At 40.1% G+C, this 65,959-nt stretch overlaps 3 protein-coding genes across 5 annotated transcripts; all 3 read left to right on the top strand.

The window, feature by feature from the left end:
• The first annotated feature begins 10,869 nt into the window (after positions 1–10,869).
• On the top strand, positions 10,870–25,062 carry RNPC3 (RNA binding region (RNP1, RRM) containing 3). The gene is made up of 15 exons (XM_048312680.1): positions 10,870–11,175; positions 12,185–12,232; positions 13,346–13,464; positions 14,094–14,174; positions 14,923–15,034; positions 15,506–15,574; positions 16,198–16,346; positions 17,279–17,404; positions 18,164–18,300; positions 19,074–19,235; positions 19,410–19,504; positions 19,584–19,642; positions 20,213–20,345; positions 21,225–21,297; positions 24,836–25,062. The coding sequence occupies exons 1-14, from the start codon at positions 10,870–10,872 to the stop codon at positions 21,282–21,284; spliced, it is 1,656 nt and encodes a 551-aa protein (XP_048168637.1). The 3' UTR covers positions 21,285–21,297; positions 24,836–25,062.
• A 96-nt stretch (positions 25,063–25,158) lies between these two features.
• Positions 25,159–34,584, top strand: LOC125330003 (pancreatic alpha-amylase-like). 3 transcript variants are annotated; one of them, XM_048312681.1, is made up of 11 exons: positions 25,159–25,958; positions 28,513–28,728; positions 30,216–30,362; positions 30,644–30,841; positions 31,373–31,603; positions 32,437–32,570; positions 32,656–32,778; positions 32,889–32,988; positions 33,200–33,321; positions 33,431–33,556; positions 34,161–34,584. In XM_048312681.1, the coding sequence occupies exons 2-11, from the start codon at positions 28,561–28,563 to the stop codon at positions 34,348–34,350; spliced, it is 1,539 nt and encodes a 512-aa protein (XP_048168638.1). In that variant the 5' UTR covers positions 25,159–25,958; positions 28,513–28,560; the 3' UTR covers positions 34,351–34,584. The 3 variants fall into 3 exon arrangements, with proteins under 3 accessions (XP_048168638.1, XP_048168640.1, XP_048168639.1); XM_048312683.1 differs by lacking the exon at positions 25,159–25,958 and adding an exon at positions 26,080–26,108; XM_048312682.1 differs by lacking the exon at positions 25,159–25,958 and adding an exon at positions 26,125–26,323.
• Positions 34,585–37,006: 2,422 nt separating this feature from the next.
• LOC125330004 (pancreatic alpha-amylase) lies at positions 37,007–42,398 on the top strand. The gene is made up of 10 exons (XM_048312684.1): positions 37,007–37,177; positions 37,790–37,936; positions 38,138–38,335; positions 40,208–40,438; positions 40,825–40,958; positions 41,044–41,166; positions 41,277–41,376; positions 41,588–41,709; positions 41,819–41,944; positions 42,194–42,398. The coding sequence occupies exons 1-10, from the start codon at positions 37,007–37,009 to the stop codon at positions 42,381–42,383; spliced, it is 1,542 nt and encodes a 513-aa protein (XP_048168641.1). The 3' UTR covers positions 42,384–42,398.
• The last annotated feature ends 23,561 nt before the right edge of the window (positions 42,399–65,959 follow it).

Below are 65,959 nucleotides of genomic sequence, written 5' to 3'. Positions count from 1 at the left end.
TGCCCATGGCTACCCAGCTATATCTCTAAAAGCCATTCAAGCCATTTGGAGTTCTGAAACACAATGCCCTGTTATTTCTAACATTTAATGGCCAAAGAATCACTTCATGAGTGGAAGCAAAGGCTTGCAACATGAGTAGAACATATGATTTATCTGCTCAACTTTGGTGGAAAACAGAAACAACTACCAAGAGACAAATGACATTAGCATGGAATAATTTTTATCTCAGAACAGCCCTGTCTGCATTTTAACATGTAGACACCTGCTTTAGGCACTCTGCAAACCCTGCATTCAACATGACAATAAATATTAATGTTCATAGATACCTATTTGAGGCATTATTGGCAAAGACTGACTTCATGATCCCTAAAGCCAATGCAGGAAAAAAAGCTATTAAAAAGTGGTCTCTGTTATACATCTCGTCTGGGGCAGGGAAACAGCAGCATCTCAGGCACATGTTAAAGGAAGTGAAAGAATCCTGCTCTTGGTGGGGTTAGCTCGCAGCCAGACCAGCAAGCAGAAACCCCATGTGGTGGGACAGTAGGAGCACTCGGCTGGCACAGGGAACACAGCAGAGCATGTATGCTTGTAATGTTCACAAAGAGGCCACAAAAGAAAACAGATGACTAAAACTTGCACTTGTATGCGGTTTCAGTTACTAGTGCCATCTTTATGTCAGTGTCATTTAATATATGCTCCATTTTTTTAGGATGCTTTGAAGCATTTTTGCTGCACACCAAATTCATTTTAAATTGGCTGGTGTGGTACTTATTAGTACCAAATGAAAAAATTAGTTCTAATATGGATTTTCATATCCTGAATGTGGATGGTACATTCTAAAGGCATTACAGGATGCCAAGGTCACTGTGCTCATGTCTTCTTGGTGTCAGAGCCCGCAAGGCACCAATAGGCTTTAAGGGCCCTGACCAGCCTCAGCTGAAGCCTCCATTCACACCCCTTGTCCATGGGCCCAGGAGCTGTTTTTAAGCTGGGCCTTTGGCCTTCAGTGGCCTGGGAGGAGTACTGGTCTAGTTTAGTGCTGGTCATACCTGCACTTGGCTACTGTGCTCCTTGATTCGGGCCTTGACTTCAGACTTCACCTGGGACTATTGCAGTGCTATGGACCTGCTTGGCAACTCCTGGAACTGATTCTGGTGTGTGTGGGCTGAATCTGTCCCTCCATCTCAGAGCTGTATCATCAGTGAACTTGTCCTGTGATGTGGGCTCTTAGCTGGATGTGGTGGCTGTCTCTGGAGGTTTCCTGCTCACCTTGCTCAGGTGCTGTGAGGCTGTGCCCTGGCTGCTCTGTTTTGCTCAGCTCCCACCGTGCCTTTCCTGATGGCCAAAGATGCTGCCACTGAGGCTTACTCTGCTTGTTCTTAATCTTCAGTTTATCTTCTCATTATGCAGTGGTAATTAATATTTATTAGATTTTATTTGTATTTTTCTGTTCTAGATTTTCTATTCCTTTATCTCTTCAGGCTTCCAGTTGATTTTGCCCTTCCTTTCAAACCCTTCTTCTCAGGTTCTCACTAGATCTCCTAGTTGTGGATCTCACTCCTCTCTCAAATTCCCCCGTCTCCTTCCTCTAGGAAATCCATGACAGTTGTCTTCAGTAGAACTACTTCTTGCCTATCCTTGATGAATGAAGATTTATGACTTGATCTGTCCCTAAATCAAGCACTTCTTCAGGCAGCTTCCTCACAAAATACATCAGAAGAATTTTACAGAAAGTGAAAGGGAGAGAAAAATCTCAGGAGTTATAAGAGAAGTAATAATTTATTATATACTCTTAGTGAAATCCAAGAAAGGTCACTGCACTTAGAGGATTGAGGAAGAGTGAGGGGTTGGGTGTGGATTAAAATGCCAAGCCCTCCTTTAAACCGAAACTTAGGTGTACAAATCCCGAGCTCTTCCTCTTTAAAATATTTACGTAAAATTTCTCTTACCAAAATTGTTGCTGAATTAACAGAAAGGAAAATGCCAGCATGGTTTGGTTTGGTTTGGTTTGGTTTGGTTTGGTTTGGTTTGGTTTGGTTTGGTTTGGTTTGGTTTATTTCTGGGCTAAAGATCTGGAACGAGTAGTAAGTTAGAAGAATGTTCTGCAGTAAATGCAGTGTTTGACAGATGTGCTTCTTTCAGAGCAGACGAGAAGTTTCCTCTACTAACTAAAGCTTATGCAAAGTGTAAATAAGGATCTGCTACTTGGTTCCTTCCATCAGGGTGTACAAACCAGAAACATTACTAGGAGATTTCATGAAACCCATGCAGGCTTTGTGGTGTATTTTCCACACTGATGAACCGATTTACCAACAAAAGGGCTAGGTGTGGAAAAAAGAAAAATAAAACCCACAAAACCAACCAATCAATCAAAATAATAAAAACAACTCACAAAAACCAACACCAAAAAATGAGGCAAAAGGAAAAAACCATTACACCAACAGGAAAAGAAACACTGCAAACCAAATCCCCCAACAGCACTTGACTATGGCCACACAGGGACAGGGGGGCTGTGCCTCAGCACAGCTCTTGGAAGTAGCAACAAAGCAGCTTCCTCTTATTCCTGTTAGAGTGGCAAGCAGCAGCTCTCTCATGAAGGAAATAATTTATTCATTTTTGCATCTTTCTGGTGCAAGTGTTTTGCTGAACCTGAGACTGGGGTTTGTTTGGTTTTTTTTTTCCCACTAGGTGAAGCAATTGAGAGTGTCAGGTACTGGTTCAGTACAAATTCTTCTATGACAGGAATCAAACCACAGCAGTCAGTGTTTTTACATTTCCAAATCTTCCCTTTGCCATTCTGATTGTTAAAAGCTTTTTATGGCCTTCTGACTGCCATGTTCCCAAGGCTGTGTTCAACAGTGCCTTGTTTCCATTTGTTTCACCATTTCATTTCACTGCTATATCCCTATAGCAGATGCAAAGGCTACTTTAGTAATTAAAAAGGCAGTATTTCTTCCTCCTAAATTAAGGAAGTAAGAGTAGGAAATTCCAGTGATCCCCTAGACAGAGTATGCCATCTGCGCATTCTCCTTTGATGTACAGTAAATTTAAATTGCAGCTTTCCTGGTGGCTTTCTGATCTGAACTATACTGAATGCTTAGACTTCAATCCAGCCAGTAATTAATGGGAAGCTTCCAGCTTGCTCCTGAAGGGCTCTGCTTGAGGCAGAGTGCTCAGCCCCAGGCCCGTGGAAGCTTTTGGCAAAGGGAGCAGTTTGTATGTAACACTCACTGCAGCTACTGGGATTCTGTGAAACTCCACGGAGCGGCCTTGCCTAAGGTAGCCTGGTCTGACAAGTATTTATAGGAAAAAAAGTTTTACTAAGATGATGATATTTCACTTACACACCTCTTTCTGATCATTCTGGAAGCACACAGATGAAGACAATGCCATGCTTCACCGTGTAGATTTTATTAAAACTGCACTACAAAAATAACCGCTCTAAATGTACAAACAACTTTGTTAGCCCCACATTTTTTTTAGCTAGAAAAAGAATGTTTGTCTTGAGGGGTTAACTAATACTTAAATATCATAATATAAATATAAAAATAATTTGTTTTATAAAAGCTAGGGAAAAAATAAGTGGACTTATGAGAGCGTGCACTTGAAAGCCTTTCAAAGCAGACATGCTCTTATTCAGCAGAACCAGAATAATAACACGCTAGATAAAAACTCTAATTAGGGTACAACAAGCAGGTCCTAGGGGAAAATAAAGCCATTTATAGTTGTGTCTTAAATGAAGCAGAGCTGCAAAGTAAATTTTATAGACACTCTGCACTGGAAAGAATTTAGCCACTAGTATATACCCTTATGTTTTGCTGTTTGGCTTAAAATAGTGTCCTCTCATTCTCTTATCCTTCTCCTTTTAAATAAGACCTGACTCCAATCTCTAGGCTGGCCTTGGCACAATATATTAAGTGTAGATGTACACATCAGATATTAATGATTGTTTGAGCTCTTCTATTTAGTGGGTGAAGTCCACTTCATTCCCATATGAAATTGGTTATCCTTTTCTGTGATTTACACAAAGCCTTAGTGATAAGTGAGCTGCTGTAATTCAAGTCAATAAATCTCCAGAAGACTTGTTTAAAGTTATCAAAGAAAATTCTTTTTGCAGCAGAGAAGCTTCTTCCCACCTATGAAATTCTGCCAGAGGAGAAGTAGATGTAGATGTAGATGTAGAAGGAGACTAGCATTAAAAGATAGAGTTGAAATACAGAGAAAGAAGAAAAAAAAGCCACTCAAATAAAACAGGAGTCTGTTACAACATACAACTCCTCAGAGTTTGGGAAATATATAGCTTTATATAAATGGAAATTATGGTGATGAAGCCTCTTGTATCAACCTTAGTCCTTACAGTTGTGTACACATAGTTTTAAGAGCAGAATAAGTCCAGGTAGATATTCTTACTGCTGATCTTACCAATACGGAATAAATACGCAGTACCTGGATATCAGTGGGACTGTTGGTGAGACAAGGGTCCAAATTGCCTGGTCATGGGGTAGAAGAAGAAAAACAAGTGGCTTTGCTGTGAGTCTCTTAGAAGCCAAGGCTGGCCTCTGGTTACATCTGAAGAAAGCCAGAAGATCTTCTGTTGTGCTGCCCCATTAGAATATGTTACTGCAGGGACACTGCAGCTGTGTAGGCATGTGCCAGATATTTGGGGTCCCTAGCACTGGCATCCCAGTGGCACAGCATTTTCAACAACTTTTAAGGGCATTTTAAACTTCAGGTACTTGTTGCCTATATAAGTATACATTGTCTTTTATTGGAAGGCAGTATTAGGTGTTTTTGAAGGTGACAAGAAGCTTACACCTGGAACTAAAATGAGTATTATCCTATGTATTCAGCAAAACTATTGCAACCTGGTGATTTTATACAAGCCTGCCTCAAAGTAAATTAGTGAAAACATTTAAAATGAGAGTCAGCACAGTTATGTGGCAGGAGCTCAGTTTCAGTATGATTGTTAATGAGTTTGCAAAAATGAAGCTTACTTTTAAAATGAATGTGAATTATCCCTCACCTCACAGCCTGCTGTGGATAGAACAATGTCCCAGTGAAGTTGGAATTGCAGTGCCATGTAGGCATTTCCTGATCAGACCCCAGTGTGAGTGGCAGATGCCATTTCAGTGAGGGAAAAACAGGCTTTATGTACTCCTTACCTCTCAGAGAGTGTAATTTCCTTGCTTACATATTGAAAATAAGATCCAGATCTCTGACTGGCAGAAGTGTGCTACATGAATGTCTGAAAGTGGGAAAGGCTGATGTTAAGCTAGTTCCAAAGTTCTCTTCTGCTGGAACTGACTGGCCCTGACCTAGCTTGCAAGCTGTTTTGAATTGTATAACCTGTTTTCATTCCTTCTCTGGTTTTGACATATGGGGATCACCTGAATGGAGCTGTACCTCTAGCATTTCTGTACAGAAGGTAGCGAGTTGAGTATGTTTCCTTTGTCTGCTGCAATCAATTTAGCCTCATAGTATGAACATTTCTGATAGGAAGATGGAAGAACTGCTGCAGAAACTAGAAAGTGTTTGTAGGACTTCATAGAAACGGCAAATGGTGAGAAACAATTAGCTCACATGAAAGAATGCTGTGGTCTTGAAACCACTTTGAGAAGATCATCAGTAAAAGGTGTCATGCGTGAAAGTCTTACAGAGCTCTTGGCTAAGACACCCAACAGTGTGGATCAAACCATTGCACTTCTAATATAAAAGTGGTAAATGACTTATGGAAACACGAACCAGAAATAATGCCTATGGAAATAAGTAAGATCACCTAATTTTTTAGCAATAATTTCTAAATAGAAATGTCCTCCTTAATTCCAGATGCTCTTACAGCATAGAAAAATAAATTCCAAAACTGAAACTAAACCCACCATTCTAACTGACTATGTAGGACACATAAACAGAAAGAAATATAAATATAAACCTGAGTCAGGTATCTCAAATATCTTCTCAGTATACCTTCTCCTTTTTGCAAAAGTCTTTACTCAAAGCAGTCCACATCTGCATCTAGGGAGAACATATAAGAACAGCTTCAAAAATCACGTGAAATTCCCCATGTTGTCAGAAAGAGCTACTGCTAAGATGTCTGATCTATATGGATTTGTATAGAAACTAACCAACCTATATGTGCTTACAGCTCCAATGCATGTAAGAAAAAGAAAACACCAAGTTTTCATAAATAAAAATGCTGCAGACTTCTATAAAATAAACCAAAATGTTAACAGTACAGTATCATTTGCAGTTAAGAGTCACAGCATCATCTAGTGGTCAAATATGAAAAGGAGAACTCTTAGTGGATTATACATTGGCTTTGTATTTTATTCAGACAGAGAAATTAAAAGCATAAGGAAAATGGCTGCTTATGCTCAGGAAAGCACTCAGCTGATTTAAAGCCTTCTTTAAATATCAACTTTCTCTTCTAGCAAAAAATCATTTTGCGATCTCTGAGGTTGTATGTATGCTTAGGTAGTTGTGGTGGGTTGGCCTTGTCTGGGTGCCAGGTGCCCACCAAAGCTCCTCTCTCCCTGCCCTCCTCAGCTGGACGGGAAACAGGAAATGTAACAAAAGGCTCATGGGCTGAGATACGGATGGGGAGCAACTGTTTTGGGCAAAACTGGTGGAGTCCATCTTGGGGCCAGCTGGCACTGCCTCTTCTAGAAGGGGAAACTTCCAGCAGCTTCTCACAGAAGCCACCCCTATAACCCCCTTGTTACCAAAACCTTGCCACACAAAGTCTGTGCAATAGGACCTGACAAAATACAGCTCGCCCACGCCTGGAGTCTCTGTAACATGGACACCATTCCAGCAGTAACAGACAGTATCCTGCCAGCCTTACCGGTGTCTTTTGCTGCCTTGGTTCTAATGCTACTTTGTTACACCACACTATTGATATGAATATGAAGACAGTTACTGAACTGTCACCATGAAAATCAAATTTTACCCAGTAGTGTTGCTATTTGTGTCTTAAAACTGCTTTGGTGGTTTTCTTTTCTACCTTAGTAATCAAAACATTTTGGCCTGAGGCTTCCAAAACTCTTAACAAACAAACACCTTGCTAGGCTTGTGTAACTCGCAAGCAATTAGGCAGGACAAATATCCTTTGGGAACTGAGTTTGAATAACATCTAATATTGCCTATGACTCAAATATTTTTGATCTACAGAGTTGTTATTGCAACAATGACCTGGTAATATTGGATGTTGGCCTGCAGGCCAGTAAATACAGTATTGCCATTATTAATAAAGAGCCACAGGCTTTCAAAGCCTCCGGACTGAGCGATGTCAGATTTGTTTTGCTTGAACTCATCTAGGCTTGTCTGGAACTCTGTCTTAACTTGTTTAGATATAGCATCAATTTTTCTTATGAGCTGGCTATGCCAAATTTCATTTACTTTTTACCTCTGTGCTGAAAACCAGACTTGATCTAAGCTGTAGTAACAAGTAGTCATTCTGTGAAGAATGAAATATTTATCACTAATGCAGAAATACAGGCCTAGTATGACAGCAGAGACCCTGGAATCAATGATGTATATGGAGCCACACCTGCATGCAAACATACAAGAGTAGTTTAGAAGCTTTGCAGAAACTGGAGTGCTACACAGCATTTGGAACCTGCATTTTGATTCTATTAAGGAAAAGTAAAAGCAGACTCCACTTGGAGAACCACTCAAACAGCTCTGGCTGTACAACCTGCAGTTCTGCAAGTCACTGTTTGTATAGTTACAGATCGGACTGTTGTTCTTACCAACTCAATAAATTTTAACTGGAATTTGAATTTTTGCCTTCATGAAGTTACACACACTTACACAAATATAGTCACTTTCAAAAAGGGGGGAAAAAAATCACTAGGAGGTTAATCAAGGTGTGGAAAAGCTTGTCTGTGCAAGTTATGGAATCTTCACCCTTAGGGCCTTTTGACACTAGGCTGGAGAAAGTCCTGAATGATGTGGTTGGATTTCAGTATTGACCATGCTTTGAGTAGGAGACGGCACTAGAGATTGCTGCAAAAGGATCTCCCTCCTTTCTGACCCGAATGAGTCTGTAGTTCTGACTCATACTGGTAGTACTAAACTGTTGCAGTGAGGGTGACTGCAGCCACTGTGACCCCAGAGGGAACAACAGAATCCAAAGCCTGGTGGTCGGGCACTGACGTTTAAGATAAACTCCGCAGTGAGGGCAAGTCCCCATAATCCTTTGTTTCCTTGATTTGCTTGTTACAAGTTGATTGGCTACTGTTCTCCCCTCCTGGTTTTATGTATAAGTGCATGAATATTTATCTCCTTAGCTGATGATGTATTGGTTCTGGAAAGTTCTGTGTTATTCGATGCCCCATTGGTTGTTCCCTGTTACCCCTCCTATGAGCACTCGTCATTGGTTAATTCCCTGTGGACTCCTCCCTCCTCACTCTTCCCTATTGGTTGTCGCCTTTATCCCCACCCCTATTCCTTTGAGTATAAAATCCCTGGACCCGGTTGTGTTTCTTGTTCTTTGTCCCTGGACTCTGCACTGTGCTGGAAGAAAGTCAGACCTGTGGAATCCATATGGAGAACCCCCCTCTCTCTTTCACCTCTGCCGACATGCTTGCCATCTAACCTGGGGCTCGCTCCTTAGGGCTGAGGGGCACGTCCTTCCCTGCTGAAAGCCGCCCACCAGGGGCTGTCTGCGGTGACGCCTGCCAACCTCCAGGCTTGTCACAGACAGCGTCGCGCTAAACCGCTTGCATTCAATCTCTGTATAAGAAAAGAACTTCTAAGACGAGGATTTCAACACAAAAACATGACGCATAGGTGTTGAGGAACTCTACTGTTCAAGACTCTACAAATTTAACATCTTGGAAAGTAGAAAAGATAACATATTGTTCATATATTTTGTCTGTAGACATGATGGCGAGAGTGAACTTTTTTTACATTTGGTGTCTTAGAAAAAACACATGCACATTTTTTATCAGCTTGACTTGCTTGGTTACTATGTTAAACCTCTGCTCTAGAGATGTTCAGCTTCAGCAGTATGGTTTAACAGGGTGAAGAGACTTCAAAAGAGTTTTTCTCTCTTTTTGAGGGAGATTCTGTGGTAGGAGGAACAGGTGGGATGAAGAGCCATGAGATACTAGTTACTTCACATGAAGCAGTTCTTGTCAATTGTTCAGTGTAATTAAAGAGTACATATTTTCTTCAGCCTTCTCTGACCAGAACTGGGAACAGTGTTTCTTAGTTCTGAGGAGAAAACATATAAGTTATTATTTCACCATCTGGTGAATGATGTACAGATTAATAACTGGAATGTACTAGACCACTAAGAGGGAAACAGAAAGGTTTGCTTTGCCTACAAGTTTCACAGATCTGCTGCATAAAAAGTTCTCTGAAGTCATGACCCAGGAGTGAAGTGCAAGTCAGGCCAATTTAAACAGGATGCAGCAGCACAGCCACCACAGGCTTGCTTTTACAATTGTTATCTTCCCATCTGCTACAATTGCATGTTGACCAGCATATCCCAGAAAATCTTCTGGACTGTATACAAACCACAAGCCACACACAGAACTGGCTAGGCTGGCCAGTGTTACTTTTAAAGTTTCAACAGCCTGAGAAAAAAACCCAGTACTGCTGGTGTTATCAAGAGAGAAAATACACTGCTCTATTTGCACATTGTGTCAATTATTCCACCTTCCCCGTTCATAGGTATTTCCTAGCTTATACTTATGGCAGCAACAAAAATGCAGTAACAGACCCTGTAAGAAATTGCTCCATTTCTGGTTTTCTCATAGATCCCTTTAGAAGATCCTTCTTTACCCAGCTCCTTCTGAAACGCATTTGTATGAATTTGGATTGTCATCTGATCGACCTAATGAGACCACTATGACCGCCCACAGTGGCCAGACTGTCAGTGTTCAGTCACCAAATATGCATGGCCTAAGACCCTTGAGGTGCACTGTGCACACAGTGCCAGGTCTGTCATGACCCTTCAGGAAAATTGAAGGGGCCTTGAAAACTTTATGGACTGAAGGCCTTGATTTTTCTGTGGAGAGCTGTGAGAAACACCCATCCCTACTCACCAGGTACCAAGCATGTTTTCTCTGTGGTTGGCTCCAGCGCACCGCAGCCCAGTGCCAGATCCTGGGTGTCCCTGTGTGCTCCAGCGACTCAGAGCCAGGGCAAGTCCTGCAGGCTCTGCACTGCAGCATCAGGCGCTGTGGCTCTGTGGAACCCACAGCCAGTAGCAATAGTGACACAGGCAGGTGTGGCTTTTGCCAGCCAGCAAACAGCTAATTAGGTGTGGTAAGCGCTGAGATTTCATCAGCCGAGGTTGGGGATTTCACCCTCTTTTGAGATCACAGCCTATGTCCTTCAGAACAAGGCAGGCTTTGGAGCCGCCTGTGTGGCTGCAGTGGTAGGTGGCAGGAATCTGTCCATCCTCACTGCTGACGCTGCATCATCCCGTTACAGGTTGTAATTACGGCTGTTTCCCCTGGCCAGGCACAGCTGCTGCCCCGAGGCGGCAGGTTAATGCCTGTGTCAGCCACGACACAGCGCCTCGCTCTTCAGGTGAGGGAAGGAGGGAGGGAGAAGTCTCTTCAGCTAAAGGCTGAGGAGAGGGCACTTTTGAAAGCAACACTTATTAGGACTTGGTCTGAAGACAAGCTCCTAAGCGTTAAAGGGGAAGGGGAGGGTCCCGTCTCCCTTGGGAGCATCACTGCACGCTTCCCAAGGCGGACTCCGTGCAGAGGAGCCGCTCCCGCCGCAGCGCGCTTCCCGCCGTCTCCGCCGGGCGCCAGTGTCGCGAGACCTGAGGCAGCGGCTCTCGCCTCGGTTCTCGCGCGATTTGCGCCCTGGTGCTGGCGGCGCGCGGCGGTTCCCCTGCCCGGCCCGGCGATGGCGGCGCCGGGCTCTGAGGAGCTGCGGGCGGGCGGGACGGGGCCCGCGGGCGGCCCGGGGCCGGGGCCGGGGCCGGGGCCGGGGCCGGGGCCGGGGCCGGGGCTGGGGCTGGGGCTGGGCCCGGGGCTGGGGCTGGGCCCGGGGCTGGGCGCCGTCCCGCCGCACCCCGGTGTCTCGCGGCGGCGCGGGCGCACGCTGCTGGTGCGGCACCTGCCCGCCGAGCTGACGGCGGCGGAGAAGGAGGATCTGCTGCAGCACTTCGGGGCCGTGTCTGTGCGCGTCCTGTCGGACCACGGGCGGCTGGTGAGCGCCGGGCCGGGGCGGGCCGCAGGCAGGGCTGAGCCTGGGGCCTGGGCCGGCGCGGGGGTCCCGCTCCCGGGGAGCCCCGCGGGGCGGTCGGGACAGCGGCTGGCTCCGGGGTCCTGTCCCCGCCCGCGGCTTTGCCTCTTGCTGCCAGCAGTGAGGCTGTGGTAAAGCAGTGCCGAAGGGCCGCTTGTCACGTCTAGGGATGCAGTTTCACAAGCGTGTCTCTCGAAACTCTGTTTTGCTTTTTTCTTCCTCCAAATTACGGAAATATGGATGTATTTGTTTGGTGACAAGTACTGTTCATAAAGAGCCTTGTATTCTGCAGAACTACAGATAGATGATGTCTGCATATTTTATCAGGGTCATGCTTTCTTTATAGGATATCAAATATACTGACTTTGTTACAGTGATTTTGGGTACGGAATCATGTAGTGGTAAGATGAAGTAATGAAGTTTGCTAAAACAATTTTAATTTTGAGGGGTGTATTCTGTGAGGATTTGATTTAATTTGGGAAGCTAATGTTCTTTTAAAACCTGAAAACTAGGGGAAGAAGTTAGAAACCGTTCGAACGCTCAGAGCACAATAGTTGCAACTTTTGTAGCAGGAATAGTATTACTTTTAGGAGTTACTTTGATGAAAATATTTTGTGAAGTGCTCAAATAAATTTTCTGGTTTGGAAGAGGATTAGACCTTTTTATCCTTATATACTTCCTTGCGGTTTAGGATGGTTTTTGCTCACTAGAAAAGAAACACTTCTCCTGTAGTCCTCAGACTGCTGAGTTCCTGTCTTAAGTTTGACTGCAGGAGGTACTTTTCCTAAATTCATAAGAAAAATGTTTTCTAGTCCTTCATGTTTGCCCCAAATGGGAGTTAGAGGACTACCCTCTGGAAGCTTTCAAATACGTAAACTTGAACTAATAAAGTGCTTGTGGCTCAGTGTTTCACATGCAATCTCATACCCTTTTGATTCAAATATATTATAACTTTTTTTTGTTTGTTTTCTAGAAACATACTGCTTTTGCTACCTTTCCCAGTGAAAATGCAGCTGCAAAGGTTTGTATTGAGTTTACTGAATGTTTTAGCAAAGTGCTTTTCTGAATTGCCAGTGCTCTGATATGTTTTACACATCATCTGGTACTTAGTGCTAAGAAAAAACAAAGCAGTACAATGTAGTACTAGAGTTCTGTTTCAGGATTTGCTTGCAGGACTTGATGAAATTTTTGAACACTTTTTGTAGAGTCCCAAGAAAGGTGGGTTGAAAGGGGTTTGTGGAAGTCATCTGATCCAACCTGTCACATAGAGCCTGGCTTACAGAAGCCAAGACTGATCAGAGCCCTGTTTAGGATGTGTGTGCATTTATATACAAACTATAAACCAAATATAGTTTCCTGTCTCCTGCATAATTGTGTATTTGCCATAAAAGTCAGCCCTAGTGATACTGACAATTCACGTCTGCCATGAATGCCCAACTTTGATAAGAAAACTATCATATTTATAGGGGATATGGATGCCAAAAAGGTAATACTAATAGTGCTGTTTATATACTAGTCTGGTTAAAAAGCCTGGGTCCAGATCTTCCCCCTTATACCTTGGGTTGGTTTTTTTTGCATTGCTTCTATTTTTTTTTTTAGACCACACTTTATAGGACTACTCAAAAAGTTAACGACTGTGTGAGGTCAACAGGGGTGAATTAGTTGCTTGTGTCAGTTGTTTGCAGCCTATTGGGTTCTGGACTTGAAGAAAGCTGGATCTTCCTAGGAATCTTGATTTTAAAATTCACAGCTGTTGCTGAGAGAGTTTACCATGTTCGTACTTCAGGAACAAAAGACTGGTTACTTGAAATCCCAGGGCTTTACTAGGCTGTGTGAAAAGTCTTGATTGTTAAGGCTGCTGCTGTGTTCAGGTGACAGAACTCTGCAGTGGTTCTGGCTGTGCAGCCTTGTCCCTTTCCTTCCTGCCAGCAGGAAATGCTGCGAAAAGTGGGGCTGTGAAGACACAAACCATGCAGAACTCTCATGTCCACAGTAGCACAGACTTAGCTTAAAGCAGCTGGGACTGCATCCTATGGCCAGTTTACCAATCAAAGGAAAAACAGTTATGCTTTGAAATAAATCTCATGTTTGTCCTCTTCCCTTTCTTTCTTTCCTTCTCTGTAATTACTTGAAGGCTTTATCAAGACTGCATCAGCTGAAACTTTTAGGTCACACGTTGGTAGTTGAGTTTGCAAAGGAGCAGGAGAGTGCACAGGTACTTAGCCAGCCTTCTGTCTCAGACAAGTGCAAAAGGTATGTGAAGAATAATCTCCTTGTTATGTGTGTGGTCAAGGAAAGGAGGTTCTGGATTCGTGGTACTTTGGTGGTACTTCTAACTCAAAGGATAAATTGTAACCACTTTGGAGTCTTAACAAACAGGTTCAGATCTATAGGCAAGTGACTGCATTCCTCCCCGTAGAACTGTGTCATTACCTGTGGAATGTGTAAATAACTGATAAAAGCAATGTAATAGTGTGTAACTAAAAGTATTGTAGTAGAGGTTTCAAGTTATTTATTCCACTTTCTAAATAGGAACAAATCAATAATTTAATACCTTTGAATTTATGGTCTCTGAACAGAGTGCATGACCAGTAATTTCAGTTCTTTTACTATGAGTGGATTTAAGTCAGGAGTGTTTGAATATAGGAAGACTTACTTAAATCTACATGAGTATTTATTTGAGAAGACTGTCACTATTGTAATTATCCACATGTGTTAACTATGAAGAATTGATAACAGCTGTAGTAGTACAATTGGTAAAAGATGTTAAAAATACCTGTGCTAACTTATTTTTTATATTTATTGAGGATGCATATTTTATATATTACATAAGGCATACTTAAATTTTGCTCTGTTTTAATTAAGACTAAATTAATTTTCAGTTCAGAAGAACCAGTGAAAGAAGAAGAGAAGATAGAACTGAACTGTGTTAAAATAGAGAATGGAATTGCACCAAACCATGGGTTAGTGTGGGGGTTTTTTTATTTGTCTTAATTATTTTATTCTGTTACTGATTATTTTGAAATGTGTTATGTACTGTGGAACAACAGTTTAGTTTCCTCGTATGTTCCACAGGCAAAGCTGTGGGAGGTGTCATAAAGATGAAGTTTCAGTTCCTCAAGTTTAGAATCCTCACAGTTGGGTAGTGACTGGTGCTCTGAGCTATGAAGTTGTGGATTGCAGACAAGCCTTCTGCACATAGCTTTGAGCTATGAAGTTGTGGATTGCAGAAAAGCATTCTAGCACTGGGCATTGCTTTCTCGGGCATCAGAGGGCTGAGGTTGTCCCGGTGTTAACAGCAGAATTCCATTCACTTGTCTTCGCGGACGTTTCTTCCTTTTCCCTCCCCCCCATTTTCATTTTTGCATACAGGAAGAAGTAAATTTTTGGAACATTTTGAGCATTGAGTTTATGATATTTGTACAGCCTGCTATGCTGTGCTTTTGGTTTTGGACATGTTGATTGTTTCTGTTTGCTTTAGGCTTCTGCATGGGTTGATAATTTCTTTATGCCCAAGCCCAGTAAATCTGTCATGCATTGGGGACTACTCCTTGATGTTAAAGTGGCCCAAAACTATTCTAGGGGAAATAATAATATTTCAGTGTTACTTCAGATGTAATTAATAGTTAAGCCTCTAGTAATCATTAATTGTTACCAGTAATTAAGTGGCAGTAATGTTAAGGTGTCTTGTTTTTAATCTTTTTTCCTCAGCCTCACCTTTCCCATCAATTCTTGCCTCAAATATTTGTATCCACCACCTTCAAGTGCAATTCTAGCAAATATAGCAAATGCCTTGGCAAGTGTGCCCAAATTTTATGTCCAGGTAAGTAAAAAACAGAAAAAAAAAATAGTATAAAATTAAAACCATCTATTTTTCCCTCTTTTAATTATCCACAAAAGTAATTCTGTTGTCATAGTAAATATTGGTTTTTTTTGTGATAGTGTTAACCAATCTTAGTTTTTTGCTATGTTGAGGTAATGAGATTTTATTAACCAGAGGTAGCTTACTTAATTGACACTGAAGACTTGTCTGGATATGCTCTTCCTCATTAGATGTGATTTGAGCACCTGGAATTTCATTCTGAGGAGATGCTGTACTTATTTTATTAGCCTTGTTAGGGTGTTGCTTATATTGACCATTAGTGTTGGATCTCAAGTAGAGGTTTCACATTGTTCATGAGCATTAAAACTGCTGATTTACACCTCCCGAGAGTGATTCGCTATTTTTACTTTGCAAGGAACTGATATCACTTACTTATTTAAAGGAAACCTTACTTATTTTGAATAATTTCAGGTACTTCATCTAATGAATAAAATGAATCTTCCTCCACCTTTTGGACCAATTACTGCTCGCCCTCCCATGGTAACTTTTTAAATATATGTTTTCAGTACTGTAGAATTGATTCACAATTTAAAATGTTAGCAGCATGGTAGGAGATCTAAGTTCTAAAAGCTGGAGGAGTCTCTAGAGGATTGCAAATCCTGCTGCATTTCACTGGGTACGATGTGCATGTTCGTCTTCTGAAGAAATTCTTTTGACTGGACTTAGAACAAAGAAATACACATCTATGGCAGCAGCACTGGAACGTTTCAAAATGTTGGTTCACTATTGAAACTGAGATGGCTTTGGAGCTTAAACCTCCACCCATTTGTTTTGACCTTATTCTTCTTGGGAAAGTCTTTGAAACTGAGTGCAAAGTGAAAATCCAGGATCATGGTTGCTGTATGTTTTTTATCACCTCAACTTCAAAGAAGGAAAACATTCACTGTTATGCGTCAGAAAGCAGCTAACTTTCTTTTGCTTGTGGAAAGTTTTTCTTTAGTAATGTAGTTTACCAAAAAGGCATCTAGATCCCTATAAGCATGCTTTGAGAAAATACTTCTTGTCAAATTATCATTTATTGCTTTGACTGTTTTTATTAAGTAAACAAGATACATTTTTTTTTCTTTAAAAGTTTAATTTTTTAAACTTTCTCCCATAATTAGTATGAAGAGTATTTACCAGTGCCTGTGCCACCCCCCCCAATCCCACCTCTGCCTCCTGAAGAGCCTCCTTTGCCTGAAGAGGAAGAAGAGCAACTGTCTAGTGGGGATGAATCAGAATATGAAAGTGATAATGATGAGGAAAAGGAGAGGTATGCATTTTACAGTTGTTTGCAAGCTTTTGGGCTTGCTTAAAGTGGTAGTTTTACTTTTCTATCTTCTAGTTCAGCAAATGTAAATGTTTGCAGAATATAGCTGTAATATCTAGTAGAGAGAGCATGTAGAAATCTTTCCAGATGCTTAGAGAAACGCCAGAGTACAGAAGGACAATGCTGGTTTAAATGCAGTAAGAAAAGGAAAGTGGCCTATTGGTGTGCAAATTGTCATTTGTTCCCATGTCCAAAAAAAACCCAGCTAAACAAAAGCTCAGCTTGAAGAGTGCAGATGTAAGGAAGCAGAAATGAGTTCATTTTCTGAAGTCTTCTTTGCTCCCCATCTTTACTAAATTGACTACTCAGCCTGAATCATATGTGCACACCAACTTCCAAAATGTTCTTTGTGCCTCAGCGGGTATTGCTGGGGGTGATGATATTTGTGCTGAGGATTCTCTTTCCGTTTCGCAACTGAATTACATCATAGCTGTATTTTTGTTTTTCAGTTTTTAAACTAACGCTAAATTAAAAAGCAGCTTTTTTCTTTGCTGTCTAAACTGAGAAGTAAATCAGGAAGTCCCTATGCCTTATTTGGAAAAATACATCATTTGGAAAAAGCTACTCCTGTTGAGTGTTATAAAAATCAGGTTCAGCTTGGGGCATCACAGCTTCTCTCACAGCTTCAGTGTCCCAGTAAGGAGCATGCTTGGGGAAGGAAGGGCATCACTAACCTGTTACGATTTTGGTCAGTCCTTAAGTGCTCTGTGTGTATGGATTTGCTGTGTGTTACAGTGTCAGTTTTAAGGTAGCTAGTTCTGTAATTATATTCTGAAGAGTTCTATGTCAAGGGCTTTAAGGAAAGGGGAGGGTTTTCAAAACGAGTATTTTCAAATAAACTGTAAACAACTTTGTTTTGTTTTTGTGTAAAATAGAATGACCAAGTTGATGGAATTAGCAACCCTTCAGCCTAAAAGACCAATAAACACAAAGAAACGTGGCGTTAGAAAAAAGCAAAGAATTAAAGACATGTTGAATGTTCCTGTGTGCACTTCCCACAGGTTTGTGGTTTTTTGCACTTATCCTATTGGTTTTATTGCTCTAAAAGTCAAAATTTTCCTCTAATTTGAACTGAAGTCTGCTCAACAACCTTAAAGTGTGCCTGATTCAAGCTCTGTTTCTCTTCCTGTCAAACTAATAGAAATTCCTTTCCGTAAAAAGATAGCTAGTTTGACATCACAACTCTGACAGAAGAAATTTAGATTTAGTGTTTGGGCTGCTTCTTAAAACAAAAAGTTAAAAGTATGATACTGGAAGAATAGAAACTGACTTAGTTTAAAATAAGTTTGGGTTTTGAAACTGCAGTTGTATGCCCCAGTAGACAGCAGTGCAGTATTTCTGTGTTGTGATGAATGATTGTGAATGTGTTTTTACTAACAGCTGCCTGCTTCCTCCAAGTGATTTGCTATGTATTTTTTAATATATAGTAGTTAAATATATATAATAAATATTATGTAATACACTAGGTGAGAGCAGCAGCAAGGCCAGTTATTTTTCATGCTTAAGTTACTGATGAAGTTTTTAATAAATGCCTGTTTTGTACTGTGGTATGTGATTCTTGGTTTTGCTCCCATGCCAGCCATACCTACTGTATTTGCAGTGTTCTAATCACCTGGAACTCTATTGGGTGAAATGTATGAAATGGAGAACATGTGTTTGTGGTAAACAACAGCATAAAATTTAACTGGAAGAAATCTTGTATTTGACCATGCATTCATTAGTGTCTGAATCTTTAATTAATGTATTGTTGTTTTAAACAGTAACTTGCACCCTGTACTGTCACCTTCAGATGTCTTTGAGCAGCCACAGCATGTAGGTCATAAAAAAATAGAGTTTCATATTAGTACTGAGATCCCAGCTGTTCTTCAGATAAACTCAGAAAAAGAAGAAAAAAATGGTAAGAGAGTTTGTACTTCAAATGTATTTAATGTTAAAATCACGTGGCTTCAGTGTGTAGAAGGGTGCTGAAATTTATGCCAGGAAATTCTTTTCTATTATATTGGAGCTTTCAACACCAAGTTGCATCATGTTTGCATTTGCTGTTTTTCCCATGTTACAAGCTTTGGAAAGGATCCAGAGGATTTTAAAGGTCTCTCTCCTATGTGCTCTATAGTTTTATGGTGAATTGCACTGTCTTCTGTATGTTAGGATGGAAATGTTACAAATGCATTCTCAGTATTTTATAGTGTAAATGAATCTATCAGGCTAATTTCAGGTTTTCCTTTTCCACCTCTTAGAGAGCAGCATCCAAGTGATTGCCAGCCCTTTCTCTGTGGTGCACTGATTATCTGCCATAAAAATGCTAGGCAATGATAACAATGAGGTGTGATGGCTTTTTAGAGGGTTATGGTCAATCTGTGATTCTTGGTACTTTACAGTAACATCCAGTTTCTTTAAAGGAAAATACTGCAATGGATACAGGCTTAAACAGCAAGGCAAGTTTTATGCTAACTAATGTGTGCCATGGCTACATGGGGTTGTAGAGGACTCTACAGAGCAGGTGGTTTTGTCAAACTAGGGATTAAGACTCTCTTTTAGGGATGTATTCAAATTGCCTTACAAAGTCTGCTCTATTAAAATGTTGCTGGAAAGAGTATGGTGTTCTTGCTGGCTCTTGATCTTGTTGTGAATAAATGTACCAACCATTTACGTAATTTGTTGAAATTTCAGACCTTTATGCAAGCACAGAAGAAATCAATAATACAGGCTTTGGAAGGATTTTCCCAGCTCCAAGCTCAAATGATAAAATGGAAACTGAAGAGGAGGATGATGAAATACCATCAGAATTTATTTCTAGAAAGGATCTAGAAAAAAACAGACTTTCTAGAGAAGGTATAACTATGAGAATAGATTATCTAGTAATAGCTTTTTGATTTGTTGCAACAAACAGCTTAAATGTTTCTTTTCTTAATTGATCGTATATTAAATTATTTTATACTTAGGTATATGTGAGCAAATGTGCAAAGTAAATGACCTAAAGTATGGTTTATTTTTTTTGTCTTCAAGAAATGGAAAAATTTTCTGTTTTCAAAAACTATGAGCCAGGTGATCCAAATTGCAGGATATATGTGAAGAATCTAGCTAAACAAGTTCAAGAAAAGGTAGGTAAACAAGGAAATTAAATATCTATCAAAAGGGCTTTTTCTTAGCATTTCTCTTCACCCTACACTTTAATTTCAGGATCTCAAGTTCATTTTTGGAAGATATGTTGACTTCCAGTCGGAGGTGGAACGCAATATGTGAGTTCATTTGGTACTTGGTTGAAATTAAGCCTTTTAAATTAATTTCTATGGCACTGCTGAAAACTGTGATTTTAAAAATAGTCATATTTACATTTTTTGTGTTTCTGCATTAAAAAAATAGTGTTAGACCTGAAAATCTTCATTTATAACAAGTAAAGAAATAGAATTATTTTATGAACAGTGACTGAAGATCCTATTATTTTTATTATTATATATATTTATATTATTATATATTTTTATTATATTTTTATCATATTTTCATTCTCAGGTTTGCTTTTCTTGGCTGTGTGACACAGAATGAACTGTGTAGGTGATTGTGTGTATCTGATCATTTTGCATATGTCCTATTTGGTAGTACTGCACATCAATTTGCCCTCCTGCAGTCTATTACCTTTTAGTAAATGGTTTCCCCAGGCAAAATGGTCTCCAAGGACGTCATTACTCCTTGTAGGCTTTGCTTCTGTTTCTGCTTTTTCTCCAACTTGAAGCATGAGAATACATTTGTACTGTGAAATCTGCAAGGTTTGTTAAAAATGAGTAATTGCCACTTCTCCATTGTGCCCCTAGGTTTGATATCCGTTTGATGAAAGAAGGCCGTATGAAGGGACAAGCTTTCATTGGACTTCCCAATGAAAAAGCAGCTGCTAAAGCACTAAAAGAAGCAAATGGCTATGTCTTATTTGAAAAACCCATGGTGGTTGTATCCTTTTCTTCAAGCATTTACCTTATATTCTTTGTACTTGCTGCCAATCTCTAGTTTTGCTGTCATAGTGCTCTGCAAAATAGAAAATGCCTTAAGAGAACCAGTCAGCATAACACAGTGTAGTATTGTTAATTTTATGGTAGCTGAAAATAACATAACGGTACCTCTCCTAAAACAGGACAGTAAAAGTGCTTTATTTTAAAACAAATTTCTCTGGTCTTACCTCTTTGATCCTGCAAAGACAATACAAAAGATAATTTAGCTTGTATGACCACTATATTTAAACTAAATACAAGGTTTTAGACTTGGCTAGGTCTGTGTTTACAGAATCAAGAACATAAGAAATGTTCCTATTAGAGTAAATGGTCTCTAGACTGGTTTTTCAGCTGGAACTGTCACTTTTTGATTGCATAGCACTGTTTTTTTGTGTGAGAGTCCTTTCTTATTTTTCACTTAAATATTTCACAGTTTATTTACACTCACATTAAGCCCAGCATCTGCTGCTTTTACTGTTTTTCCTCCCAAATACTGAGACATCAAAGTTATGAATTAACGTGCTGGGTTGGACATTTGTAAATATCAAGCATTTATCCTACTGTAGTTACTCCATTTGCATCTAACCCATTCCCAGTTAGTCCTCCTTATTTACTTATTATTGCAAGCTCCTGGACAGGCTCTCTAATAACTTCTGTAGTGTGTATCAGTGAGGTCCTGATCTTGACTGATAGACACTATTGTTACAACAATACTTCATACTGTAGTAGAATTGATTGAGGTAAAGGTCACTTTCTAGATGTCTTTGCAGAAGTAATCTTTTTTTTCTTTCTTGGTTAACTTCTACTTATCAGACACTTGTAGTCCTCAACAGAATCTCAGCAATTTGCTCGTTCAGCTAGACCAAAACAGGATGCCAACGAAGGGAAGAGAAAAAAGTAAAACGCTGCACAAGGTACGGACTCTCTGCCTGAAAGTAAAAATAAAGAATTGGGCTGGGGTTTTTTTGTTAGTGTTTGTTTGTTTTTATTTACTGTCTCTTTAATGGCTTCTTTAGGAGTACTGATGATGGAGAGGAAATGTTCCATACAAATTTCTTTTCTTAAATGTGTGCTTATATCAGAAAAACAGAGTGCAAAGTGTATAGTCGGTTTAAGTTTAAAACTTTGGTTTTTTCTGTGTTAAAAAACTCAGAGACTCATATTTTTGTAATCCTGGTATTGTAGGGTATTTGTCAGGTTCTCTAATCCTTATTCTGGGAAGCTAAAGAGAGTAATTCTGTAGAATTGGACCACTTACCTTTTAGTAAACTTCCAGGGTTTTGGTATTGAAAAGTGTTGCCTCTGAACTCCTTCCCTTCCATTCCTGACATTGTAAAGTGATCCTGAAGAACTGGTTCCAGCAATAAACTTCTGCTAGCTGTAAAGGATCTTTGCTAACTTTGGAAAATGAGTTCTTAGTGCTGTTGCAGCATCCTTTAAACTTGCCTGAATTAGTGAAGGGTATTTTGTTAGAAAGTGCTGCTTGATGTTGCGTTGATCAAGGCTTCCTTTGTTGTGGAATGTATAGGTCCTGATTTTTGGCATTATTTAAACATGAGGGGAAAGTAGCTTCTAGCAGAAAGTTAATTGTTATTTAACGTTATTTCTTACCGTGTAGCTTTACCTCACTGGTACCTTCTCTGAGTATTTCATTTATATGAGAGTAACTCAAGCAAAACCAGCTCTAATTGAACTGAGTGGTTTCATGGCCTGAAAACATTTGCATAGTGTACTCTCAAATGACCATATGAAGTAACTGGTACAAGAAGAAAAAGCATTATTTCTCAATCTGCACCCTCTGATACATGAACTAGCTCAAATTTATATGGCACTGAACTTAATTTCTGGTTACAGTTGGAGATCACTGGTTATGCCTCCGCTTAAAACAAAATTAACTGAAATCTTAGGCTGAGTGCTTATGAATCCTTCTGCTTAATCCATGGTGTGTTTTTAATCTGGAGCTTGATCCTTGCTACTCTGAAGAAAATGTGAATTTGAAATAAAGGATGTGAACAGATGTTTTTGATTTTTACTAATTGGTTGTAAAGCCCACAGTGTGGTTATTGTGATGGTAGTATTTCTGTTTTTAACAGCTAGTTTAACTGCAGGTTCTTCATTCTGTCCATTGTCTAAGGATTTCTTAAATCAGATTGCATTTAAACTTGTTTCCCTCATAGCTGAGATGCTATTTGGTCTTAGTTACTATTTTGTGTTAATGATTGTGGTTTGCAAAATCTGTATTTTGTCAAATTAAAGATCACTTTTTTATAGGCATTCTTCCATACTGGTCATTGAAAAGAGAGAAATAAGTATTCTATTAGGATCAAGTATTATGAGAATATTTCAGTCTTGTTTCCCACTCCTTTCTTGTTAGAAAAAACCTTCTATTTATGTTATCTAGTGTCTAATAAGATTACTAAGGTTTTTTTAATTTAAAAAAAATTGAAGCATTTTAGCTAGTGGAGAGCCTGATAGATGAAGCCTGATCACTTTTATTCTTTCTAGGAATTCCATGTCTTTTCAATTAATTTTGTACATTTATTCTGAATGCATTAAAAATGCCAAATACTTGAATTACATAAAGAAAATAACAAGGTGCTTATTTGTTACTATGTTGATGGTCAACTCAGAAGCTTTTTCCAGAGTGAGCAAAGCCATACTTCTATGTGCACCTGGAAGTCTTACATGAGTTACCATCTTACAAGTGTCACTGGTGTTCTGTCCATGGGCAGAACTTCTCCCTTACCGTGACTGTTTATATGTTGCAATCATACAGTGTGCCATGGAGTTACACAGATTTCTAGGGATCGATGAGGTTTAATTAAAAATACTTGTTTCATTTCCCAACTAATGGTTAAGCTGAACCCTATTGCGACATGACTGTTTTTCTGTTCCTGCTGGAATATTCTGATGGATGCTGATTTATGATACAAAATTGCATTATAAAAACTTGAGTCTAGGGTTGATTGATTGTTTTTTTTTTTTAATTTCTTTTTTTTTTTGGTTTTTATTTCTCTACAAAGATTTTATCCTTTTTTTTTTTTTTTTGAGAAAATAATACATATGGTTTATAAAAATACTGTTTAACTCCTTGCTGGCTGAAATGTCTTTTTCTTGATGGACTGGCAAACAAGTTCACTTAGAGTGACTTTTTCCTGTAGCTAAAATACAACTTTTTGGGGAGAAAAGTTATGTGGAAGAAACTGATGTTGAGAGGTCTCTGGCTTCCTCATGGGGAAGAAGTGGTTTAAAAGCTGGCATTAAAGGGAAACATGATTGGGTTTTGGACCTGATGGAAATAAAGTGAATCTGAAAAATGGCTTGAAGGAGAGGGAAAAATCTGCTGGTGTCCTAATAGTTCAAGTTATCAAAAAACACATTTACTTTTGAATATGAAGTTTAGTGTTGATGGACTCATTAGCCTTCTTTAATCTCATAAGGGTTAGAACTGTTTTTTATCGAGGAGGCATATTTGGTTTTGCTAGGTGGCATAAACTTATGTATGTGCAATACTGAGAATCAAGTAAAATTAAACCACATTCTGCTGTTCTTCTTTAGAAACATTCCTGCGTAAATACTGCAGTAATACTGTCATGCAGAGTGTATCCTTTCTTGTTGTATCCTTTTTTGTGCAATGTTTCCTGTAGCACTCAACTGCATCTTAAGTTTTCATGTAGAGTAGGTGTGGGGAGGAGTTAACGTGTTTTACCTTGAGCTAATCTAGTAATTTTAAAAAGCAAACTTTTTCAGGGGGTAAAAAGAAACCAATGAGTTGTCTGTGTTGTGTGAATAGACACAATGAAGATTCCTAGTCTCAAAAGGTGGCCTTCGCCTTCTTCCTCAGAGGTCATATACTGTACTAATTTGTGGTCCCATTCCTTAGTGGAACAGTTCTAGCTCATACCAGCTGATCTGTGTGAAGCTGTGCTGAGCTCACACTGACCAAGTTACCTTGTTTTTCTTTAAATACATATTAATATAATAACATGTTGGCTAAAATATGTTGCAGAGCAGTCTTAATATTAAGGGTTGACCAGTATTTTAGATCATTTGATGATTACTGTTGTCCTGGTTTATGAGAAACAATCTGAAGTTGATCTAGTTTATACATTCCTTACTTCATCTTTTTTGAGTAAAGAAGGAAATTAACAATATCTTGCAATTAAGTATTTGGAGCTGGACTAATAATCAACTATTAATCACTTCTACCTTTTTGTTGGTTGGTGTGTTGTTGCTAGTGACTTACATGTTTCTTGTGGGTTTCGTACTACATTACTGTTTAACTTTCTATAATATAAAATTAATACAGCCTGCACCTTTTAAGATGTATTTCTACAGACATTAAGCACCTTTTAAAATACTAAGCATCTTTCAATTTAGTTGTCAAAAGCCAGTATAACACTGCTGTTTTCTAGTAGTTCTTACTTTTAACATGCCTTTGTGATGTTCCAGGTCCCTTTTGTGTTCCATCTCTTTCAAGTATTCACAAGCTGGGGAAGAAGCAGTGTAATCATCAGGACTCTTGAACTGTGCGTAGTAGCATTTCTAAAGTATGTAAGGCAGAGAATAAATTTTCTCGTCTTGAAGATTACATATATCTCTAAGTATCACAAGACTTGCATCATAAATGTATGTTTAGATTGCTTGTGAAGTCTAATAAATTATTCCCTTCCTCTTCATTTTGCTGTCTTCTCTTCATTTTGACTTTTATTTTTGGGGTTTTGAGTGGGATGGACCTTCTTGTCTTGGAGACCAAGCGGGAGGACTGGTGCACTGGCCTGAATTTGTACTGTGAAACTGGGCACTGTTTTTCCTCGGTAATTAACTTGTATTATTTATCTGCAACTTGGAAACTGTTACTAGTGAGACTGAAGTCATTAAAACCCGAGTAGCAGTTAAAACTGTATAGTATAGATGTGGTTCTTGCCCTGTTGAAGGGTGATGGTAACAGTGGTCACATAGTAGGATTTGCTACATATTGGGCTGGTTAGTGGAAAACCATGTGGGAAACATTACAATGACAGTTAATTAACAAGAGATTCCAGTCCAGTGGACTTAAAGTAAAAGTTATTCCATAAATTACTAAATCATAGTTGATGGTGTGGGAGCTGGCTGCTGTAAAAGATTTGTTTTGTAATTCCAGCTGCAAACAGTCTAAATCACTAATATTGACGGCTGAACCAAAGTAAGTGTATCTTTGCTGGTTTTTTCCCAATATGAACTGGCTTAGCAGGTTACTTTAAAATGCTTTTACTGGAATTATTCTTAGCTTATTTGCTGTATTCCCATGGGGACTGTGTAATTGTTCATTCGATCCTAGAGGGCTTTTTCAACTTAAATGCTTCTATGGTTCTACAGTGATATGTCCTAACACCCGTGTTGAGCTATGCGTACAGAACGAAAGGCCCACAAGTGAATTTTCAAAGCGCCGAAGTAGGATGACAGCAAGGTGGTGCTGTGCTCAAGGACAAGAATACTTTTTTAAAAAGCGCGGGAAGTGTATGTTCAGAGAACTTTCCATTCTCAAATCTCGAGAACAAATGTATTCCAGAACGAAATCTTCTATTGAATCAAGGTTAATCGTGTGTAATGTGAAACTTGGAGCGCAGCGGCGGTGGCCGTGTCCCGCGCTGTCCCTGCGGCGGGGCGGGGCCGGCTCGCTGTGCCCCGCGCGGCGGCGCGGCCCCGGCGGAAAGGGCGGTGCGCGGCGGGGCGGCCCCAGCACGTACGTACCGCGCTCCGCGGGCCCTGCCGGGGGGCTCGGCAGGAGCGGCCGAAGCGGGCTGGCTTCGCCTGCACGAACCGTGAGGCTGCTGAGCGGGGTTCTGTGGGAGCCGCTACAAGGAACAGGGCCACTGCTATGCTTCCCTGTGACAGCCTTTAGTAGCTGCAGCTTCAGCAGCTGCGTCAGACGGCCCGCAAATTTATAAACTGTTGCAGGTGTGTTGGAGATGGCGGCTGGGCTTCACAGCTCAGGCTGTAACCCAGCAGAAGACAAGGTGACCTGAATCCCGTGTTGGCCAAGACATCAGTAGGGCACTGCAGAGAGACTTTGCTCCCAAGTTCTCTTCATTGCAATCAATGTTGCTTTCTTCCACGTGGCCTCTTACAATTTTTCCAAATTTCCAAAGCATTCTGAAGCTCCAGCCTTCAGAATGCAGCGAGGATTTCAACATCCCTATTCTCTTATTATTGCTTGTATTGAAGGCAGAACAGGCATAAACCCATTTCAGGGAAACGAAAATCTACATTGAGTCTTCTCTTTAAGCACTAGGCCTTGGAGCTCTAGTTAGGTCAAGGTATTATTCTTACTGCTTTGTGTAATTTAGTGGTTTGTGTATTTACTGCTGGAAGTGAAACTTGCCAATCAGATGGCTGTGCTCATCAGAGAAGATCGATTTTTTTTTTTTTTTTTTTTTTTTTTTTTAGGTCATTTTCTCTTAGTGTATGTTCTTCCTATCAGGGCAAAAAAGCATTCCCTCATGAAAATGGAAGCACGCAGAGCAACTGCTTGTGGGTGAAATTTATCTGTATACTTTACTGAAGATCTACAAGTAAATAATTGTATTAAAGTTATTTTGTTCACAAGCAGAAAAGCAAGCTAAGTATACCATATGCTTACTTCTAAGTAACTGCCTGCTTGTGAAGAACAGTGATAGCTGATAGCAATGGGTGGCAGGTTCTACACTTTACAAACTGGTATATTTTGTGCCTAAATTTGCTCCAAAGAGTGCAGTTCCACTGCCTGAGAGATACGGATCATCCTTTCCTTGAAGCAAAAATGAGGGCTGTTTTGTAGAAGTCATGTTGGATTTTATATAAACTTATGTCTGGGTAGCTGTATCATAGCAGGTTGGAGTTTTTGGCAGTGCATTCCCGAGTGTGTATGAAATTAGGAAAAGCACTGGTTTCCTTCATGTTGCAAACCTGAAGGCCCTTGTGTTCATACTTACACCTTCACTGAAGTGTTTGGTTTCCCCTATGACAGGAATCTCTCTTTGCTCTCTGTTGTTTCTGTAAGATAGCTTTTTATAAAGAATAGATACTTAGAGGAAAGTAACAAGATTCTGTATTCTGTTATTTAAGGGAAGCATTACTTTAGCTTATTGTTTGCAGAAGTTCTTCTTGGAGGACTTATTTTTACGTCAGACTCTCTAAATCAACTTCTAAATGTGAAGAGGGCAAAATAAGTCTCTCAATAGAGTAAGGTAAACCTTGGTAGTTGTTTAGTTTCTGGTTTATTATACGTGGTTATACCTCTCTAGGTAAGGAAAAAGAGAGGCAATTTTAATACAAGGATTGTCATCTGTGTTTGTCCACAAGTAAATACAAATAGGATATGCGTTGGGAAATACAGCTCTTAGCCTAGCTCATCAGAAGGGAATGCAGCTGGTTTCAATCCTCTGGAAAGCTCCTTTTGCAGAACTCTGTACTTGGGCACTGAGAAGGAGATTTCTTGGTTATGGAGCTTCACAGCACTTTTAATGTCTGCATGCCATTGCTCATGTTCTTAGAAGGAAAATATCTCCACACAAATTGTACAGGTGTGCATCAGACATTTAACATTTCTGGGTTTGAGTCACTGTAATCATTTCTGTATCTGAGAGATCTTCCAAGTTTCAGGCTGTTGTTTGAATGAGAGATGTCATGCATATCATGAATGCCAGACTCGTGTATGTTAGACCTCCACAATATCTGACGTTTCATAAGAAATCACAGTAAGAAATATGCTGCCTCTGCAAGATCTTGTCCAAATATGTTCAAGTTGTAGCAACACCAGTTTGAAAAAAAAGATGCCTCTCAAGGATAAATAGGAATGTAAAATATTATACATTAAAATAAGAAGCAAAATGTCCATTTCAGTCTGTGTAAGTATTCCTTTGCCTTTTGGGGTAGTTTTTTGCTTTATACTAATAAAAACACAACTGTTGCACTCTGGAGGCAGCCTGCATTAGACAACATCTGAATTTTAACTGCATGAAAACAAAGTTACTGTTCGTATGGGAGTTTTATATAGTTTAGCTAAAATCCAGTTCTCATACAAAATGACAAGTAAATAAATATGATGCCAGAGATGGGTGTTTACCTTTAAATGTGTATTTTCTAATGTGTACTTTACCCTCTTGCAGGAACATTGACAGTTAGTAAGAAGAGCACAACTGATCACAGAGCACTGGATGGGTATCTATTTTCTGCTGTTAATTGTAGGGCTTTGCTGGGGGCAGTACAACCCCAACACTCTGCCCAAGAGAACATCTATCGTGCATCTCTTTGAATGGCGCTGGCAGGATATTGCTCTGGAGTGTGAACGCTACTTAGCTCCTAATGGATTTGGAGGAGTTCAGGTATGTCTGTTCCTATCAGAAGGTAGTAAAATTGCTGCGTAGATGATAATTTGTTTTTCACAGAAATTGTTCAGTTTGCCAAAGGACAGACATTGAGAAAGAAAAATAGAAATTGGTAATGGAAGTAGTAAATGCTGACAAATATGTTTTTCAGCTATCATCAAGTAAGCAGGAATTTATTTCATTGCTCCAAAGTGCATGTTTTGCACTCTGTGCTATTACATTTAGATGAATTAGAATTGCACATCACTTGCTAAATCTTTTTTTTTACTGCTGTGAAGAGTAACCTATGTTTATCTGCTTGATATTATTTAAATCAAGGGAAACTCTGAAGAGCTAGATAAATGTAAAATGAAACTATGACTGAACAAAGGGCATCCAAAGAACAAAAAATGCTGAAGGTTTTAAATAATTAAGTACAAAAGGCTGCTAATTGTGTTCACCCAAACTGGCAAGTTTCTTTCTGCAAAGCATGGTGTCACAGTAAGCCACTTGTTTGAGGAGACCCTTGTTTGCAGGAACCTGGTGTGAGCAGGTGGAAGTGAACTGAACACAGGTTCTAGTGAAGGTGTCCCTGTGTGAGCCAGGTCTGTCTGAACAGCAGAGACATGTTCCTGTGGAACCAGTACTGGCACTTGGGTGGGGTGGCATGGCAGGAGAACAGCCACCTATTAAACTATTTCAGTTTGCCTGTCAGATTGCTTAGGAGTAATTGGTGTGAAGTCTGCCTGTCTCTTGTAGCCCAAGAGATTGCAAGCTGGCCTGAGTGAGAACTTCTGCATAATTTTCAAATAATACATACTTTCTTTGCTACCTTCTTTCCAGGCACACAGATGAGACTGATTTTAAACTGATTTCTCAGACTGTGGTATATGCATCTATATCTTTTTAATCCATTCAGTGGCAGGGTCTCAGGAAGTTTTTTTCAGATGGTGGCTTACTGAGTTGATAGGAAGGTGTGGCATCTAAGAGGATGTAGGGATCTTTCTGAGAAGTGGTGGGATCAGGTTGTTATGCCCAGAGGCTTGGAGGTAGCAGCAAAAGCTTGTTGTCTAAAAAGTATCCTGAAAAGTTTGTAAAAGGAAGAGGTGTGATTCACCTTGAAACTTAGAAGAATTAGGTCAAGAATGCATTTATCCAAAACATTACAAAAATGGGAAGTTGGATCAGTTTTAAAGGCAGGATGTTATGTCAGTTGTTATGCAGTCACTTCCTTCCTCTGCTGACCTAGTTGTTCAATTTCAGATGCGTCTTTGAGGCCTGCAGTTGCTCATAAAGATAATTAGGACACTCTGTCCATGGACCTAATTTTTAGTATATTTCTACCTGCTGAAGGCCAAGCCTAAGTCTTTTATTTCCAGCCTACTACAGTGTAAGCCGAGGATACTGAGGATCTAAGTGGGTTGTGTTCTTTCTCTAAAAATACTGGGCAAACAAATTAACCATTATCAGTATCCTGTTACCAAGTACCATTGTTTTATTCACAGATTTCACCTCCAAATGAAAATGTTATCGTTACTGACCCCCAGCAACCATGGTGGGAAAGATACCAACCTGTCAGCTACAAGCTGTGCACAAGATCTGGAAATGAAACTGAATTTAGAGACATGGTGACCAGGTGCAACAATGTTGGAGTAAGGACTTTTAAAACCTTCTGGTGTTTACAATACAAGGATGTAGACAGACAGTGATTCTACCATTTTTAAAAATGGATGCAGTGTTATCTGCTTGTCTGTTGGGCTGCCTGTTTGATCACCGTTGCTGTATGCTAATAAAAAAAACCTGAATAAAGTGCTGGGTGAAGCAAGCAAACAGAAATAGGGGGATAGGGCAGGAGGTATGGGACAGAGAACATCAATTAATGGTGCTGTGGGAAGTAGCTTTTTCAAATTGTTATGTGGATACTGTTCTCTAGGTGCACATTTATGTGGATGCAGTGATCAACCATATGTGCGGAGCTAATGCTGGGGCTGGTGACCATGCTACTTGTGGAAGCTATTTCAGTGCAAAGACTGAAGATTTCCCAGCTGTGCCCTATTCTGGCTGGGACTTTAATGATCATAAATGTAAATCTAGAAGTGGAAACATTGAGAATTATCATGATATATCTCAGGTAAACCTATAACTATAGCTTTCATGTACATCTGTTCCTGTGCTGTGATTTCTTTGCTCTCATTTACTGTGAGACATTTTTTAAAAGGAAAAAAAAAACCTGATAAAAACCCACCCAAATTAATAACAGAGGTTAGTGTTGCTGTCAGGAACACCACTTCTTAAAGGGATAGCTGTACTTCAGACAATGGCTTAATATCAGATTTAGATAAGTGTTCTTAGGTACTTAATAAAGACAATTTACAGCTCAACAAATCTATTTAGTGTGATTAAAAAAAGGTAGAAGTTATTTGCCTTTAACTGTAATTTGGAATTTTTCTTTGGTCTCAGTTTCAGAAAAGAGGGGTAAATGCAATTTGTTAATGCAGCTGCTATGTAAATGACTCTCCAAAGCAAAAATATGTATGGGGAACAAAGGCTGCTGAAGGTTTTATTTAGCATTTGAATGCAGGCAAGAACATTCAAAATGTACGTAGAACACTATATTAAGTCTATTAGGTGAAAAATGTTTCATTTCAGAATTTTTGCCCAGGTCCGGGACTGCCGCCTGGTCAGCCTGCTGGACCTGGCCCTGGAGAAGGACTATGTGTGCTCCAGGGTTGCGGAGTACATGAACCATCTCATTGACATCGGCGTCGCAGGATTCCGGATCGATGCTGCCAAGCACATGTGGCCTGGGGATGTCAAGGTGATTTTAGACAAGCTGAAAGATCTAAATACTCAATGGTTTCCTGAAGGAACTAAACCTTTCATTTACCAGGAGGTAATCTTTATTTTTTTAAATTTTACTTCACAAACATATTTCATTCAGGCCCATTATAGGCTCAGTCACACATGGAAGGCAATGGGCTGAGCCCAAGCAGATCTATAGAAGATTTAATAACCATAATCTACAAATATCTAATCTGCCTATAAATGGTAACTGATGTTCAAAATGTCCCACTTGTTTTGGACCTGGAAATTATATTGAGATGAAATTGACTACATTGGCATTAGTGTAAAAATTCTATTGGTTTAAAAAAGAGATTTCATTTCCTGAATTTTAAGTTCTGGATAATAACTTGTAATAGAATACATAAATGTTGATTGTGGTCTGAAAATTTATTTTCCAGTGGCATAACAACTGTTACTTGATATTCCAAATTTGTTCTACATTTAAATAACAAATTGGAACTAGCAGGTAATTGTTGATGTCAGTCAGCAGAAGCTAAACTTGCACACATTTTATTAAATTAGTATCTTGCCTGAAAAGTCTAGGAAAATGGAAACATTCTTTAGCTCCATAGTGAAATGGGGCAGCCCAACTGCTGGAAGCAGAGGTGTTGATGACCATACAAAGTGTAAAGTTTGTACAGCCCAAGCCTTAATGGTGGGTGAGTGATCAACTGGGGTAAGGAGATACAGGATGGAGAAGGAAAAGTGGTTCACAGCTGGGCTGAGCTAAAAAGAAAAGATAGCCTACATACAATTTTGCAAGAAAGCCAAATAACGTGATTAGATCAAGTACTGTCCCCTTGATTAACCAATGTGTAAAGCAATGTCTTTTATTTGTTTGATTTTTGTGTAGAAAGAAATGCTCTACCTTTCTTGTACCAGGTAATTGACTTGGGTGGAGAGCCCATCAAAGGCAGCGAGTACTTTGGAAATGGCCGAGTGACAGAATTCAAATACAGTGCCAAACTGGGGACAGTGATCCGCAAGTGGGACGGAGAAAAGATGGCCTACTTAAAGTAAGGATGAAGATGCTGCAACTTATGCAGGATTCACTGGCTACAACAATTGACAGGGTAGCTTCAAGTCTGTGTTTTTGTCTAGGAACTGGGGAGAAGGCTGGGGCTTTGTGCCTTCCGACAAAGCCCTGGTCTTTGTGGATAATCACGACAACCAGAGAGGGCACGGGGCCGGCGGAGCTTCTGTTCTGACCTTCTGGGATGCCAGGTAAGGGATTGCCTTGTCTGGGTGATACTTGCTGCTTTTGCTGGTTTGTCTGTCTGTTCTCTGGCAGGTTCCTCCTTCCACGTCTCATTCCTTGTTTGTCCAACAAACAGGCTCTATAAAATGGCAGTTGGTTTCATGCTTGCTCATCCATATGGGTTCACACGTGTGATGTCAAGTTTTCGCTGGCCAAGATATTTTGAAAATGGAAAGGTGAGCTTGTAATGCTGCAGATCCATCCATGGAGATGAAGGGTCAGACCAGGGCCAGAGAAATAGTCCAGTGCATCTCAGTTTGTTAAGGGATTTCCCTGTCCCACATTGGATCTAGCTGGTGAAACCTTGATGCTCCCTCTAGCTTCGCTCTCCAGATGGTCTCTCTGCATTTTCAGTCAGAAGTTATAAACATATCTTCTTAATGACAGGACATCAATGACTGGGTTGGACCCCCAAGTAACTCGGATGGCTCCATAAAGTCCGTTACAATCAACGCGGACACAACCTGTGGCAACGACTGGGTTTGTGAACATCGCTGGCGTCAGATAAAGTAGGGCACTGGGGAGAAACAAGAAGTGAAAGCAGTTGCTTTTGCTTCCTGCTCCATGTGGCTTTAGAGCTGTTGCAGGTGCAGTGCCAGGCATTCCTTGTGTTTCCAGGAACATGGTTATCTTCCGTAATGTGGTGGATGGTGAGCCTTTCTCCAACTGGTGGGACAATGGCAGCAATCAAGTAGCTTTTGGCCGCGGTAATAAAGGTTTCATCATCTTCAATAATGATGACTGGTAAGTCAGTGGGAAATAAATTACAATTTATTATGATTATAAATAAATTATTATCTATGTATTAAAATAATCTAGTTATTAGTGAAAACTTTTAAGGTGTTGCTAGGTCGAATAGATATTTGTAATGGATGCCTCAGTTGTTGACAATTTAAACTTAGCATTTTCCATTCTACCATAGAGACTCTTCACTCTTGGCAGTTAGGCCTTGTACCGTGGTCTTGCTATTTCCCTGAAATTCTGAAGTTCTTAAGTTGGCTGTGTCACGGAGCCTGGTCAGCCAGCAAAACCTGAACTTTTAGAAGTGAGGGAAATTGTAAACTTGGGAAAATGTTCCAAATGTGACAGTTTTAAAAACTGTATTGCTATCTTTTACACAAGAATGAGATGATAAGAGAACGGGAGTATGTCAGGTCTGTAATAATTAGAAGTAGGTTGCGGTGATGAGCAGTTTGAAGGATGTAGTGATTGGATAGATTCTGCTGTGTCCAGAGAAGTGCTAGAGGATAACTCCAGAACAACTTAATGTTTGAGAGAATCTCCAATATGATTTGTAGAGTGTTTTAGAGTCCTCATGATCCTTACTGCACTTCATTCTTTTCCAAAGGTCCTTGAATGTATCTCTGCAGACTGGTCTGCCTGCTGGCACTTACTGCGATGTCATTTCTGGGCAAAAGGAAGGTGACTTCTGTACAGCAGTTGAAGTTCATGTTGCTGCTGATGGCATGGCTAATTTCCTGATTGGGAATGAAGACGAAGACCCATTCATTGCCATTCACGTTGATGCTAAATTGTAACCAGATGTGTTGTTCTTTCTCCCATGTATCTTTGCTAACCGCAAACAGATGTGCAGAATGTCCTGGCTCTCAGGACTGCATGAACCAAGACAGAGTAAAGTGTGTTAGCTCTAATACTAATGAAGTAGTGAGCAGCTGCTGTACAGAGATGGGAGCTGGTGGTGCCAGTGCAGATCTGGGAGTGGTGCTATACACCTGCGTGCATTTGTAAGTGCACTTTATTCAGTTAAAGTACTAATAAAAAATGAAAGGAGAAGACTGACATCACTTAATTTAAAAATGTGTTGCTCTGTGCCTAAGTGGTAATGTAGTTCTCTTTAGGGGCAAGCAAGACTGGGAATTAACAGGATGTCCAAAAACCAAGAAAAGACCCCTTTGTGCTGAAACATGGCACAATTCCAGTTGATATCAAGTTATAACTCAGTTAAAAATGTGTTTCTTCTGTCAGTCTGTAGCTTCTCTCTATGTGGTGAATAAAAAATGGCATTCAAATCAAGTTTATCCCATTTTTGTGATGAACCAAGCATGGGGCCTGGGTCAGAGTAAGCTGGTCCGTGCCAGTCAGTTATTCCAGCCTGTGGCATCATTCAAGCCTGTGTGTTACCTGGTTCACAGTCAGCTTCTGCCTGTACAAATCAAACCTACACATCTTCCATTGTTACCCCAGTACTGGCTTGATCTCCATTGCTGATGCCTATAATACACTCACCATTAGGATGGTGGGCACTCCCAGTTGTAGGAAAGGAATATGTGTGTTGAAACCAGCTGAAGCCCATTGCTAGCTTCAGAAAACTTTGGTTAGTTGTTAATTTTGTATAGTCTTTCGTGCTGAGCAATGTGTACTCTCCTCCCCATGCTGTTCTGGCTAAACCAAGGAGGCATTCACACCCCTTTGACACCCTCTGGTGATGCACTCAAGTGCCACAGTTGTTTATCTGAAATAAAGGCCACCTACCAGCCCTTTGTGCTGAATTCAAGTCAGCATTTTTTTGCAGCCCGCTTGAACAGTCACAGCCTGCATAGCCTGTCGTGGGAGAGCTCCCAGTCCCCTTTGCCAGTGGCTTTGTCATCCATTGCACTGGGCTATTGAGGATGAGTCCATCCCTATTCTTGGCTGACAGCAGTGTATTTTTCACTGGAACATACATGCCATTGGAAACTGAAAGTCATGCAGTGACATTCCATCACCGCAGTGGCACTCCACAGGGAATGGTGATGTAAAAATTAACCGCAGGCACATTTGGTTGCTCTCAGTTGTATTGAAGAGTGAGGGGGTCTCTTTTCACTGAATTGGTAATCACAAGGTTCAATCACTCACTGGTTCCTTGCTGTTAGTGAGTAGGCAAGGTCATTTGCAGTAATTCACTATTTCATTGTAATAGTGGGAAAAGAGGCCTTTAGTAAGGTCTGTGATATGAAAATGAACAGGTGGAAAAATGGGACCTGCTTGTGTGTTTTGTCCTTGAAGACTAAATCTGGGAAAGAGAAGGATGCATGTGAACTACTGGCATGGCTGTTTTCCAAAAGAACACACCAGAGGCAGTTCAGGTACGAAGTGCACTGATGTTTCTTTTCTCCTGGAGTAGCTGTGACTTTTTTTTGAATTTTTTTTTTCTTCACAGGTATTCATCAAATGGCAGTGATTTTCTGGTCTTTGTATTCTCTTGGAGTATTGTTTTATTGTTGGTATGACTCAAGTTTATTCATGGAGGATTGTTGCTGAGACCTTGATCTTACAAATCAGTTCCAAGTGAAGACCTGAAATCATTTCATGAAGAAAAGTCGAAAGTCTTTTTTGAAGGAGAAAATTGTAGGAAGAAAGGACTTGGACAACAGCTCTTGCTTTCAAATTTAGTTGTATGTCAGGCAGCTAAAACTTATCTGCACTATCATTTGCATTTGATTTTGAGTTTTGTTCCTTGACTCAGATGAATCATTGGTCATTTTAAATGAGATGAAACCTTATGCAAAGTTCCTGCTGGAAAGGCAAATGCAGCTCTGATCACTTTCCATCAGGTAGAGCCACAGCTGCTCTGTATGACTGTGTTAAGAAAACCAGTAATAGTTCCTAGCAGGGACTGGGCAATGACACCAGAGAAACATCAGGTGCGAAAAGGTGTCAGTTTCTAGTCACCAGTGGGATTCACCTGGTGAAGACCTACAGTGTCTTGTGTGATAAATCTTATTACTGATTAAGCGTGGTTGTTCAGGTACCTTGAGAGCAAGATGCCTCTGAATGCTGGCAAATTCATTCATTCTCCTAATGCTGTTAGATTTCCAGTCATCTTTCAATCACCTCCCACTCCTTTTACCTTCAAGAGACACCTTTGAGGGTCTATGTATTATGTTTTGGAATACTTTTAATAAAGTCTCTTTGTTTGCATGATTGGAAAGAGAGCAATTCTGGATTTGGGTGCAGTGCTCACAGACCACTTGGTTTATACACATGGTGTATAATCATTGTGAAAAGGTATTTTATTTGCAGCTGTTGGGTAATCCATGAGAAAAAACAAACCAAGGGAATGATAATGAGCTAGCTATCTAAATAATAACTGTTAGCACTGATGTGAATTTTGACACCTGCTATAGGAACTTTGTAGTCTTGCAGGCACATAAATAGCCAGTAGAGAGACCACAGCCTTACACTGAAGGCACCATGCAAATCCTCCTCCTCCTCCTTGCAGCTGCAGGGCTTTGCTGGGGGCAGTACGACCCCAACACTCTGCCCAAGAGAACATCTATTGTGCATCTCTTTGAATGGCGCTGGCAGGATATTGCTCTGGAGTGTGAACGCTACTTAGCTCCTAATGGATTTGGAGGAGTTCAGGTGAGTTGTTTCCTCACAGTTGTTTGAGTAGTAGGAGAATGGCACTGTAATATATGATTATTAAATAAAATGCCTGAGTTGGAGACAGTCAGCTCCAAGTAAGTTTGCTGCTGAGGAGGGAGTGTTGGAAGCAGTGACTGTTTTTAGAAGCAATCCTAACCCTGCAGGATCAATGAATGATGGTGTATCTCTAGCAGATCAGTTAGAAAGTAGCATGCTTTCCTCTGAAAGGCTTCCTCTGAAAGCTAAGTAGAAAGTAAAGCTCTTTACCTTGTTCTAAAGGATGTATGTGAGCATTGAGGTTTGGCATTCCTAAGGCTGTCATTATTACAGGTAAAAATAATTCCTGTGGCTTCAGCCTTTCTGTGTACCTGTCCTTGAAAGCAGGCCCATGCTGCATCTGGGCAACCCATGGGAACAAACCAAAATGTCTTTCTTGCCAGTGTACAAGACAGACATCTCACAGACCTGAGCTTCTGCTGAGGGAGAGAGACTGGGTTGGGCACTAACCTGCCTCCTCTGAGGGCAGAGGTCTTGAGTGCAGATTTTGCCCTTAAAATGTTGAAATAAAACCATTTGATTTATTATCAAAGTACATAATTTCATCTGCAGGTTTCACCTCCAAATGAAAATATTGTCATTACTAACCCAAACAGACCCTGGTGGGAAAGGTACCAGCCCATTAGCTACAAACTCTGCACTCGATCAGGAAATGAACAGGAATTCAAAGATATGGTGACCAGATGCAACAATGTTGGGGTAAGTGCCTTGAAAATCTGTGTCTGATACAGCAAGAAGTGCTGTATCAGCTGAGGGAAGGTGCTGCTATCCTCAAAGGAGGTGTAAACTGAGAAGAAACTGAAAGGGAAAAAATTCAACTTAATAGTGATGTGGTAAAGCCCTGGCTATCACTTCACGCTCACTAGAAAACATACTGAAATGCACATATTGCTGTTCCAGGTTCGTATCTATGTGGATGCTGTCGTCAACCATATGTGTGGGGCTGCAGGTGGCTCAGGCACACATTCTACCTGTGGAAGCCATTTTAATGCCGGAAACAGAGATTTTCCAGCTGTACCATACTCTGGCTGGGATTTCAATGATGGCAAATGTCACAGTGGAAGTGGAGAAATTGAAAATTATGGTGATATATATCAGGTAACTTCCTCTGGCAAAATTTTCAAAATTTTCCTTTTTTTTTTAACATGTTGTGTAAACCCTACAGTAAGGTCATTCAAATGGTGTAGTGCCTCACAAAACCTGTGCGTAGTCACTTGACAAGTGAATGAGGTAGTGACCGTAGGTACAAGTGGTGCAAAATATTCTAAGTACTGAGGAATCAAGAACCTATGTGCAGATGTTTGCTCCTGAACTGAGCCCAGAGTACTCAGCTCAGCCTGTGAGCTCATTTTTATCGCTTATAAACTCGGCTGATCATGGTAAGGAGCCACCTTGGAAAATTGACAGCAGTGCAAGGTGGTGTCCTGGTTGCACAAATTACTGGTTTTTGTAGTTAGAATATGTAGCAGTTCTTTCTCAAGCTCTTCCTTCAGCCACTGTGCAACAACACATCATGATGTTTCTGCACTTGCACTGTTTCATGTGAGGTTGTCCTTCATTGGTTCAGGTGGCTCCTGCTATGGTAATCCCTATAACACACATCTCAAATCCTGGATTACAACAGGTTAAAGGTATTTCCATTGCAGTCTCCACTCCCAGTTCCTTTGGACTAGACCACCACGTTTAACACTGCAATGAACTCCTCTCTGTACCCCCGCTCTGGCTTGGACTTACCTGGAGACTGCAGTCCCTCAGGGTTGTACCTTCCCCAAGAGCAGCCATTTCTGTGAGCCACAGGCTCTTCAGGGCACACCTGCTGCTGGATTTATCCACAGCCACAGTGGCTCTGAGGGGCAGCTGTTCCAGCACGGCCCTGTCCATGGGCCTCAGTGCCCTCAGAAACAGATCCGCTCCAGCACGGCCTCACCCACGGCCACCATCCCCGCAGAAAGCAAACCTGCCCCACACGGCCTCGCCCCTGGCTGCAGTCCCTGCAGGGTGTTCCTGCTCTGCTGTGGGTTTATCCATGGCCATGGCTTTGAGGCGCTCCAGCAGGGCCTCGTGAACAGCCGCGGGTGCATCAGGGTGTGCGTGCTGCAGCACGGCCCTGTCCTTGGGCCCGGCGCCGTCAGGGGTGCACCTGCTGTGGCACAGCCACAGACACCTTGAGATGCACCTGCTGTGGCGTGGACTTTCCCATGGCCACAAACACTTCCAAATGTACCTGTTCCACCGTGGACTCATCACCTACAGGTCAGAGTCCCTCTGGCTCGAGTCCACACTGGAGTTGCAGCAGCGCAGGAAGAGCAGCGCTGCCCCGGCCAGGTGCCAGCCCAGGCCATCGCCAGTGCCGGGATCAGAACGTCCCAGAGGGAGGGGACCAGCAGCACAGGCTGCAGCAAAGCAAAAAGCAGCCACTAATGAGCCCTAGACTCTAATGCACAGGGAGGCGAGTGAGCCCCATGGCAATCGCAGGAGCCTGCCAGTTATTAGCCAAACAGCAGTAACAGTTATGAATTCCATCTAGCACATTAATTGTAGCTGTTGTTAATTTGAACCCTTTGAGTCCCATGTTGGGCACCAAAGAGGACTTGTGGTTTAACTCAGCCAGCAGCTAAATACCACTCAGCCTCCTGCTTACAGTGGGATGGGGCAGAGAACGGGAAAAGTAAAACAGAAAACTCGTGGGTTGAGATAAAGACAGTTTAATGGGTAAAGAGAAAGCCACACACACGAACAAAGTAAAACAAGGAATTTATTCACCACTTCCTCTTGGAAGGCAAGTGTTCAGCTGTCTCCAGGACAGTAGAGCTTTATCATGTGCAGTGGTGACTTGTGAAGACAAACGCCTTCACTCCGGATATCACTCCCTTCCTTCTTCCCAATCCAATACAACCTCATTAACCACCACCCCACCTCCACCCCTCCTTTGGTGTAATACACAGATATTTTTATCTTTTCTATGCACAGGTCCGGGACTGCCGCTTGGTCAGCCTTCTGGATCTGGCCCTGGAGAAGGACTATGTGCGCTCCAAGGTTGCTGAGTACATGAACCATCTCATTGACATCGGCGTCGCAGGATTCCGGATCGATGCTGCCAAGCACATGTGGCCTGGGGACATAAGAGCATTTCTGGACAAGCTGAAAGATCTAAATACTCAATGGTTTCCTGAAGGAACTAAACCTTTCATTTACCAGGAGGTAATCTCCACGTTTTCTCCTTTATGTTTGTCTTTGTCTTTTGTATCTCTTTTGCCTCCTTCTTCAGAGGAACAACAATACATTTTCATCCAATTTATCCCAGAAGGAGCTCACAATTTACTTAGAGCAGCCCTGCAGACACAGGTAGTTTTAATTTTTAAAAATGCCTCCAAAACAGATCGTCAGTCAAATTTACCTTTCCTTTTTTCAGTAATGTTTTTACATGTATCCCTCATGTCTTGTACTGACTTTGTGTTGATCTGCACAGCACAAATACTTAAATACTTTTTTCTCCATGTAAAGCAAGAACTCGTGTTGAGTACGGTACATGGCATTTATGGTCTTTGTGAGACAAGAAGGGATGCAGGTTTTCTTTCTTGTACCAGGTAATTGACTTGGGTGGAGAGCCCATCAAAGGCAGCGAGTACTTTGGAAATGGCCGAGTGACAGAATTCAAATACAGTGCCAAACTGGGGACAGTGATCCGCAAGTGGGACGGAGAAAAGATGGCCTACTTAAAGTAAGGATGAAGATGCTGCAACTTATGCAGGATTCACTGGCTACAACAATTGACAGGGTAGCTTCAAGTCTGTGTTTTTGTCTAGGAACTGGGGAGAAGGCTGGGGCTTTGTGCCTTCCGACAAAGCCCTGGTCTTTGTGGATAATCACGACAACCAGAGAGGGCACGGGGCCGGCGGAGCTTCTGTTCTGACCTTCTGGGATGCCAGGTAAGGGATTGCCTTGTCTGGGTGATACTTGCTGCTTTTGCTGGTTTGTCTGTCTGTTCTCTGGCAGGTTCCTCCTTCCACGTCTCATTCCTTGTTTGTCCAACAAACAGGCTCTATAAAATGGCAGTTGGTTTCATGCTTGCTCATCCATATGGGTTCACACGTGTGATGTCAAGTTTTCGCTGGCCAAGATATTTTGAAAATGGAAAGGTGAGCTTGTAATGCTGCAGATCCATCCATGGAGATGAAGGGTCAGACCAGGGCCAGAGAAATAGTCCAGTGCATCTCAGTTTGTTAAGGGATTTCCCTGTCCCACGTTGGATCTAGCTGGTGAAACCTTGATGCTCCCTCTAGCTTCGCTCTCCAGATGGTCTCTCTGCATTTTCAGTCAGAAGTTATAAACCTGTCTTCTTAATGACAGGACATCAATGACTGGGTTGGACCTCCAAGTAACTCGGATGGCTCCATAAAGTCCGTTACAATCAACGCGGACACAACCTGTGGCAACGACTGGGTTTGTGAACATCGCTGGCGTCAGATAAAGTAGGGCACTGGGGAGAAACAAGAAGTGAAAGCAGTTGCTTTTGCTTCCTGCTCCATGTGGCTTTAGAGCTGTTGCAGGTGCAGTGCCAGGCATTCCTTGTGTTTCCAGGAACATGGTTATCTTCCGTAATGTGGTGGATGGTGAGCCTTTCTCCAACTGGTGGGACAATGGCAGCAATCAAGTAGCTTTTGGCCGCGGTAATAAAGGTTTCATCATCTTCAATAATGATGACTGGTAAGTCAGTGGCAGAAAGAGTGTTCCCAGAGAAAACAATAGCATCCCTCATGTGCAATCCAACATGAGTTATTTGAGTGCATGCTGGATCCAGAGAGCTAAAATGGGAGTGTAGGAGGGGTAGGATCAGAAAGCTCATGCTTTACAATGCCCTTAAAATAGGGGAGTAACATCAGGTTCAAAAATATTACACACAATTTGAAATACCTGTTTTGAAAACAATGCATACGTGATGTTTATTTCTCATAGGAATATGAATGTCTATGTGCAAACTGGACTGCCTGCTGGTACCTACTGTGATGTTATTTCTGGACAAAAGGAGGACAACAAATGTACTGGAAAGCAGGTTTTTGTTTCTCGTGATGGAATGGCTAATTTCCAGATTAATACCGATGCTGAAGATCCATTTATTGCAATTCATGTTGATGCCAAATTATAATTTGGGAGAAATGTCCTCCTCTGTTTGGTCTGTGTATTACTGTTCCCCCATATGTTATTCCCTGGTTTTTGAGCATTCTCTATCTAGAGAATAATAAATGACATTCAAATTGAAGAGTAATGTTTTTCCCTTAATGAATTAGATGTAACTTTATCCCTTCATAACTAGTGGCAATGTAGTGATAGGTTTTAAGACAATGCAGCATTCCAGTTCCCATGCAACAAAAACACTGGAGAAAATAAAAAAAAGAAAAAGAATCCAAGCCAGCACCTGGCTAAGATAAAATGCAGTATTTCCAGGGCTGATCCGTGCACACACACTTGTATCCCAGAGTGGCCACCTTGTGGGCTGTCAGCAACGAGCAGTGCCTACATACAGAGTTTATCCCTTTCTTATGACAAACCAAGCCTGCGCTCTGGGTCACTGAAGGAAGCTGGGCTGTGCCAATCAGTTATTCCAGCCTGTGGCATCAGTGAAACCAGCAGGTTACCTGGTTCACAGCCAGCTTGTGCCTGGACAAACCAAAACTGCATCTCTTTCATCGCTTGCCCCGGTGGTTTGAGGCAAGCGAACGCTCCCTGTGCGGGTGCTGCAGGTGCCTGAGAACACACTGTGTATCCAGGCATTGCTTACACCTTGTGCCACTGGCTGAGGCATGGCAGAATCCTGCCCCTGCTGTGGTAGGCTCCCTTATTTTGTAGTATCGCAAAGATAAAAACAGAGCACAGGTTTGGCAGCTTTCTCAAATCTCTTGTCAGCTATGAGAAAATGCTGAGGTAAAAGCGATTGTGTGAGCCTTGCTTTAAGTCAGAGTCTCTGCTAGGCCAAAAGTCTTGACTGCATCCTGGTCTGGAGAGAAAAATGGAAGGAGGTTGCTCCAGTTTGAGGTCAAGGTGTACTTTTAAGGGCTATTTCCCTTTTGTGGTGTTGGGTGGCAGATAGTGGCTCTCAGTGTGCCCAAGAGCTCCGAGTGTCTGTCAGGGCAGTCATGGTGTGGGAAGAGTCTCCCTGGTCCAGCACTGGACCTCCCATCTGTCTCCCTTGCTGGCTGTGGCCAGCACCTCCTGGATCCATCCACTCAGCCTCTGGATCCACTCAGTGGAGAGGTGCCAAAGATCCGGAGGGTCATGAGGCAGGGCGTTCATAGCCTTTGCAAGCCTGTTATTTGCCCACAGGGGAAGGTCAGGGAGTCCTCAGGCCCCTCTGAAGTTGATAGGCACTGTCTTAAGCCCTGAATTCAGCTCTAACCCTCAGAAACTGGGATTCCATACTAGCTGTTATTCAGACATTGCCCAATCCCAAGTGGAATAATCAGTTCACACTTCAGATTGCAAATCCACCCCCAAGCCCCACAGCTTTTGTGGCAAATAATTGAAACAACACACACTGATCTGAGGTGTCCATAAATCAACAGGCGGTGCTGAATATGGAGAAGATTGTCTGTGCCTGTGAACATATGTGGATCCATTTTCCAAGGATGTTGGAGTGCAATGAGTGCTTTGCTTAATGTAGATTCACATAGCTCTGCATTTCACAGTGGCATTAAATAGAACATAGAGAAAAAGAAATCTTGAAACACTTGCTTTAGGTGTAAATAAAACTCTGTGGGCCAAATGTTCACTGCTTTGAAAGGACCTAACATGCATTCAGACCTTGTTTTTTGTTCCTTTTCCTTCAGGATTTTGGCACATTGCCTTATAATTTGAGCACAAAGACACTGAAGAAAACAACAGTGTCATCCAGAGAACACCAGGTCCTTCAGATAACTCACTAAACCCAGAGTTACAATCAACATTACTGCTGATCTCTAAGTTTTCAAAAAAAGGTTAGTACTAGGAAATGTTTATCTTTTTTTTATAATTTCCATTGCTACTCTTTTGTGTGTAAAGTGATGACACTAAGGCCTTAAATTTTTTATACCAGCAATCAATGAAAAATTGAAATTATGTTATGAAATTTATCGAATTTAAAGTAAGATATTTGCTGGGGCACAACAGGATGGTACAACAGATCTGCTGAAGTGTAAAATTTTAGAATTTTGTGGCACAATGCAATATTTCATTTTCTGTTACAAGTAGTGCTCACTTTCATTGGCCAAACAGTGAGCTTAGCTGTGTAACTAACCTCTGATTCTATAAATGCATGATAAATTTACAAATTTTAATTTTTTTTCCTTTTTTCCCTCTTTTTATTTTTATCTTTTTTTTTCCTTTTTTTTTTTTTTTTTTGGTCTTAGTTCTGTCTTCAAATGGAGCTTTCAGCATAATAGTGATCAGAATATAAAGGAAACGATGCACAATAAAGCAAAGTGAATAGCTGCTAGTAGGTACAACTACTCACTGCTCATATTTAAGTTTATATATATAGACACATTCAGGCAGTAAACACTTTTACATTTGTCCAATCAGAAAAAAGAAACTCTAATGATTTATATGTGTAATGGGTTTAATCCAGAGCTAAAATTTTATATTTGTCAGGTAAGGGGAAATAAACAGTGAGATTAGAAAAACCATGAACTCTTAGTGTACTGTGTATGAGTGGACCAGAAAGTCGTTTACTGAATTATTCATGGCAATTTATTTTCTCAGCTCAGTGCAACAGCAAATATGGAAACTTTTGTTCAGCTCTGCATGCCTTTGTGTCAGCTGATTATTTCCCTGAATCACTGTTACTTTTCTAAGAGAAGGAGTGCTGTAAAGGGAAACTAACAGTCTATTGTCTATTTTATAGAGACTGTAAAATTTTTATTCAAGTTATTTTCTTTTAAGGGGAAACAAATGAAAAACTCAACACACAACACTAACTTTTAAATTGCTGATCATGTGTTTATCTGCAATCTGTGTTTTTAAAGTCTTAGTGTATTAGTCTCATTGCACAAGGTATTCTGAACAATATACAGCTATTTCCTTTGCAAGTGTTTTCATGCTGTGGCGATTTTAATTTTGCCTTAATGTTAAATCGGCATGGTTGTAAGAATGAATGCTGATGACACTGTTTGAGATGATAGCAGTGAATTATCTCCAGTCACTAGAGTCAAAGTGAGAGGGAGTGCTTGGATTTTCACCCAGCTGGCACACTAAAGAACTCAGGGTGGGGATAAATAGCCAAAGCATTTAGTGTAGGATTAAGAAATTGCCTTACTCCATGTAGGAGTGCAGTAAAGTGTGAGCTGTGCCGTGGCACTTTTGAGTTGAAAATGGAAATACCAAACATTTGTCAGAGAATGAAATTCCATTGTCTTCTTGGTCCTAAACTAATAATTACATTGCATTATCCAGACAACAAGACTGAGAAGTATCCAGCTTAATTAACTGCAATATACTTTCCTATTATTTCAAGATTTATGTGACTGGGGTGGTTTTTTTGTTTGGGTTTTTTTTCCCCACAAAAAGAAAAAAGTGTGATGTCACTGTAAATATGCCATCATATTTTATTTTTCATTTCAGTGGGGAAGAAAGCCTTTGGAATCTTAGCACTTTCTGTGTGTTCGTAGGTGACAAATGATAATAATTGTGTATGCTAATTTCTGCAAACTTCTGAGCATGAACACAGTCAGGAGACCCTTGAAGAAAACCTTTAGGATTTGGGCAAGTTGACTACATGGGACTCATTATGTTTATAATAACTAACATTCAAATTTTGGCCTAATTTACATTGGTATTATTCCTGAGCTGTTCCCTCAAAATGTGTGTGGGAAGTAGTAACTAAAATGTTGATTCATTATCTTACAGGACCTCATGGTAGATTTCAAGTATTGGAATTGGTCTGCATTTGAAATGTGGCATTTGTTACACCATTATTTTCCAAACTCTTCTGTCTTTATGGTTTGGTAAGCATATTTGTGCCTTGGAAATTGTCAGGACTAAGCTCAAATAATTCCTGCCTGAGCTCACAGAGTAAAAAAAAAAAATCAGTTACAGAATAGCTATGGACTGAATTTTGGTCATTTAGATACCAATCAAGTTGAATCTCACCAGTTGTAATGTTTAGCAACAGTAAAAAGAAGAGGAAAGGAACACTTAGTTGGACAGATTGCCACCAGGGTGAAAAGGGTAATTTTTTTTCCCCCTCGGGTGTTTTCTTGTTTTTTCCCCATGTCTTCTTGTCTGGTACTAAAACTGAAGTGAATAGAAAAAGCCTGTATTATACCCCTGGTTAGCAAGAAAACTGAGGTTAACAAGCATTTGTTAAGAAGTCATGGGGTGGCATCCCACTGTTAAAAGCACAATAGATGCAATAGCAGCAGCCTTGGTCTGCAGACATACTAATGCTTCTCACAAAGCAATACAATTCCAAGAATAGCATTTCTCTAAATGGAAGTTTCTTGGAGATGAGGGTAGCTTCACAAACACATATCCACACCTCTACAGACATCTAAATCTCTCGTCACTTGTTGTTTACACTCCTTCTCTTTGGCTTTTGTAGTCACCCTTTGGATTGTATTTAACCATATGTAATTCACGTGGTCTGGTAGAAAATGGCAGTACAATATACCATTAAATCTGCAGCAAGATCATATTGGGATCAACAACATATCAGAACCTTGTTGAGATCAACCCTGGGATGACTGAACTGAGTGAATGGAGTGAATGTGGATTTCCATGAACTGGTATCATTGCATCTCAGACAAGTTCCTCTGAACCTTGTTAAGACAGATGATGGAGTAGAACAGTAACTAGTGCAACAAAGGCTAATAACATGAGATTTCTCAATCTGGGTTCTGTGCACATTTCTGCCTCAAATAGTCCTTGAATATTCCTTTTTCTAGACAGTGCAGTTAGGAAAGGGCAGCTGATACATGCAGTGGTGACAGGGACAGGACAAAGCAGTTGGAGCACTGTTGGACAGACAGCAGGGCAGAACAATTAGGCAGGTGGCAAGCTAGAATGAATAACAATATTGGCAAACACAAATAATAGCTAGAACAAGATAGAACACAAACAGAGAATAGGCGAAGTCCTGGATAACTTGTCTAGAGGACCAAATTCATGAGTAGAAATTGAAGATTGAAACAACAAAAACAGGACTAAAACTGGTGGTTCAACAAGCACTGTTTATGTCTTGTAGCTAGGACATTCATGCTTTAACTAGGAAAAGAAATTATATCTTAGAGCAGCTGTGGATGATAGAACTTTATGATGCTGTAACCTGTAGAAAATTGTCTATTTACTTTATGATAAAAGTAAAGACCTTGTGCTGACAAATAAATTGCCATATTTTGGTGTCAGGCTTGTAAGCTATATAAGAAGAATGGGATGTTAAAACCTCTTTTTAAGAGAGCTCAGATGATACTAGAGAGAAGGAAATGTGCCAGAAAAATTTGAGCAATGGATTTGGATCTAGTTTTTTACTGTTCTTTGGAATCCATTTCAGTATCTCTCCTACAGATGTTTAAAGGTAGCCATCTTTTACATATAATAGCTACCACATTCATTGCCAGCCTTAATATCATAAATTAAGGTGTGGTCTCCACATAAATACCCCACTGCTTGCCAAGGAAAGTGAATGTGGCAGTTCTGCAAAAAAACCACTTACACATGTAAAAACTGCCAAAACAGCAGCCAAAATAGCTGCAATAAAAACCCATTTTCTGGATTTTTTTACATTCTGGGAAAACGCTTTCTATAACTCTTCAGGAGGAAAGCCACGTATTATCTCTGCTGATATTCCTTGTGGCACCATATGGGTACCAAAACCTCATTGTACTACCAGCCAAGTTATTTTTTCACCTCAGATGAGACTGGACAAGGTTTGTCTTAACAAGTCTACAGCATATGTACAAAGCTGAGAAACTAGAGAAAGAATGTAACTTCACTGTGGAGGGCTGCGGGTTTTTTGGTAAAAGAAGGAAGCATCCCATAATTCAGCCCTGATTCACTATCTTCTTATTTGTTATGGATGAAATATAATTGCCCTCTTACATGTCTGCTAACTTTGGAAAAACACTCATCTTCTAGAGACACAGGTGGCTTCTGTTCATTTGATCTTCACACTCAAATGCCATGTTCTGTGTATCCCACACTTAGAGATCAGAAGGTTGGATAAGACCATTGGGGTCATTTCAGTTGCACTATAATTACAAGATGATCCTCTCAACACACCTCTTAAATGTTTTATCTGGTCTACTTTGAACATGACTTTGTTGATCCATCTGTGACTTCTTTTGAAGTGCTACTCTACTGCCTAATGGACTTTGTGGGTAGATTTCTTTTTATGAGTAAGATAAAATTTACATTCTCATATTATAGTTCATCACTCTTTAATCACCTTAAAAAATCACATTTTCTTTCCCCAACAGTATTTCCTATCAATAGCCAAGAAACTAAGTGTGTGCTGAATGTCAGTGTAGTGTAGATTAACAAGAATTAAATCAACTGCCACAAACTGAAACCCACTTTCATTTTTCCCTTCTCGTTTTTTATCTAGGTAGACACAAAAATCTAGTAACAGGATTTTTCAGTAGAATTTTGGACTCAGATGATCTGATACTTACACACTTATAAATATGTTAGTTAACCCATAATAATTGCAGGTATAAATAACCTTGTTTCAATGTATCTATCTGTCCTGAATATAATAAGAAACAAGTGGTCTAGTGTTAAAATCCAGTAGCATGTAATTATGTTTCTATATACATATTATGTGTGTATATCCATACACACACATATGCACACATCTACATCTATGTGTTGGGGTTTTTTTTCATTCCTTATGCTTACAGGATATGCCTTAGGCACTTGGCTGGAAATTAAATGATATATTTATGGATCACTTTATGCTCAATTTCTGCAAATAACTTTTTAGGAATCTGAATTACCAAATAAGTTTTTATTTCTGGAATAATCAGTGGTGCAATCTCACATTTCTTGTGCACCCAACATTTTCATTGAGATCAAGTAGAAATCACTGTGGGAAAAAAATTAGCACTGAGACTGATCAGATACAGTAAACTTGTTTTGTTTATGCATATTTCTTTTAGAATGTGTGAAATATTGAGTCTTATTTTTTATTGAGTTCTAACTGAGATTAGAACATCTTTAAAGATGCTTGTATGATTTTGCAGTAAGATGGAATTTTAATTCACCCTTATCCTAACAAATGAGGGAATAGTGGAGAACTTTTTACTGAATCCCCACACCCTTTACACAGTAAAGTATCTGCAGTCTAAATGCTTCCTACTCCTTCTATTCCTCAGAAATGGCAGTTCTTTTTCAAATTTGTCTTCATGGGTTTTTTTTTAAAGCAAACCTGGTGTCTGTCCTTCTCCTTTCACTATTTTTCAGGAATACATTCTGTTTCTACATGGCCTCTTGAAATATTTACTATGGTGGGTGGTGACTTCAGATTTGGAAGAAGGAAAAGAGAACAGACAATTTTTCTCTCTTTTCACGTGGAAGAGTCTCATAAAGAAAGCAGGAGAGTTGGCAGGTCTGTTTGATGTCTCATTACAAGGCAGTCACATACAGAATGAAATAATTACTTGCTCAGCTGTTCAAAATACATTTGTGCTGCTACTAATTAAAATTAATTTGGACTTTCAGGAAGGTAGTGCTGTAGAGCACCTTGGCAACACCTCTTCAGTCCATGGCTCCATGCATTTTTCTATCATTCTTGAAAAATAAAAGGCATTCAGCTCTCAAAAAAACAAACCATCAAGAAAACACAACTCCTTGTGTCATGTCATTAGAAAACTATTTTCTTCACAGCTATGTAATACTTTTTAAGATATTCTCTGCATTCATGACATCCTTTACCTGTTTTTAGCTTAGAGCCATACTACACAACTCCACAAATGCTTATATCAGCAAAACTGAGGACTTTCCAAACTGTTAATATGTGTGAATGTACAAATTTTCTGAAACAAATATCTAAAGATTCTAGAGAAACTGTCCATGCTGCCATTGAAGTCATGGACAAAATTTTGCTATTTTAAACTGTGCTGCTATTTACTTTAGAAATAATATGCATTAAGCCAAAGATAAAGAACGTATAAAACTAAAATTCTGTTGCTCTCTAATTTTGAAAGTATTTAAATTGTGCAAAGCAAATATATTCTTACTCTAGATACTGGTGTGTTTATGTTGCATATACACACAGAGATACATAAAAAGGCAGTGTTGGATCTATATTTGTAATATAGATAACATCATGTGTGTGTTTAAGAGACACTGCATTTCAATGGAATGTAGCAGAATTGTAAGCTTTGCTGAGTATCTCACTGAATTGAAATAAATAGCTTAGGCTCTTCAGATTCCATTTTTATGCTCAACAAACTGTCACCAAGGAAGTAGCTTTGCACAGTTTATGACATTTTCAAGAGATTTGCAGCTGTGCCCTGAATGCATTCAATTATACTTAATATCAACCTTCAGAATTACTTTTTACCATTACCTGGACAACTTTAGTGCAGAGGAAAGTGCTTTGTGCAGAGATAGTATGCTAATGTCATCTATTTGAACATCTGACATATTGAAACAGGCCACTCTCTGTGGAGGAAAAAATGCATCAAGTCTATATGAAATACCAGAGGCTCTTTTCCCCCAGTTTGCCCAGCCCAGCAGTTGAACCGCAGTGACAGGAGGCTGAGGGGGACAGGCTGAGCCTGGGAAGTCCCAGTTGCTGTGAAGCTGTGTAGTGAAGGGAAGCATTACTAGATTTTTTTAAAAATTTCAAATCATCTCTTCTCCTTGAATGCCATCCTATGATTTTCCAATTAAAAAATATTTCAAAAAGATCATGTGTAATTCAAAGATAAGGCCCAATTGCTGCATGTTTCTTGGAACACAAAGTGATGTGTCAGTAATGAGTCTCTAACAACAACAAAAAAAAATTAAAAAGGCTGTCTACAGAAGTGCACTCTTGCCCAGACATACTGATGTCCCTAATTAAAGAAGCTGGATCATGATCATCAGGGTAATGTAAATACTAATAATGTTAATAGCTTAGCTTCATCTAAACTGGACTGTTCTGGAAAATAACCACTAATTGGTATTGATAGGAAATGATGAAGTCATGTAATTTTTGCTGACAGTACACACGCAGCACACAGAAACCAGTTCACTCCAACGCTGGATGAAAGATTTCTACTGAACTGCAAATAAGCACAAAGCATAAATGGTGCCTTTTGCTAAGTGCTAAGCATCCACAATGTACTGTTACCAGAAGCCTCAATTAGAGAAAACTTCGAGTCTTGGCAACTGTAGCAAAACACTGGAAGTGTTGGCAGTGGTTTGGAAGCCCAGGTCAGCTGGCTAAGGCTGCAGGAACACACATACGGCGTTTCTTGCTGGAGCAGCTCTCCTCAGGCAGCCCAAGCCAGGGGAGCCAGGCCCTGAACATCACTGGTCCTGGAACATTTCCTTCCTTGGGGAAGTTAACACTTTGTTGAAGTCTTTACAATCCTCAAAGCTTCTACATTCTTATTGTTAAAATTAAGGCAATACAATTCTGCAAGGCCAGTGATGGCTGTGAAAGCAATACAGAAACCCATTAAGTCAAATGATCTAATAATATCCTGTTCTCTAACACTTTTCTGTTATTGAGCACTGAAGTAGTGTAAAGGTTCTAACATCTGCCTCTTACTTTCCCTCATAAAATGGAATGTACTATTCTGCAGTTTGAGCAATTGTGTTAAAATCAGAACATAAAACCCTCAGTTTCTCATATTAAACACTACATTGTCAATTTGTGTATTATTGTATTACATTTTATATTTATGCAGTGATAGAACCTTTCTACATTATTGTGTACACAGAATTATAAAGATAAAAGTTCCATGGTTTCATTGTAGACTTTAGTATCACCTCAAGAATTGTGTGTATATTTTAATTTCTGTGTCATTGGGTTTTATAGGTACCTGAAAATTCTGTATTACAATTACACAGAATGACTGTTTTAACTGGTACACCTAATTTGATGCCTTTTAGTCATTGATAGAGCCTAAATATTTTAACTGTCATTCTACTTTCTACAGCTCCAGCTGCTAGTTTTGACTCCATGAGTGTGTACCTGCTGCAGGTCACCATCACACCTACAGATGGATACCATTAAAATGTTGTTTCTGTTAAGCGAGAACAAGGTACACAAGACAGGGTATCTTTTGATTTAGCTCTCAGAACAAGATCTTTGCTAATGACAGAGCAGATGGTCAACTTTGTTGAAAGGGAGAATTAAAATAACTAGAAATATTTTGTCAGCTGTTCACTACATTCATGCATAAATAAATTTAATCCTCATCTTTTATCTCAGTCAGGTTCTAGGTGTAAAGGATGTGCAGTACACATGTGTAGTGTGTTCTGAAACTTGAACCATCAAAACACTACATTTTCTAGTATCGCTACAGTGAAAGAATGATGTATTTTACTTTTATCCATCAGAAGACATAAAGATTGTTAAAATCTTAATTTATTTTCATATGTTTGCTTTCTGGTTTCTTATAGAAGAAAAGTTTCTTACCAGTCAAAATGGTATTTTGGGGATAGGTTATTCATCTTAGGAGTAAAAACAGGAACAATGTAGCACAGATCTTCCAGCAGTCCTCAGTGCTCAAGGAAAAAACGTGGATGTCAGTAAGTATTATAACTTAGTCCTGAAACTCATATGTAAATACAGATCCTGTTTTTTGTGTTTAACATATTCACCTTAGTAGGCGACTCACTTGTGGACTTTCCAGGCTGAAGACAGTACTATCACAAACTCAACTTTTTCAATTAGTGGTCAGGAAAGTTAAAACAGAGTACTTCACCTACATGGACAGCTTTGAAAGGCTCTAATATGGAGAGTGTTTGTCAAGAATCCTTGGTTTATCAAGAAAAGTTATTTGCCAATAAAATTCTTTCCCTAACAATGTGGTGTCCCTGGACTTTACCTCCAAACCAGGAAATTCTTCTTCATAGGCTCAACCTCAATGTCCTGAAAGAAAAAGGTCTGGTTTATGAGTTTATGTACATTATATCATGTTTCACACAGGTGAGATTTTCTACAGGATCTCAAATCCATAATATTGAAAACTACTGATTTTATAGCAGGTAGAACATTTCCAAGATGAGTGTGAAAGAGCAAAGATCCAGGGAAACCATTGCTTGCTTACAGGGCCTTACTCCAGATATGGAAAGCCCTGGCTCTGGGTGTGTGTCAGGTAATAATACTCTCTTGGGGTCACCCAAGAAGAAGTTCTAAGACTTGCTACTTGAGCAGAAAATAAGTAGCTTGACATTTTTCTTAGGAAAGAGAGAAGTAGTCTTGCCTGTCTCCTCATCTGCAGCAGAAGTCCTAGCCTCTTTCTTTCAGTGGGACCATGTAACACCAGGTGTAACTCAGCACACATGAGGAGTTCAGACACTTGCTGGAGGGTATGAGTCCAGATCAAAGTAATTTCAAAAGCAGGCAATAATTAATAAGGCAGCCTGTACAATCAGGTGTCTCACAATGACCCAAATCCCTTCCTTTCAGTGGAAGGGATTGTGGAATCTTCAGTGGAAGAAGATAAAATTATGTCATTAAGGGACTGATGAACATTCAGATATATTACGACATTCAGAGTTAGGCTTTTTTTCTTTCCGTGAATCTTTTATAACTGGGGCAATACTTATTCTGTTGCATGTGCTACAGCATTTCAGGAATTCTTGCCAATAAATTAAGGTCAAAAAGTTGCAAAAAGAGACAAAATGATAAAATTTGTCATACCACAAGATGGCAATACTGTTTAAAATATCAAGCTTACTCAACTGAAACAATAGTGTTATGAACATCCATAGCAGATAGTACTCACACTGCTTGTTTACAACCACAGCGTAAAATGGATATTTTTAAGGAAGATAATCACAAGTTAGTGATATCTGCAGGGTTTGTTTTAATTTTTCATTTAAGAAGTACTGTAGAACAGGTTCTTCTTCCATATTGTGGCTCAGACTCCAGTGGAACAACGTTACTTGATTTCAACACAAAATATGTAGAGATAAGAATGAACATATTGCAATCGATGAACATATTGCAAACTCATTTTTCCTTTCATGTCCTCAGTTTCTGGAGAAGGGAAATTTGAGGCCATTAAATAATGTCTGGCAGCTATTCTTGTTGATTAGCTATCCCATTAATAATTACAGCCACTTTCAGGCAGCAGTGAGAGCAGATGCAGGAAGCTACCGTAGCATTGCTTCATCAATATAAAAAGTGCTGCATGCAAAAGGTGTCATTCAGAGCAAGCAGATAGAATGTTACTGTATACTCAAGGGTAAACGTCATATTCCCTTTTCTGAGGCACTGCCTGGTTATGTTATTAAATAGTTATTGCTATTGTCTCTTAAAACAATCTCAGCGCCGTGTTTCTGCAGCAGCAGCTTGAAGACAGGTGGGGAGCTTCCAACATGGGAGCGAAAACTGGGCAGTGTCACAGCCAGGTGAAAGGGTTCCTCAGAGGTAGAGGAACTCATGGGCACACACACACACATGCAAACTTTTACAATGCTGAAATGAATGATAGAGAACTATAAAGAAATTCTATTCCAGGAACATACATGATATAAACCCAGAAAATCTAGTCTTGTCTCCCCACTAGTGGCCAGAGGAGTCCTAGACACATGCATGCCTCCAGAATCATGAGGGAAATCACTCACAGCAGGTCAGCCCTTGCTGCTTTAGTCCCTGTGTCAGGCAGCACTGCTGGGAGCTGGCAGTTGCAGCCATAGAGCTGCTGACTTGCCACACTAAAGATTTGTCATGGTGTAGTAAGAGCTTGTTAGTCTTAGCCCATTGCCACGACAAGCCAACATACCTATTTCTGTTTGCAGTGACAGATGCAAATAACTCCATAAATCACTAGTACAGAGCCTCATTCAAGGCATGTTTTTCAGCAATGTGAACGCAGTACCCAGTAGTGCTCTATGAAGAGGAATGTTATTATACTTAACTGCAGGGTGTATCTTTTTTCCTTGATGTATACTGTAGCATGTAACTCCCATTAACTTTAAAAGGTTATAGACTCTAGGAACATCAAAGTAGAACACACCCTGAGAAAAAAAAGTCTGTCCTTGGATGCTCACGCACAGCTGCTATTGACAGTCATTTAGGAGTGCAGTTCTTAGCCCTAGGTATGCCCCTTTCTACTGGGTATGGAACTGAGCTCAATTCTCATGGAAAAGTTTCACAGAATTTCCAGAAAATAGCAACTCTTAAGAATATGTTTTAAACCAAACGATTAGAACCAAAACTTTATTAGACAATGCGATGCTTATTGCATTGCACACAACTAATTTCAAAATAAGCAACAGCAAATATCTCACTGTACTTTATTCTGTAGGTCTTACCTGTCCCATATCTTGAATTGCATAGTCTCGCTCTTGCAGATAGAATTCTTTTCAAGGAGATGATATCAAGTGCCAGATGAACACACATTTTCCACTCATTGCTTGCCTGGACATCCAGGCATTGTGGACATACAACTCAGGCATGATTTTCAACCTAGATTTTGCTGCATAATTATCATCAGTAGCTATTAATATCCACTCTTTATGGAAGCAAAAATTTCACATTGATCTCAGTGAAACTTCTCTGTCATAATTCAAGTTTTCCTGAGAAAAAGTAACTGCTCTCCACACAAGTATTAGAAATTGAATTTTCTCCTATATCTCCAGCATTTAGATGTTTGTAAGTTACATGTTTGAGTGTCCCATGGGAGGGCTCTGCCTTTACAGGTGATTAGGCAGAGAGCTCTCTTAGCTACCTTCCAACTCAAATTCTCAACTTGTATGGAGCGGAATAGGGGCGAAGGATATGTGTGCAGCAGGCTGAGAACATACAGCTTTTAGTGTCAAGTGTATGGGATGCTGGTCCACTGCAAAAGGGTCCACTGAAGCAGTGGCGATCTGGAAGGTCAGAACAGGAAAGGATTTAGCAGAAATTTTGGTATTTTCCTGTGCAAACATGGAAACATGTTGTGGGCCAGACTATGCACACGTGTATATATATATGTGTGTGTGTATCTTCAAAAGCAGCATGAGACACATACAAAAAAGTAATCATAATTGATATTGTTGATTATTTTATTCACTCTGCACTGTGACATTACCTAGCTCTCCTAAAACTCAGAATCTCTTTGCTGCATTTTTGATAGCATGACACTCTGGAAGGAAGCATAAATAAATAATAAAGTGACCTGTAGACTAATACACTCCCTAGTTCAGGAGCGTTTTCAAGTATATATTTTAAGATGACATGCCATTAAAATAAAAAATTAATAAACAGAAGCAAAAAAAAGGCAACATATTTCATTTCACATTAAATACATCCAGGTAACTTGTCACTTTGCCACACCTTATCAGTGGATGACACAGGGAACAGGCTCCAGGACAAAGGACAACAGCTGTGCTGTAAGTCACCTTGAATTTGAGCGTTGGATCTGCTGTGCCAGAGCACAAACCCCACATATCCTGTCCAATATTCTGTCCTTGAAAATGGTCAGGTTCTATAGCAAGTGCAAGAAAAGGATGTAAGGGAATATTATGGGATAGCGTCTTTAGATGTGAGGAACTGCTCAGTTAAATAAAATAAAGCACAAAGCACCAAGCTTTCTAGCCTTTACATTTCTTTATTCTATCTTAAATATAACCAGATCGTTCTTTCACAATGTTTTCAGGTTAAAGAATCCTTTCTACAGCAACAAACATTTTGTTACCATTTTTATTTGCTATTAAAGAGCAATAATGCTGCCACAGAAGCAAGGAGCAGAAGTTTTCTTTTTGTGTTTGAGAGGTGGCAGAAGGCACTTGTCAACAAAAGACACCAGCAGAACATTAGAATAATGGTATGGCCACAGGAGAGGTCTAGAGTTACAGAAGGTGACACAGATTAGGGTATGGAATAGGGCATTTAGCAAGCAGCAGCTGCTCCTTGTGGGCTGGCACTGGAAGTGGGATTGCTTGCCTTGTGTGTTTTGTCTGCAGGTATGGTGTGAAGCAAACCATAGAGGAAAGCCCCCTGCAATATCACATCTTTATGTTTACCTTGCAGTAACTTCCTATGTAGAGCAGCTCTAACAGGTGAAAACCAACACTGTTATGACACTGAAAGTTTGTGGAGACAATCATCAGCAACCTGAGCTGCTCACAGTGAGTGGTGTACAGCTGAAATACTGTCTGCTAAAAGATGGCTTCTGGACATGTTTCTGTGGTCTTGTTTACCCCAGTCACTATAGCAAAACCTGGCTGAATATCATCTACATCTCTAGATTTCTTTGTACATGCTTTTTACATCTTTTCTATGAGACTGCAAAAGCTCTGCAAGGCTTTATATTCTTTCCCCTGGTAGCTGAATCTATTTTTTGCTTTTCAAAGGTGACTGAATTTTTTAAAGTTTTCCTAGCAAAATAAAAGTTAACACTGTGTACAAGTCAAATGGACTTTTCTGGCTGCATTCAATCTGAGCATGGAGTCACCATTCTGCTCCAAATTCAACAGTCTCCTTCCAATGTCCTGTTAAAATTATTCTTGGTTTAAATTTGTTGTCATTGAAATATTTGGAATATCTCCCCAGCTTATCTCCTTCTACTCCAGAGTATTTAAAAACTCGTATCAGTAGTGTTTTGGGCTTTTTCCCCCCACAGAATCAGGCTAATATAGAACTGCTAGAAAGAGGAAGAGTAATTGATAATGAGCAGGAAGACATGATAAATTTTTCACCAAACTCTGGATAGCACATAAAGCTAAGAAACCAGCAACAGGAGAGATGAATTTTCAAAACCCACAGAGACTTAAAAATAGTAAAACAAGGGTTCAGCTGAAAATTTAACATCAGCACACTTGAGGATGCCAAAAATTATTATATTTCTGTCATATCTATTAAAAAGCCCAAAGACAGTTATATGATATTTTCAACATTTTTGTATGTAAAGTGATCCAGTAAGGAAATTTGAATTTTCTAGAAGGGAGTATGGCATTGTAGATTTAGCTTCTCAACATGTTACTGAAATACTGACCAGAAGAGCAAAAGCCAGATAAGTGAACAGATTTCCCAGCTCTTTGAACACCCAGTGCTTAGACTGAACAGCCCTAAAAGATATGCCAACTTCAAAAGTTTAATGCACATTTTCAAAGTGCATAGTCCAGAGAACAATTTAGACAGAGCTCTCTGGGGGCTACTTTTGTGTTTGTAAGTATTCAGCTGAATTACTAAATCAGAAGAATGGAAGCTTACATTTATCAGAAAGTTTCTCAAGAGCATAGACACTTTTAAGCTCAATCTCAGTGATTTAGCTGGAAACTTTATGGAACTAGAGGAATCTGTTACGATAATTTTACTACTCAGTTTAATAGAACCAAAATTTCATCACTTCTATTTACCCTAAGACAAATAGCTTTAAACAGACTTAGCATGTTTAAACCATCAAAAAGATTTAATATTAGAGTCCTCTTACTTTTCTTTAAAAGGAACATGCTGTCTCCTTCCAGGAGAAAGTTTTAGTTCTAGAAATTCGTGTTAATCACAGTATTGATTTCTTCCTGTCCTATGAGAGATGAGCTCTCTAAATTTTTTCTAGCTTTTGCTAGATGAACATCAGCCTTAGAAAATGTTCATTAATAGTATTTGTTTAACAGAAAACATGTGTGGAAAAAGGCAATCTATAGAGAAGGTTATTTTTAATTTTTTTTTTTTCCATAAGGCTTGAGCCTATTGTTTTATAAGTAGTGGAGAGGATATGGAGTGCCATTATACCACTGCTTCCTACAAAAAACTGGATACTGACAATATTTCATTTATGGAATGGCTGTGCAATATCCCTGCACTTGTTTGTTTTCTCATGCATAGAAAGCACGAGAAAATGCTGCTTACATCATCAAAACAAGCTCTCATAGAAATTTTATAAGCCAGCAAAGCACAAATGGTTGAAGGAATATGTTAGATCACTATTATAGCTTTATTTGCGTAGGAAGACTTTCTCTGCTCAGGTCCTCAAAACTTTCTGTTAGAACTCAAAATGAGCAGGTGAAGCAAGTTATGTAGCATATCTGCATAAATGTCCTTCCATTCCCCTATAAGGACTTTCCTGACAAAAAATGCAATTGAAACTACATTATAATAATGAAATTATCCATTATTTATAACTGTTTCTTCTAGTTTCTTCTTTAGCATACTTTTATTTTAATAGGCAAGGCCAAAGTGTAAATCACTAAAGTCAGTTTATATTAAAACCCCCCACATTAGATAAGGATGGAAGAGTCACTTGTTTTAAAGGTTCTGCAGCTTTTTACTAAAAAAAAAAATAACTTCTGTGAATGAGTTTTTTACTCTATGTGCTATTTCATAGGTTAAAAGGGCAATTTGAAAAGCAAGCTTTTGCTTTCCCATTTAGAATTGTTCTTGCATCTTAGTTCCTATGGATTCAGGCAAACCTAGGATATCAGTTTGGGTGCCAAAACTGATCCTCCAAATCTCGGTTTTTACATCTAGATTTATCTAGCAAGCTGCAAACCATTATTAAAAGCTCATGGTGGCTTGAATTTAGGGACAACAATATTTTGTTTTCAGCTGTGTAGGTCTTTAGGGCTCTGATGTCTGACGTACACTTTAACACATATTTCCATCACCCCAGTAGTCCATGGAAAGTCTCTGAGTCACTGGTTCAGCCAGAGGTCTTCCTGGGACAGAGCCAACACACACTGCATGTCCTCATTGTTACTATGCAACTGCCAATACCAGTAGACTTTGGAGAAAATCTCATAAAGGATTTTTTTCAGCCAACCTTTCAGGAGCCTTAGAGCCTCAGATTTTTAGCCTTTATAAAATTTAATCAAGCATTTTATTTCACAAGGTGCCATAAAAAGCAAAGCAGAGCAATAACATAGCCCAAGTGTATTACCACTTCCTCTCAGATTGACAGAGCATTAAAAAAAAATTCCAAACAGTGATTAGACTTCAAATACCTGAATAGAAACATCACTTACACATAAAGATGGGAAAGCCCCAGCAGTACCTCTGTGCACACAGGCACACACACACTGCAGGAAGCAAGAGGCTCTGGAAGACACTGACCACACTGAGTAATCATTGTCTTCCTGCCTCTCACAGCCATAGAATCTAGAATTTGCCTTTCTGCCTAGCAAAGGGAGCTGTGCACACCAACAGCTACAACGTGCAGGGTGGGGGGAACATTCCCTCTCACTGGAGTCTTAATGGGTCAAAGGAAAAGGTTGTGAGTCATTGACCGAGCCTATGAATTAGATGTGAATCTAGCAAAGCTTAGTCTGGACTCTGGGAAGCATTTCTTTCCTGAGCAGTTGGTCAGGCACTGGAAAAGGCTTAATTGCAGTTTTGTACTTTTAGATAATTCCAGACAACAAAAATCGAAGGCATACATTCTAGTCAATGAAAGGCATAATTTGTCTACTTAGCCATGGTCATTCAGCACAGTCACAAATATGTCCACCATACGTATCATACTTATTAAAAACCATTTACATATTTTAGTCAATAATACCATATAACAGATACATATGAATGTCACAATATTTATTTCAGATGATTTCTCATCAAAAGAAATTTGAATATTATAACTGATTACTGAGAGTTGATTCTTGACTCCAAAGCAACACAAGGGCACACAAATATTTGCCTGAAATTTTGATGGGCTGAAGTACATTAGTACTGTAAGATTTCAGTATCTTGAAATCAATCGTGGCTAGAATGACCGTACTAATCCATCTCTAATTTGCTTCTAATTATGTCTCATACATTTATCATCATTCAGGTTGCACTTTTAGGCTGTAGAAATGCTATAGAATTCACATGTCCCTTAATGTGCATGTTTCTGCTAGAAAGCTATACTAAATTCTGCTTGAAAAAAACTGTTGGTAACAGTTGTACACCAAACGAATATAATAATTTTGCAATGGTCACTCTGAGGTTATGTTCAAAAGTGCTCTGTTTATATATATTCTTGCGCAGAACATTTGCAGCAGAGACATTGTGGAAGTATGTGTTGAGTTCCTTTCAAGACAAGATAAAAATCAATATTTCATTAAGTGTTTGACTCTACTTTATATATCTCTATCTACATTTTCATAGAAAAAGAACCATCTTAAACAAATAATAAAGAGCCATTGGGGATATTATTAAATGAAATAATCAACACTTAATCCAGTATTTCTAATTTTTCAGCTATGAAGCACTCCAAACTGAAAAACATGTAGTCTTCAAAAGAAAGAAAGAAAGAGAGGAAGAATGAAAGAACCCAAATTAATAGATAAATACAGCTAAAAAAGAATTTCCTATGTTAAGGAGTTGAATGTTTTAAACCAGCTTGAAAAGGCTGATCAAAAATATCCACAATGGAGAAATGCTTTCTCTTTAAATACAGCCCACTTGAAAGAGACAGTGAGCACTGAGAGCCAAATGGTAAGAAACTGCAGATTTATTAAATTTAATGCTTTCACTCCTAAATTTCTTGATTAGAAACAAAAATGAAATGCACCAGGGACCATATTTCTTCACGGGGTAAAGCTGAAATTTGGAAAAGTTTTAGGTAAAAGTACACATCTGTGAATTTTATTTATAATATGTAAGAAGAGACTAACAATGAATTTTGCCTTGCAGAGTATTGAATTTACATGGACTATATTTCAAAATGCATAATTAAAGAAATTCTTATGATGGTTAAAACTGTATTTAACTTGCTTTTCTCAATTCTTCATTCTCAAGGTCATTTACACTTACAGACATACACATACACACATTTTGTTGCTTAAAGCTAATTTACTTTTGTTGATTATTCAGCAGTGGAAGTCATACACTTCTCCCAATAGCATCATTACAATGAATTAATAGCACTGTTCGCTGTTATTTTTATTGGAAAAAATGACTTTCCACTATTATGTCTCAGCTGGAGCAATCATATGATATCTTAGGTTATCTTATTCATGCCACGTCTTAAAAATAACTTGAGTGCCAACCTTAATTGGATGAACATTGTAGGATCTATTAACAGAACATAATGAAACACTTTATTTCTTTAGACATTTCCCAATATGGGTTTAATTAAACTCTCTTTTTCGTTGTTGTTGTTAATTCTGATCAAGTTTTATGAATCAGTCTTATAGAAAACTAAAGAGGAGACATTTTGTGTCCTAGAGGCTCAATTCTGCATTTATTATTTGTGATACTTCTATGGTATCCTACCAGAAATTTTAGTGTGTAAGGACAGAGGAATTAGGCCTTGGCAAAAACCAGATAAAGATAAATCAATTTACCTCTCCTGGGGATCAAATAACAAAGACTAAGAATATACTGATTACTGGAGCACAGAGCAAGGCTCAGAACGGGAATGGGAAAGCCAGACACTGCTGTCACCACCACCTGCTCCCAGGATGCAGGAGCTGCAGGGCAGGGGACAGAGCCCTGCACAGCCCTGGATGCAGGAGCTGCTCCCGGCCTGTGTCCCGCCCGCAGCGGAGGGGACAGAGCCCTGCACACCCCTGGATGCAGGAGCTGCTCCCGGCCTGTGTCCCGCCCGCAGCGGAGGGGACAGAGCCCTGCACAGCCCCGGGATGCAGGAGCTGCTCCCGGCCTGTGTCCCGCCCGCAGGGGAGGGACAGAGCCCTGCACAGCCCCGGGATGCAGGAGCTGCCCCCGGGCTGTGTCCCGCCCGCAGGGGAGGGACAGAGCCCTGCACACCCCTGGATGCAGGAGCTGCCCCCGGGCTGTGTCCCGCCCGCAGCGGAGGGGACAGAGCCCTGCACACCCCTGGATGCAGGAGCTGCTCCCGGGCTGTGTCCCGCCCGCAGCGGAGGGGACAGAGCCCTGCACAGCCCCGGGATGCAGGAGCTGCTCCCGGCCTGTGTCCCGCCCGCAGGGGAGGGACAGAGCCCTGCACAGCCCTGGATGCAGGAGCTGCTCCCGGGCTGTGTCCCGCCCGCAGCGGAGGGGACAGAGCCCTGCACAGCCCTGGATGCAGGAGCTGCTCCCGGGCTGTGTCCCGCCCGCAGGGGAGGGACAGAGCCCTGCACAGCCCTGGATGCAGGAGCTGCTCCCGGGCTGTGTCCCGCCCGCAGGGGAGGGACAGAGCCCTGCACAGCCCTGGATGCAGGAGCTGCTCCCGGGCTGTGTCCCGCCCGCAGGGGAGGGACAGAGCCCTGCACAGCCCCGGGTCCCGCCGTGGGCTGTGTCAGTGGGCAGGGGCTGCCGGCACGCCCACGACACTGCCCTCAGGGGTCAGGCTGGCTTATCCTTGGCTTCCATCAACTCCTGCCTGAAGGACTGAGGGAAATGATTAGGAGGGAAAATAGTGCTATAAAAGTCACAACAGCCCATACACTCGTGGCAACTGAAGGGTATGTGGGTTTGATTTCTATCCTCGGCATGAAATAAAATTTGCCCAGGTGACCCTTTGCCCATTAGAGGTAATGGCTCCTCTCTTGCTGGCTTCTCTAGCAGTGTATTCTCTGTTTGTTGCCTGTCTCAAGAGTAACCATGACAAAAGCCAGACAAAGGCAATCAACAACCAGGAACAAAGCTAAACAAGATAGCTTTCCTTTTCAGCAAAATCAAAACATGGATTGTTTTTCAGCTTACTCTTGGGTTCTTCTTTTTATAAAGTGATCATAAGTTTAAAGACAGAAGAAAATTGCCCACAAATCCAATAAAATTTAGAATACGCAGCTACCAGCAATACCAGGGGATTTCCAAACAATATATTAGCCAACAAATCAATAACAAGAGTAAATCCTTCTGCATTAAGGGCAATCAAATGCTCACTAACAGGTACTATCACCTATATTAATATAATCCCCCAAGTGTCAAGGTTAATACCAAAGGAAGCTTATGCTTCACATGTGATAAGCTGAAGGATATTTCTTAATAATGGTTTAAATAAAAGGAAATTGCATGGAGGTTTTGCATTAAATGATCCTGAACTGACTCAGCTCTGCTGAAGTTTCTTCTTTCTGGAGATGCCATGTTTGCTTATCCCAGAGAACATCCTGGTCCATCAGGACTGTTATGCTAAGCCTGAAATGAATTCTTTTAATCTAAAGGCTTTCTGAAAGTGGCTTTTTTCTGTATCAGGATGTTTACATATACATTTTTTTCCTGACTTGTGAAGGTCAGGAAGCACGTTGTAGTATGTATTTCAAACTTACTTATTACCTATGTAACTTCCCAGGTGAGAGTTTAATACTGGTATGTCAATCAAACCCTTACTTATTGTTATCATCAATAATTTCTCATCTGGACTGTGATTACATAAGAATATAGTGGGAATTTAAATCTTGTAATCTGAAAGCACCTACTGGGGATATTTTGTGGATTTGTTTTAGGGGAAGAGGTATTTGTTGATTATTTACATCTGTGCATAGTCCAACTCCAGAGTTTGGCCAGTCTATCTGTTTCTCCCAGTCAAGTTATCTTCAGGATGTTCCTTTCTCCCAGGCTGATGAAAACTCTTCTTGTATGAAAATGCACATAACAAATAAATGATATAAAAGCAGATAAAGTAACCCTAAATAGTCCCTGCTGTGTCAAATCAGTTAAAGGTAGGCAGGTGAATTTGCCTTTACCTTATCTGATTAATATTTTCTAGCAGTTAATGGCTGGCTTGGAGGCCTTACCTTTTCAGAAGGAGCAATGTTGCAGTTAAGCCACGTACTGGCTTTCAGGAAATTCAATTGCAGAGTGACTACAGGTCCTGGGAAAACATACTTGATTTCTCCTGGTTTTACTGATCCACACTCAAAAAGATAAAATACATAATCTCCTCTGTAGCTTAGCAAAATGCACAACAATGCATTTTTGGGCTGCAGTAAGCTCTATAAGTTAATGGTAACAAGAGACCTTCATCCTGCACATCCCGCATCACCCGGTCTGAATTCAGAAGCCTGCAAAAGAACATTCACGATTTTGCAGAGGCATGTGGAAAGCTGGCTATGTGCAAACTGATTTAATAAGCTAAGTGGCAGAAAGCACTGAAACATGAGACATTGCAGTTTGCCAGGAGAAGCAGCATTCTATGCCTAACTAGGTGTTATTGTTATGGTGGTAATGAGCAAGATCAGTATTTTGTAATTAATAGAAAGGAATTTCAGATGTCAGAGTGATGAGTCAGAAGTTCAAAGAGTAGGTGTTTAAAGAATATTTATGATATAGAGCAGTAAGAAGCTGCCTTTCACAAAATGGTTCACGCCTAAATAATGGCACTCAAACAATTGGTAACAGGGCAGATGTTTTTTGACTAAGCAATGCATTAACAAACTGAAAGTTGTTTCTCAGATATAGTCTCAGATATAGAAAGAGGGTATGAAAAAAGCTGCTCCTTTGCAGTAACATCTCTCTAGACAGAAAATTCTCATTGCAGAATACAAAAAAAATAAGATGGGGTTTTACACAGAGGACAAGTAGTTTAAGGGAGAAAATCTGCTGTTTAAGGAAGAAGACTAAAGAAAGATCACGCTGATTCTAAGTTGAATGTACTCATATGTGGATATCTAGCAGCAATCAGGAAGAGAGAAAGCAAAATGGCTAATTAAGAAATGATAAACACTTTGCATCTGATTCCAAATGTCTTGCAAGCATACATATGTCAGCATGTTTCAGGT

This window comes from Corvus hawaiiensis, chromosome 9 (assembly GCF_020740725.1).
Source record: "Corvus hawaiiensis isolate bCorHaw1 chromosome 9, bCorHaw1.pri.cur, whole genome shotgun sequence".
NCBI lineage: Eukaryota > Metazoa > Chordata > Aves > Passeriformes > Corvidae > Corvus > Corvus hawaiiensis.
The sequence above is the reverse complement of the archived record's forward strand: the minus strand, read 5'-3'. Positions and strand labels throughout refer to the sequence as shown.

What these genes read in the sequence shown, in the direction of transcription:
- LOC125330003 (XM_048312681.1), top strand. Translation starts at nt 28,561, where the DNA reads ATGGGTATCTATTTTCTGCTGTTAATTGTAGGGCTTTGCTGGGGGCAG. An exon ending in ATGGATTTGGAGGAGTTCAG is followed by an intron (nt 28,729 to 30,215) that starts GTATGTCTGTTC and finishes TTTTATTCACAG; the next exon opens with ATTTCACCTCCAAATGAAAA. An exon ending in GATATTTTGAAAATGGAAAG is followed by an intron (nt 32,989 to 33,199) that starts GTGAGCTTGTAA and finishes TCTTAATGACAG; the next exon opens with GACATCAATGACTGGGTTGG.
- RNPC3 (XM_048312680.1), top strand. Translation starts at nt 10,870, where the DNA reads ATGGCGGCGCCGGGCTCTGAGGAGCTGCGGGCGGGCGGGACGGGGCCC. An exon ending in TCGGAGGTGGAACGCAATAT is followed by an intron (nt 19,643 to 20,212) that starts GTGAGTTCATTT and finishes TTGTGCCCCTAG; the next exon opens with GTTTGATATCCGTTTGATGA. An exon ending in TTGAAAAACCCATGGTGGTT is followed by an intron (nt 20,346 to 21,224) that starts GTATCCTTTTCT and finishes ACAGAATCTCAG; the next exon opens with CAATTTGCTCGTTCAGCTAG.
- LOC125330004 (XM_048312684.1), top strand. Translation starts at nt 37,007, where the DNA reads ATGCAAATCCTCCTCCTCCTCCTTGCAGCTGCAGGGCTTTGCTGGGGG. An exon ending in ATTATGGTGATATATATCAG is followed by an intron (nt 38,336 to 40,207) that starts GTAACTTCCTCT and finishes TTCTATGCACAG; the next exon opens with GTCCGGGACTGCCGCTTGGT. An exon ending in CTGACCTTCTGGGATGCCAG is followed by an intron (nt 41,167 to 41,276) that starts GTAAGGGATTGC and finishes TCCAACAAACAG; the next exon opens with GCTCTATAAAATGGCAGTTG.